This window comes from Anopheles merus, unplaced genomic scaffold, assembly GCF_017562075.2.
Source record: "Anopheles merus strain MAF unplaced genomic scaffold, AmerM5.1 LNR4000086, whole genome shotgun sequence".
Classification (NCBI taxonomy): Eukaryota; Metazoa; Arthropoda; class Insecta; order Diptera; family Culicidae; genus Anopheles; species Anopheles merus.
In genome coordinates this window covers 4,759-76,847 of record NW_024427666.1, presented here as the reverse complement: position 1 = coordinate 76,847, position 72,089 = coordinate 4,759, and the positions used below count along the sequence as shown (strand labels likewise).

The 72,089-nt window shown below is 40.5% G+C and overlaps 3 protein-coding genes and 2 long non-coding RNA genes across 7 annotated transcripts; 1 reads left to right on the top strand and 4 right to left on the bottom strand.

Annotated features, from left to right (window-relative positions):
* Positions 1 to 22,573: 22,573 nt before the first annotated feature.
* On the bottom strand, positions 22,574 to 23,193 carry LOC121601404. The gene is made up of 3 exons (XR_006006094.1): positions 23,003 to 23,193; positions 22,805 to 22,895; positions 22,574 to 22,740 (listed from the first exon to the last, which is right to left on the bottom strand). It is a non-coding gene; the product is annotated as an uncharacterized LOC121601404 (long non-coding RNA).
* A 4,145-nt stretch (positions 23,194 to 27,338) lies between these two features.
* LOC121601409 lies at positions 27,339 to 28,885 on the bottom strand. The gene is made up of 2 exons (XM_041930227.1): positions 27,720 to 28,885; positions 27,339 to 27,640 (listed from the first exon to the last, which is right to left on the bottom strand). The coding sequence occupies exons 1-2, from the start codon at positions 28,081 to 28,083 to the stop codon at positions 27,636 to 27,638; spliced, it is 369 nt and encodes a 122-aa protein (XP_041786161.1). The 5' UTR covers positions 28,084 to 28,885; the 3' UTR covers positions 27,339 to 27,635.
* A 9,277-nt stretch (positions 28,886 to 38,162) lies between these two features.
* On the bottom strand, positions 38,163 to 38,885 carry LOC121601408. Its single transcript, XR_006006095.1, has 3 exons — positions 38,787 to 38,885; positions 38,556 to 38,693; positions 38,163 to 38,488 (listed from the first exon to the last, which is right to left on the bottom strand). It is a non-coding gene; the product is annotated as an uncharacterized LOC121601408 (long non-coding RNA).
* A 7,207-nt stretch (positions 38,886 to 46,092) lies between these two features.
* LOC121601407 (aurora kinase A-A-like) lies at positions 46,093 to 47,442 on the top strand. Its single transcript, XM_041930226.1, has 2 exons — positions 46,093 to 46,240; positions 46,406 to 47,442. Exon 2 carries the CDS (start codon positions 46,857 to 46,859, stop codon positions 47,193 to 47,195), a length of 339 nt encoding a protein of 112 aa, XP_041786160.1. The 5' UTR covers positions 46,093 to 46,240; positions 46,406 to 46,856; the 3' UTR covers positions 47,196 to 47,442.
* Positions 47,443 to 56,344: 8,902 nt separating this feature from the next.
* On the bottom strand, positions 56,345 to 60,006 carry LOC121601405. 3 transcript variants are annotated; one of them, XM_041930222.1, is made up of 3 exons: positions 59,817 to 60,006; positions 57,387 to 58,271; positions 56,345 to 57,312 (listed from the first exon to the last, which is right to left on the bottom strand). In XM_041930222.1, exons 2-3 carry the CDS (start codon positions 58,269 to 58,271, stop codon positions 57,265 to 57,267), a joined length of 933 nt encoding a protein of 310 aa, XP_041786156.1. In that variant the 5' UTR covers positions 59,817 to 60,006; the 3' UTR covers positions 56,345 to 57,264. The 3 variants fall into 3 exon arrangements, with proteins under 3 accessions (XP_041786156.1, XP_041786157.1, XP_041786159.1); XM_041930223.1 differs by having other exon boundaries at positions 59,693 to 60,005; XM_041930225.1 differs by lacking the exon at positions 59,817 to 60,006 and adding an exon at positions 59,104 to 59,132.
* Between the last annotated feature and the right edge of the window lie 12,083 nt (positions 60,007 to 72,089).

Sequence of the window (72,089 nt, the reverse complement as noted above, 5' to 3'; positions counted from 1 at the left end):
CATTAAACTCACGCTTGAGTTGCAGATAATTTTGCGAGGCTGCCTTCGCTTTTACTGTTGCTGCCATCAAAGGAGATGGTCCGACATCCCTCCATAGCCCCTAGCTGATCACAGTGATATCGGACGCCGTATCGAGCTGCAGCTTAACAGGTGTTCCATTTATCAACACATTCACATATTTCCTCCTTGCTTCTACGTTGCACACATTTACGTTTACGACTCGCATTGCAACTTGTGTGCTCCCTCTCTTCTTGTCCTGTCCCTAAAATCGATTTGCTCTTTCACAATATCCTTCCCGATGTCCATATCTTCCGCAATCCGTGCATACATGTGACTTATATGGACATTCCCTCTTCCAAATGGGGACCACCGCACGACCAACACGCATTCGTTGGCTTTTGTAAATACATGGTGTTTCCTCTGGGATGTGTCTGTATTTGTTGACCGAAAGGTTGGTACTGCTGCTGATAAAACTGCTGTTGATGCTATCTTTGGCCACCGTTTTTCACCGCAAACACTCGTTCTCCGTGATCATTAGCGATCAACGCGTTATCCATCTTTATATTAGTAATACGCTGGTATTCCGCCAATAGTTGCTCCAATGTAACGTCATTCTTCTCCTCAATGCGGGCCAGCAGCCGATTGCACATGTCGGTATGGATTTCTTCCTTAAGCCCGCACACCAGGATAAGACACTTAAATCGCTCCTCATTCATCCCAGCGAACTCAAAATCTACACACGCCCTATTCACACGGTAAGCAAACGTGAGCAGATCTTCTTTGGACGATTTAGCTATCTGCATACACTTGTTGCGTTTGCTTAGCAGAGACTCTGTTCTGCCGAAAAGCGCCGTAAATTTTTCAACTGTCTCATCGAATGTCATGTCACGGGGTGCGCGGGGTAAAATAAAACTAGTATAACGTGCATGTTCTACGGTGCCCAGCTTACGTCCTAGGAGCCTTACTTTTGCACCGTCGTCGAGTCGGGAAGCGTCCCGTAGAAACAGATCTTCATACCGCTCAAACCATGCCTTAAATGTTGCTCCCGATTCTGCATCATACCGGAATACACTTCTGTTGCTTGCCAATGCTGTGGGTGCTGTGGATGCTGTAGCAACTGTGCTGCCGGTTGCTGTTGATATTGCATTATTTGCGTCATAAGCTGCTGTTGCTGACTCATTTGCTGTTACAATAGTTGAATCATCTGCGAAAGTATTCCAGCGTCCGGGCTCGAGATCAATGCACCTTGCTGCGACGGCGCTCCGGCCATGTTTTGCGACTGTGGCTGAGCTGGTAACGCTGCACTGTTTGGCAATGGCTGTTGCTGTTGCTGCTGCCGATTGCTAAAACCTGCGTTTCCCCAATTTTGCGATAAACGTCGATGCTCTTCATCTTCCATCATTTCGTCCGGGTTTAACATCCTTCTACGCTTACGCGAAATTGTCCCGTCTTATTAGCGCGATACACACAATATAAAACACTTAGAACACAATATAAACACTTAATATAAACGACACACTTTTAATAAATAGCACGCATATTAAAATTCGTTGGGTTCGATAAAATAAATAAATACTTGGATTGAAATAGTCTCTCTTTTCTTTTACTCTCGTCGCCACTGTTGTGAATGTTGCGCTACTTAACAACGGCCAACAACGCGGGAAGGATTTAAGCTTAAGATGTAGGTAAAAACCGTGTATTCGCTAATAATATCTTTGCCCGTCTTGATGCCCGTACCGAGTGCCCTATCGCCGCTTGGTTCCCGCTTGTTGCCCTCTCATTCTCCGAGAGACCCGACCTCCTACACTCACACATCACACGAAGACCCTTGCCTGTCGTCGGTGAGCGGCCTAATGTGCTAGACAGGTTGGGCCTCAACAATGAATGCTCAAATCCAACCGCTTTCAATGGGCACTGCCTAAATTAACAGGGTAGAATCTTCACCACAAAATTATAAAAAATCACTGGAATAATTTGATAATTGTTGATATACTTTCAACTCGTTGGTGTAGAAGTTTTGTATTGAAGAAAACAATGATGTCTTTTGATTTGAATGCGTCAATGATTCAATAACTCTACCATTGCTTGATGGCTCCGAGAATGGAAACACCGCAAAGAAATACAAATCATCCAAGCACCCATAGTTGGTTAGCAAAGCCGTTCTATAGTGAGTAACTTTTTCGTACAGGAAGATCCTATAGTGAGCAAGCGTCACCTATGAGCGTAACGTGAGCGTAACGTGAGCATAACGTGAGCTTCACCTCTTACTTCGTTTTGTATAAGGAGACTAGCTTAAGGTGGCCCGGTTACAGGATTTTGCAACAGAATCCCGAGTGTTTTTTTATCACTCGAGACTGTACTCAAACACCTTCACATGCAGTCCTGTTTCCCCTATCATTATATATTTTTCTCTTTTACGATCGAGCACATCGTCCTTATATGGCCTGAACAACAATTCTCCATGATGTTCGGTCCCTAGATGCAGCATCTCAACCATGTAGATACCCATTCTCCGACAAAACTTAATTTATCTGATCCAGATTACCAACCCCTTTTTGGCGAGACATGAGTTCGGTATCCTCATAACAAGCCCAGCGATCGTATCCTGTCAGTCTTCACCATCGTCAGGGTGCTCTATCCGCCGTACAGCTCAGCAAACTCGTTGTTCATCCTTCTCCTCCAAACTTCATGCTCGAACACACCACCAAAGGTGGTCGGAAAATGTGTCACTTAAACACGCTCAAAGCGTTTGCGTTTTCCGCTCGAATGATCCAAGACTCGTGTCCATAGAGGACCACCGGGCGAATCAATGTGCGTTATATCTCACATTTCATGCGGACAGAGTCTTCTGGATCTCAGCAGTCGGTGAAGCCCATAGTATACACGAATCCCCTGAACGGAATTTGCTGCTGATGTTGTTGTTCAAAGTAACAACCATACCAAGATAGAAGAACTCCTCTACGACCTCGAGACTATCGCCGTCAACTAATAAACTGCTCCTCAGTTGGTCTGAGTCTGATCAATGATTGTTAATTTGCATTTGAGTCACCTGCGTTTACACGCCTCACACAAATTCGCTGTTTCTTATAATGAAACATCAACCATTTGAAAGTCATGAAACAATTTCTTCGACTGCATAAAAAATGACACCTTCCAGGGCGATGTTGAAGAAAAGACAGAAAAGTCCGTCACCTTGACTCGATCCTGTGTTCGTCAACAGTACCCTGTGCGTTTCGAACGACTCCGACATCAAGTTTGATACTCTTTCCTTGGACTGCACCTCGTTCATAGTGGCTTCTACCATCCGGATCAACTTCTCAAGAAAGTGGTACCGCTGCATGATTTTCTATAGCTCATACCGGACTAACGTCTTGTAGGCTGCCTGAAGTCGATAAATAGGTCAGTGATGGATTTGCCTTTGTAGCCAGGGACGCATACGTGCAGAACAGGGGATCTGGGATCTGGGGCAGGATCTTGTAGGCGGCATTAAAGACTGTGATGGCACGAAAACTCGAGCATTCCAGCTTGTCGTCTGTTTTTTAATTTAAACGTCATGGGTGAATGAAACCCAGCGTCCACTCATTTCTAGCAGTTATTTCTGTTCCCAGATTCTTATAATCATGAATGCACCAACCGTTTCGAGGGTAAGCCTCACCGGCTCTGTATTGAAGAGCTTGTTCAAAGCTTGATAGATGGCGAAGTTACCTTGTCGTCTGTACAGTTACTGTTGCTGGTGTTATTGATGTTTCCCATTCAAACAGTCGGAATTTCGATTCGAGCCAAATTCGCAATTCGGTTTCATAAATGTGTTTCTATCATGTTTTATTTGGCGTACTGTCCTACGCGGACATGCCGGCCTATAAGACTTTCGAGACTAAATTCATTACTACACAGCTGGAAAGTAAATCCTAGCTTGAACTCATGACGGGCATGTTATTGAATCGTTCGAGTTGATGACTGTACCACGGGACCGCCCCATCGTGTTCTATCGTGTTACAGGTTCCTTTTCAAGACTGATACCATCCTAATCCTTTTTTTCATTTAACTGATTAACAATATTTAGAAATCAACTTATCTGGATACCTGAAGATGTTATCACATTTTAAATTTATTTTACATCACGTAAATAAAAAAAATCATTGTAATGTGGCAGCACATCCCATTGACAAAACTGATTGTCCTCCTTTGCACAAACTACCATCAATAGGTTCAACCCGGTATTGAATTTAACTAACTTTCCGTTCCATCTACATTAATTGAATTTAAGTTTAACTTAACCAAATATACACGAAGCAAATGGGGCGGTCTCGTGGTACATTTGTCAACTCGAACGACTCAATAACACGCCCGCAATGGGTTCAAGCTTGGAACGGACCGTCCCCCCGTAGTAAGGACTGACTATGCGGCTATGTGGTATTGAATAAAGTCTTGAAAGCCTGTATAGGCCGGCATGTCCTCGTAGGACGTTTACGCCAATTAGAAGAAGAACAAGAACACGATGCAAATTGATTTTATTTTGCTAAGTTTTCAACTCAACTGTTCATCAATACTGTTGTGTGTCCGATAATATTTTTGTCAACCGCAATAATTATTAGAACACGAAATTTTTCAACCTGTGCACTGCTTCCATTCATGTGGGCAGAGTACAGTTGATCGTAATGATTGTTCATCTCCCATCAAAAGACACACGGACCGCCACCGGCGTACGGGAAAGTTCGCTGGTGGGCCCGGTAGACCGCTATAGGACTGAACGTGTTAATCTGTGCTCTACCTTCTCGAGGATTTTATTGTATAAAATGTGATTTGATTGAATCAAACGCCATAGCTCTATGATTAACAACATGCATTCTGCTTAACATTCACGGTTTTGCTTTGAGTGTTTAAATGTAAGTTGATAATCACTGGTTTTTGAGTTTCATAAAGTATAGATGGTGAGTCCTGCAGTACTTGGACGCTAATGTTTATACTCAGGAAACGGCGCCAGAGTGGCAACAATTTGAAGCTATTGTTGATCTCATCAACGTAGGTGGATCGTAAAATTACAGGAATTATTTGTCTTAAATTGTGTGATAGGAGTACCAATGTGAGGTACGACCGCAGAATCCGATATCGGTCTATAGACTAGGTAAATAGGCCTTTCTAGAACGCGGTAAACTGCTTCCGCAAAGAGTACGATTTGCGAGAAGAATAGAAATGAGAGCGACAAACGAGAGAGTGTGAGAGATAGAAAGAGAGAGAGTGGAAGAAAGGGCAGTAGCAAAAAGAAAGTCGAACGATACGGAAGCAAATAAAACTAATTTTTTATGCGATCTTAATGAAAGTGCATGTAAAAAAGGTTTTGCCAAAAGATTTATTTTCCGAATCGTAGCGCTACCTAACAACCATAATATCAAAATCTACCGTTGTTTGTTTAAGTGTGTGTGGATTTCTGTTCAACACTTCAAAGAAATAAGTGTGTATGTGTTTGTCGCATAATGCATCCATCTCAGTTTGAAAAGTTGAATTGGACATGTGGGTTTATTTTGAATATTCCTCTTCCTGCATTACATGGTAGCTGAAAACATAAACAATATGTAGTGAACATCAACCAAACTAAGGACGCAGGTCTTTTTTGTAAAACATTTAATAAGTCCGATATTGAATGAGTGTAAAACCGTTTTTAAACGACAGCGTTGTAATTGTGTTTATTACAATGTTGCTAAAGTTAACACCGTATAACTAATCCGAAAAAATCACTTTTTTCTATGATATTTGCATGAATTTTGCTAGGGTGATGTCGAACATGCATTTGTATAAATCATCATCGTCGTAAATTTTTTGCCATAATCAACTTCATTTCCAGTCATAGGCCGATATATGATTATGCTCAAGCGTCTGAATATAGTCGTTAATCGACTTGCGATTCGGTTCCCCCCTTGCTAAGGAATCACACACGTCATTGGCTGATTTCGGAAAGTAAAGTAAATAATTCGATGGTTGTTAAGTTTGAATTTCTTGCCGGAGCACTTCCGTACGTTCTTTATTTAAACTCTCATTCACAGTTACGCTACTGCGATGCATGTTCTTCTTTTTTTCTTTTACATTTTTTTGTTTTTTTTTTGTTTTTTGTTTTTTTTTGTAGTGCCTGTCCATCTCTCCAACCCTGTTGCGTTCGGCTTCTAGAACTGGACGTTTAGTTACCTGTACTTGCCCCGCACAACAAAATCGAGCAGTTTTTGAGCTCGCTTTCTAGCTCGCTTTCCGCCGAAACCGATCGAGAAAGCGAGCAGAAATGTCCGAAGAACCGATCGAAGCTCTTGATCGGTTGAAGCGTTTACGGAATTTCGAGAGAGCGCGCTGTATGTGTATGTCTCTTTTTGACAAAAAAGCTCCGGTACGCGATCGTGTTGGCGCAAAAATGATAATGGCCGAAAAATGTTTCACATCCACGTTCTCTTTCTTTTCTCTTTCCCTTTCACCTCGCTTTATCGTTATTGATTTTTGCTCTCTAGCTACATTGAGCGAGTGGCTGACAAGTTTTCGATCGCTTTGCGCAGCGGGTTGTTATGTTGCGCTCCGTGTTATGCTGTGTGGAGTCCTGCGGTGAGAAAACGCTTAATTGCCGGTACCATCCCGCACAACAAAATCGAGCAGTTTTTGAGCTCGCTTTCTAGCTCGCTTTCCGCCGAAACCGATCGAGAAAGCGAGCAGAAATGTCCGAAGAACCGATCGAAGCTCTTGATCGGTTGAAGCGTTTACGGAATTTCGAGAGAGCGCGCTGTATGTGTATGTCTCTTTTGACAAAAAAGCTCCGGTACGCGATCGTGTTGGCGCAAAAATGATAATGGCCGAAAAATGTTTCACATCCACGTTCTCTTTCTTTTATCTTTTCCCTTTCACCTCGCTTTATCGTTATTGATTTTTGCTCTCTAGCTACATTGAGCGAGTGGCTGACAAGTTTTCGATCGCTTTGCGCAGCGGGATGTTTTGAATATCCTTAGTAGACCGCTCATTTCTCGTTGAAAAGCTACCAACCTACTGCGATGACCGACAGTAAATGAAACGCTTTTAAACCTTATGTTCAGCAATCGTTCATAAGTTTTAGATTCATTGATGATTCATGAGATTAAAAAAGTAATTATATAACTTGTACCTTACTACTTTTGATATCCATTAGTGTTATAGCAACTTTAAAAATATTTCTTAGCCACCTATTGGTAAAATTATGATATTGAAATCATAATCAATGTGTAAATGTATTTATTAACCAAAAAAATGTAAATGTATTTATTAACCTGTATCATTGTCCTAATAAGAGTGTTTTTCAACTAAATGAAATTATGATTTAAAATGGCCACAAACATAGATTTCATAAAAAATAAATATTTTTCAAATATTTAACTTAATTAAATATATTTTACATATTTTTTATGTTCTACTTATTGGAAATGTTACTTCAATTGAAAGCTTCAAGGGTTTTTAGATTTTTTCTTGAATATTTATCATAAACTATATTTATAACTTGTGTTTCAGAATGTAATGTCCTAGATATTGGTTAATCTTAAAATTATTTTTTTATTTGCATCGCAGTTGAAAATATTCTTTATTAAAATAATGTACTCTGGTCGGACAAAACTATAATAAAAATAAAAACTATGATACATATTTCAAGGCATGTAAAGCTTCTCCTGTGTAACGTAGAGGGCTGAGCCTTACTTTTACCCATATAAGTTGCGTTGCTGAAGAGTTGCCAAATATTCTGCGCTCCATCTTGTCCAAATCTGCAGCATTCAATTTGACAAAGCAACGTTTCCATGACATCTTGAGGCAGATTTGTTTTGCCAAGAACCCTGAAAAAATGCTTCTGAGCAGAATGAATTGCTGACTCCCATAGCCCACCAAAGTGTGACGCTTTCGGTGGACTGAAATGTCAGCGCATTCGTTGTTACGTACGCAACAAGGAACGCATTCATGGCAAATGCGTTTAGCTAAGGATCTGGCTCGATGGGTCTGTGGCCCCTATGACCCAATACCTATGACGAAGGATGGTGATCAATAGTTGCGGTGCGGCATGATGATGTTTTTTATGCAAGTATCTAATCAGCATTTTTGCCAGAGAATGACCTGCTGACAGCAACATTTGATGTTTGCTTTCAAATGGTTGATTAGATTTTGATAAACGTCCACCAATGCGGATAAGATTATCATCGCAAAGAAACAGATAGAACCATTTTAATCAGGATTTGTTGACTGATGTTTGTTTTTGATTCTGGAGGACTGTTTTGACGGAGCTGAGTCCATTTTTTTTTTTCAAAGTTTCTGATTTCAGTTTTCCATAATTCATCTGTGCTAATAACGACAGTTTCTTGCGAAGAATCACGTTTAGTTCTCATTCGAAAGCAATATGCAATTAATTGTATCAATTTGTGGTAGTCAGAAAACTTGGATAGCAACTCGTTTAATAACAGTATTGCATCGCATGCCGGACTTTTGGTGGCAGCAGCTGTAGTAGTAATCGATCGACTTTCTATTGGAACTTCTGATGGTAGTTAAGATGACAGTTGGGGTTTGGGCCATTGCTCTTAATCTAGTTGGAGCCATGGCAGGCCGTTCCACCAAAGGTCACAGTTGACGAGTTCGCTTGCAGTTAATCCCCGTGAAACATGATCTGAAGGATTTTCTTGGCCGTTTATGTGTCTCCATGTACAACTGCTAGTGGCTTGTTGTATTTTGGACACACGATTGCCGACAAAGGTGTTCCATTTTGACGGTGATGCTTGAATTCAGTAAAGAGCGACTGTACTGTCAAGCCAAAAACAGATATCGACGTCTAGCTGCATAGCTTGCTGGATAGATTTGTATATTTCGCGCTTCATCTCCGCACCTGCACCAGTCTACAATCGATCGCTTTTTTCTCAACTAGACGAAGTTACGCTCATTGCACGCAACAAACACGCCAAGCCTCATGCTCTGACAACGCAGCTCAATTGACTTACCGTATACTCGCTTTATCCAACCACCACAATGACAACGCTACCGCTGAGTATTTAAGCTGCTATTATCAAAACGTTAGAGGTTTGCGCACTAAAACAAAAGAATTTCACCTAGCTGTATCGGAGGCTGACTTCGACCTCATCGCCCTCACGGAAACTTGGCTTGTTGACAACATTTCATCTGCTCTTCTCTTCAACAACAACTTCTCTGTTTACCGCTGTGATCGCTCTCTCAGCGGCTCTAGCGCTCGCGGTGGTGGTGTTTTGCTAGCCGTTTCTAACGCATACGAGTCGATAGAATTACCTTCCCGTGATCGTTCTCTCGAGTATATTTTTGTGCGCGTCACCTGCAATAACGCACATCTGTACGTCATGGTAGTATACATTCCACCGCAGCTTAGCTCCGATATATCGACTCTTCGCTCTCTACATGATTGTATCAGCGGCTTCACTCTCACACTGAAGCCTTCGGATCTGATGTTTGTTATTGGCGATTTCAATCAGCCTAGCATAAGCTGGTCCACAGCTGATCCTTCGTCCTCGCCAGCATACTCATCAATCACGCACTATGAACCAACTGCGCGCTCACTGGCCAACATCACCTTTGTGGATGGATTTAAATTTAACGGATTAGTGCAACTTAATCACATCAATAATTCGCACGGACGCATGCTTGACCTGCTCTACGCTAACAATGCTGCAGCTAAATTGTGTTCGTCTGTCTTTCCAAGTGTTGTTCCGCTTGTACCTTTTGACTCCTACCATCCGGCGTTTGACTTCAATATACGTATTAACTTGTCGACCCGACGCAATTTGACGACTCGACAAAACTCGACGACCACCGCATTTTATCGTTATAACTTTGCTAAAGCTGACTATGTGAAACTGAACGACATGATATCAATGTTTAACAATAGCTTTCATTGTTCCAATTTTGTTTCACTTGACGAAGCAGTATGTTCATTCTCGTCCTTCATGCTGCAAGCCTTTGTTGTATGCGTCCCAGTTCAGCGTCCTAAACCTAACCCCCTCTGGGCGGACTGCACACTCAAACGACTCAAACGTGTAAAAAGAGCTGCTTATCGTCACTACCAAACGCGCCGCTGCCAAAGATCTCGCTCTATCTACTTTGACACGCACTCTTTATACTGCAGCTATAACAGGTTTCGATATGGCAGATATTTGAGTAAAATTCAACGTAACCTCTGCAGGTGGCCTGACTCGTTTTGGCGCTTCTATAACAGCAAAACAAAATCCACGCATACACCGAAATCCATTACGTACAAAGGAGCAACAAATGCCAACACTAATGAAATGTGCAATCTCTTCGCGGATCGCTTCGCAGATTGCTTTTCATCGGCCATGAATGATACCGATACCATTGATGCTGCTCTCGTCAACACTCCGGCTGGCGCAATTAACATGAGCACTCCTTTCATCGACAGTGAGATCGTTTTATCTGCCCTAGCGCAACTAAAGCCTTCCTTCGCTCCTGGACCCGACGGAATTCCTTCTACCGTGCTGAAACGCTGTCAAACGACAGTAGCACCTATCCTTGCAAAATTGTTCAATGCATCGCTAGCCAATGGCTACTTTCCCAAAACATGGAGGAAATCTTGGATGGTTCCTATTTACAAAAAGGGCGACAGGACAGATGCCATCAACTACCGGGGTATTACATCTTTGTGTGCCATTGCCAAGGTGTTCAAACTAGTGATATACAAACATCTGCTACATGCATGCCGCAGCTACCTAAGCCCGTATCAACATGGATTCGTGCCAAAAAGTCGACTATCACGAACCTGATTGAATTTGTAACCTATTGCACTAGTCAAATTGATGCCGGAGCTCAAGTCGATGCAATTTATACAGATCTGAAAGCAGCATTCGACTCTCTTCCGCACGCAATTCTTCTCGCTAAACTCGACAAACTAGGAGTTCCCAGCTCGCTCGTACAGTGGCTTAAGTCTTACCTAATTAATCGCACATACATCGTGAAAATCGATAAGCACATGTCCAAAGAAATAGTCAGCAGCTCGGGTGTGCCACAAGGAAGCAATATTGGCCCGCTTCTCTTCATATTGTTTATCAACGATGTTACCCTGGCTTTACCTCCCGACAGTATCAGTCTGTTTGCCGACGACGCAAAAATTTTTGCGCCTATTCACAACACAGGTGATTGTACATTCCTGCAAGACTGCATCGAAATTTTCTGTTCGTGGTGCAAGCGTAATGGACTGACTATCTGCATCGAGAAATGCTACTGTGTGTCTTTTAGTCGATGCAGGAGCCCAGTCACTGGGACCTACTTCATGGACGGCACTGCAGTTAATCGACAAAATCATGCCAAAGACCTGGGCGTTCTGCTTGACTCTAGTTTGAACTTTAAAGAGCATATCGATGACGTTGTAGCCAGAGGAAATCAATTACTTGGCGTGGTTATCCGGACAACTAATGAATTCCGCAACCCCATGTGCATCAAAGCTGTGTACAACTGCATCGTTCGTTCAGTTCTGGAATATTCGTGCGTAGTCTGGAGCCCAACTACCGCTTCTTCAATTGCTCGACTTGAGGCGATTCAACGTAAGCTCACGAGATATGCCCTACGCCTACTTCCCTGGCAGGATCGTAATACTCTTCCTCCGTATGCTGCGCGGTGCCGTCTTCTAGGCCTTGAACCTCTTTCGGTTAGAAGACGCAATGCACAGTGCTCTTTCATCGCTGGATTGCTAAATGGCTCTATCGACTCATCGCCTTTGTTGCATCGAGTCGATATCTATGCACCATCCCAAACACTTAGGTCTAGAGAAACTCTACGGCTCGCTCAACCCCGTTCCAGTGCTGGTCGGTCTGACCCTATGTTCCGCATGTCGGCTGTCTTCAACACTGTCTCGGATTGCTTCGACTTCGACATCTCAACTCAGTGCTTCAAGGAACGTCTCCGGCTTTTGCCGTGGCCGCAGTGAATTGCGATGCAAATCTTATTTTTGCTATGTATTTTTTTTTTCAATTGAACTGTTACATCTTAATTAGGCCATACGGCCCGTTGAAGATTAAATAAATAATAATATTTGTACTTGCTACGAGGGCGACACAGTTTGTATGTTTGCAGTGATTCGGACGGTGTTGGCTTCCATACGATGAGTTGTAACAATGTATCACGATCATCTACTAGCATTTCACGGTACATCATTTTAATATCAGCGACTATCATGATCAAATGTTTACGTGCTCTCATGATGATTGATCGGATATCGTCCTGAATAGTAGGCCCTACTATCAAAATAACGTTCAACGATATGCCGCTAGATGTCTTGATGGAGGCGTCAAAGACAACACGCAACTTGGTTGTGATTCTTGACGCGTCATCGCATGATGTGGAAGGTAATAATGATGTTGTTTTGTGTTGTTATAATCTTCCGAAATGCGCTTCATGTGCCCCTGTTCAGCATCAATAAATGAGCTGTAGTTGTTTCGAAATTCGTTGTTAGAACTGAGCCGTGATTCTAAAAAATGAAATCAAACGAACTGCTGCCTTTCGATTGTCAACTAGTTTTGTGAGAAAATGTTCCTTCAGTGGAAGACGCACGACGTAGCGTCCGGAAGAACTTCGTGAAACGGTGCGACCTGCGCGACCTGCGAACTGTTTTTCGCACGCTGTATACTCATTAGATTGTGCGTTGACTATTTCACCTTCCTCTATTGCCCAGAACCGTTACATAAGTTTATTAAAATCTTGAACCGTTGTAGATGCATGGTTGACTGTAATAGAAGAAGCTTGTGAAGTAGGTGTGAGTGTACTTACGGCTGGCCCGATACGATCCATCCGAGCTGCGAGTTGACAAGGACTGGTTGCTCCTTCCCGAGAAGTATTCGTCCAGTTGGTCTCATGATGTCGAAAAAGACTTCCACGCCGATCAAGACATCAATTCGGCCGATGTAATCGAATTGAGGGTCCGCAAGAAAGATGTTGTCAGGCAGGTTCCATCCCGTGGAGTCGATCGATGAAAATGGAAGATTCCCCGTGACTCTTGGTAGTATGAAGAACTGTAGGTTGGCAAAGTATTGCCCAACCCGCGAGCGAAGTGTCGCTCGGATGCTCTGCTTTGCTGTGGTATTGGTGGAACTGATTCCTGAGATGCATAGATTGCTTCTCTCCCTTGTTGATTTCATTTGCTGGGCTTCCTGAATCTAGCACCACTCGTGCGTTGTGTTTGTGGCCTACATCGTCAACGATTATGACGAGTGGCAAAGGCCAGGAGGACTGTCTTATGTTGACCTGATGAAGCACATGTGATCGACTCGATGACCGATGTTGATGCTAACGTCTTCGGAGGATCTCGTTGTTCTTCTTCTAATGACGGTACAGTAGACGAGGGTTGAGGTAAAGAACACAATTGTGTATGATGGCGCTTGTGACAACTCTTACAGGTGCTGGCAGATTTGCCTTGCAAGACAATTATAACACAATTTGTGCTCCGTGATGACCTTTTGCTTGGCATTCAAGGATAGTTTTTTAAACTCATCGCACGCGTACACAGGATGGTCTGTGTTGCGACAAGCACAACCCTTGGTGTTGTTGTTCGGCATTGTGGTTGTTGCAAATGCACGTTGCTAAGGCGAGTTACCTGATGCTGTTGATGGCAACACTCGACTTTACAGAAACGCAACCAAATCACTATACGAATCCATTTTCTTTTCTGCCGAATGCTCTTTCTAGCTTCGTAGTGTTGGCGGATCGAGTTGACGGCTAAGCATTTGTATTAGAAGCATTTCCCATTGAGCAGTTGGTTCACCTAATTGGGTTATTGTATTTACATTGGCTTCGAAATTTTCTATCAGTTTGCGTAGTTAATTTGCACCTTCCTTTTTCAGCGCAGCATCTTCAAATAATGCTTCCACATGCAACTGCTTTAATCTCTTCGGGTGGTTGTAGTGATTGAGCAACCGATTCCATGCCACGAAATAATTTTCTTCGCTGATTGGAACGCTTTGTATTAGCTGGAGTGCTGGGCCGGATAGCGATGTACGCAAGTAATACAACTTTTGCACGCCTGAATACAGCTCCGCACTATTGATCATTGCGACAGTTATTGAATGAAAGCTAGACCAAATTTGTGGCTTGCCATCGAAGACGGAAAGCTTCACGTCCGGTAGATTGATGTTAGATGCTGGCACATATGGCTTTTTGTCATTTGCTTCAACAGCACTAGCTAAATTAGCTTCAGCATCATATTACGCTGTTTCCAAGGTTTGTCGAAGCGCAAGATTCTTCTCTTCATGGCCTTCACCTTGGGGCAACAGTTCATCTTGCAGGTCAATGAAATTTTGCATATTGTTTTTGTAAATTTTGTTTGCGAATAATTGCCTCTGCTTTTTGCGTTTCTTTGTTGTATGACTTTGAAAATGTATGAATTGCCTGTATAGAGAGTTGCGTGGTCGTTTGCTGGATACGCAGCGACTTTACCTTACGTGCCTCTGCCATTTCATTTGTTTACACTCTCCGAATGACCACAATTCGTTGCTCGAAGAACCAAATGATGATCAATCGTCAATCCGCGATTCGAACGACCAAAATATTGGGATAACTCAATTGATGATACTGGGTTTATTTGCTGTTGAAACCAACTGTCCCATCGAGTTTGTCTGAGCCAACCTGATGCAAAAACTCTACTCTAACAATTTTGTCACAAAAACTTAGAAGGAATTGATAAAAATCGAAAGTAGAACTTAAATCATGCCTACACGCATGTATTCGTCCACCATGACCAAAATTGCAGATAACTGACAAAAGGTAACTCGCAAAGTCTTAGATTTATTTGTGCAAGTAAGCTTAAATAATTACTTTTCAAATGATATGCATGTAAAGATGTTATCTCTCCTAGTTTTTTTTTTCTACAGTTAGCCGAAAAAAGGCAATTTTTTCATCCAAACGTTACCAGGTTATTAACCTCGAGTGCAAACATACTGAACGGTCCGTCATTCCATAGTACTTTATTTAATGTTGAAAGAGCAAGATGGTATAAAATGGTGTACTAAAAGATCTTCAGTAATTTGTACACGAATAGTTGCTTCTTATCTTTCAAATTCATTCAAATCCTGTCAAGACCGGATTGCATGATGCGGCGGGCCGCATTTGGCCCGCGGACCTGACTTTGCCGACTGCTGCCTTATGGGAATATCTTTTTGTTTTTCAGCTGCCTCCACTGCCACTAAGAGGGTAGGCCTTACTTTGTTGTAATCGTCACAAGACCAGATTATGTGGTCTGAATCATGAAAACCTACTCCACATCTGCAGATCTTTGTTGTTGCCAGGTTTATGCGCTCAAGATGTAGATCTAGAGCAAAATGGTTACACATCAGCCTTGATACCATGCGGATAAACGCTCTACCTACGGTGAGTCATCCAACCCATGGCCTAAGTGATACTTTCGGAGATATCGCATACAGATGCCTTCCGAAATCATCGGCGTCCCACGCACTTTGCCAGTGTACCATGCAGAACTCCTTGGCCGTGCCAGTGTACTCATGCGCAAGAATTGGTCCCTCATACAGCTCACCTTCAGCAGCACCTCTTTTAGCATGCATGTCACCCCTCACATTTCCGATGATACCGATATGAGCAGGTATGTATACTAGCGAGATCCTGAACGCCTTGTTAAATAAAGATCCCAAAAGTTCCAATATTTTCAGAATAAAAAATTCTTTGGCCTGTATCGCTTTTACGTTTTTGAGAGCTTGGACTGCACTAAAGCTGTCGGTATCCGTTAAAGCGTTGGGAATGGTCATCCAGTGGAGACTGCTCAGAGTAGTCTAAGTTTCCTCTATATCGAGGTATCTATACTTAAAAATGAACTGTAGGACTCTGGGAGCTCAATACGGTCTGTTGAATTGATGCGCCTAGGGACTAGGGTGCGCCGGTATTGAAACAAAATCTTGATAAAAATTCAGGATTTTGTTTTTGGATTATAACTCTAGCAAGGAGCAAAAAGTATTTAAAACAGGGTTTGAGGGGCATCACTCCGGACATCACTCTCAAGTATCTATACTGGATTCTTTCTAATTTTATTAGAAGCGTTTTGGGTGCCCAATGGAAACATATACTTCCATATTTCAAAACGGATCGTATTGTGGTTATACATCGTTTAAGCATATCCGTTAGTTGTAATTCTTCTGGTGCATTTTTGCACTATGCTATGTAGAACCTGGCAACACGCTCATGACACTGAAGTGTACCCTACCAGCATTAAACGGCTTTGAAGGCATTCAGAAGGCATTTAAGGCCTTAGTCGCCTTAGAAAGCGAATAAAGATTTCAACCTTTCAAACTTTCACGGCTGTGACCGGTTCTCTTCGAAATCTTTCAACTTTTTGATTCAACGAGAACAGATAGCTTGCCGCCATCTTAGATTGTTTAAATACTAGTTTTGCTCCCTTATTAATATAACTGCCAAATAGAGCAGTGACAACGCTTTTGGTTCCGAACCGAGAAAGCGTGTGTTTTCAAACCCTGGCTTTTTTATGATCTTTTTTCTGTCTTTTTTTATTTTTAAATGAATATTTTCTTGCTATAATTAATATAAAAAATATGTGAAGCAAAATTAAAATAATACCTTTTTAAAAAACATAATAATTACACGCTATGTTCACCCTTCATTATCAGGATGGGAGAAATATGTATCTTTTTTGTCCTTATATTAGAGCTATCGAAGTGTGTTTGATATATTGACATTTTTCAACGGGTTGGTCTTTAACAACGGAATAATACAGACCATCTTTAATAGAATGAAATAGCTCAGAGCTTAACGCAAAATAACATTACACGTAAATCGTGCTATCGAGTCTCACGTTCATATCGGGGAACACTACAACAGTGCAGTGCTGAAGACGCTTGTAAAAATTTTATTTTGACAGTTGCAATTTCAAATTTCAAATTAAAAGCGAAATTTTTCATTGACATATTTCAAATGCATTTAATTACTGCTAAATACACCGCTGATCGCCTTCAATTCGCCGGCGATTATAAAGCGATTAGAAGGCATTTAACGGAAATTAGCGGGTAGGGTTGCATGATTCAGTTGTTAAAATTTGACACAGCTCCCAACTTAAAATACACCCTACCCGCAAATTTCCGTTAAATGCCTCCAAAAAAACATCGGAACGATTTTTCGTTAAACAGCCTCAAATCAGCTATAGAGTTCGAGCTGGCTATTTGGGTCGAGACGAGAAGGTACGAGACAAAGGACTGGAAAATGTGATGAGTCTGGATGAGGTCATGGTATACGCCATGAATCGAGAGATTCTTCAGCAGCAACGAGAGAAGCATAAACCATTTCTGGATGATTCAAGCGTTAACAACGTTAATTCAAACCGTCGAGATACAAGCCACCCAAATGAACGAAATCATCCGTATGAAAGGCGTCAATCACCTTGTCGGGAATATTCATCAGGTCAAATGTCCTATGGCGACTGTAAGGCTGCGCTCTGGCACCAATCGAACACGACATCCGACTCGAACAAACCCATATAATCATATGGAGGTGCACTGTCAGACACAAACAAACAAACAAGACAAACATGTCAAATCCCATACATTTTTCATGTTCGATGTCGTGTTCGATTGGTGCTAGAGCGCCGGGTAAGCGTTGTGGTTCATCTCGTCATTCGGAGCACTCACAAGAATGTTTTGCTAGAAATGCTCGATGTAATAATTGTGGTGAACGCGGTCATTACGCTAGGAAGAGCGCAAGTAAAAAAGCTCAGCAGACAAATCGATTTTCGGGACGCGAACTCAGACGTGAATTTAACCGAGATTTTAGTCGTAGGTTTGGGCGTGAAGCAAACTCAGTAAGGGCACCCCAAGCATGGGAGGAAAAGGATCTGCATCGCTCAGCTAAGAATGAAAACTCTAAGGTGGTGTAAATCGTACATGTTATTTTGTTTATCTCTTGAATTCCAATTATATTTTATTAACTGTATATTAATAAAACATAAAATATAATTCTGTTTTTACATTAGGTTGCAGCAGTTGGTTCAGACAGTAATTCAGTAATTTGTCGTATCGATGAGATACCAGTGGATTTCGTTATAGATTCAGGATCTTCTATTAACACTGTTACAGAAGCTGTTTGGCACAAATTGATTACTGGGAAAGCACACATATATAACAAAAAACTCCAGTGCGATCGTAAATTCTACGCATATGCAAACCGAATTCCGTGGACTGTGAAAGCAATTTTTGAAGCATTGATATCAGTAAATTCATCCAAACCCACGAGTTATGAGGATTTTTTTGTGATTATCGATGCTCATAGGTGCCTTTTCAGTAAATGTACTTCTGAGAAACTAAAACTGTTAAAAATCGGACTTGATGTTCTTCGTGTAAATGGGTTGGAACAATATGCTTCTCCATTTCCCAAATTTCCTGGAGTACAAGTGAAACTGTCGATCGATCGGACAATTCCACCAAAGAAATTGGTGTATTTAAGAATCCCAGCCCCAATGGAACAAAAGATAGACCAAAAGATACAGGAAATGCTCCAGAGTGATGTGATAGAAAAAGTTGAAGGGCCGGCTGATTGGATATCGCCTATGGTGGTAGTCCCAAAGGGCAAGGATGGAATTAGAATATGTATTAACATGAGACACCCAAAAGAGGCAATTCAACGAGAACATTTTTCTTTGCCTGTCATTGATACATTTTTTGAATAAGCTCAGGGGATGTAAATTATTTTCACGGATAGATATAACTTCAGCATATCATCATGTCGAACTTCATCCGGATTCTAGAAGTGTCACAACATTTATGACAAGCGTGGGGTTAATGCGCTTTAAGCGGCTTATGTTTGGCACTAATTGAGCCCCCGAAATTTTTCAGCGATTAATAGCAAACATGCTTGATGCCATTGAAGGGGTCATAGTTTATATCGACGATATCGTTGTTTCGGGTCGCACTTAACAAGAACATGACGAGAGCTTGCAGCAAGTTCTCATAGTACTGGAAAACAATAATGCCATGTCGAACAAGAGTAAATGCGTGTTTGGAGTGGAAAAACTGGAAATACTTGGATTCGAAGTAAGCGCCCAAGGCATCAGTCCGTCTGAAAAAAAAGTGGAGGCGATTAAAAAATTTCGTACCACCTCATCAAAAGGAGAAGTACGTAGTTTTATAGGACTTCTTAACTTTGTGGGTCACTTCGTTTCAAACCTATCATCTAGAACAGAACCACTAAGAAAGTTTATTCGTGATGAAGTAACAGTATTCGGTGAAGAACAGATGAGAGCTTTTAATGATTTACGACTCGAGCTGTGTAATAATGTAAGAGAACTGGGGTTTTATGACCCTAAACACCCTACAGCCTTATACGTGGATTCATCGCCTATTGGCCTTGGGCGGTTTTTAACCCAAAATGATCGGCATACGAATAAGGCAAGAATTATAAGCTTCGCTTCCAAAGGCCTATCTCCAATTGAACGTGTATACCCGCAAACACAGCTGTAGGGCTGTGTGGGCTGTAGAAAAATGGTACTTATATCTCTTCGGAATTAAATTCAAAATCTTCACGGATCACAAAACCCTAGAGTTTATATACGGGGGCAAGCATCGTGATGGACGACGAGCCTGTTCAAGGGCAAAGGGCTGGGCTCTCCGCTTGCAACCATATGATTTTGAAATAAAATATATTCCTGGATCAACAAATATATCAGACACAATGTCTCGTCTGGTATCTGAGCCAGGTAAACCATTTGAGGAAAATGCGGAACATTTTCTCTTTGCGATAAATCCAGGAGGCTTGGTTATCACAATGGACGAAATAAAAAAGGAGACTGTCAATGACGAAACACTTACGGCTGTAATTGAAGCATTAAAGTCAAAACTATGGTCCCCGGAGTTATTTAGATGCCAGGCATTTGAAAAGGAGCTTTCGGTAATTGATGGCGTTGTAGTGAGAGAAGATCGCATAGTATTACCATTGAAGTTGCGAAAGAGAGCATTAACCATTGCGCATCGGGGACATCCTGGAATTGTTGCGATGCGAAGGAACTTAAGAGAAAAGATTTGGTGGCCATGTATGGACCAAGATGTGACAGACGCAGTCCAAGAGTGTGTTGGCTGCACGGCCGTTAGAAAGGAACACCCTCCGGAGCCGATGATACGTAAAGAGATGCCTGAACGTGCATGGCAAGAAATTGGCATTGACCTTTTCTCTGCCAAAGAATGCGCCACATTTCTTGTCATAGTTGACTATTACAGTCGGTTTATAAAAGTAATAGAAATGAAAAATACGAACGCAACCAAAACAATCCAAGCTCTGGAAATTGTTTTTCGCGAACAGACTTAGGGTAAATGTACCCATAGTGGCGGTAGTACCAATAGTGGTGGTATTGCACTAAAATGCGGTTCATACGGCAAATTACAAGTAATTAAGTTATTTACGTTAGTGTGAAATGTTCTTTAGCCTTTTACAAAGGGTTTAAAATTTAAATGGGGCCATTCCGTTACTTAGTGACCGAAAAATCCATTATTTTGTGAAATTTGTCAACATTTTTCCAAAATCCTTAGGATTTCATAACGAAACTCATTTTTCTGTTAACGTTCTAAACGACCACATAACCACGCAATTACTAGTTTTTCAACATAACTGTTATGTAATGTTATTGTTTTACTAAAATTATTTGCCTTTTGACCATATTTATGCATTTTTAAGTGTTTTTTACCATAGTGCCATTATAGGTACACAAAACAGGCATGTTCCTATAGTGGTTATAGTTATAACATCAATAAAAACAGGTCGTTTTAGATTTTTTCGAGAAAATTTTTGACATGTCGTACTGTTTTCACTAAAATAAGCAACAGAAATGAGTTTTCTGTAGGTAATTTACCAAAAACAGGCCAAAATTCGCTTATATGGCTAAATGAAAATTGACTTCAAATCAAGCATACTCTTCCGGATGTAGGTTGACGACAGGTGTGATACAGTACTTTAGTCAATAGTTTCATCGATCAAATTTATACATTTTTTTACGATCAAATTACGCAAGAAACTAACATTATGGCAGTAATCGTTGCTATTCATACGAAAACAGCTTCGAAACTAAGTTTCATTGATATTATACACCGTTTTTGATGCATCTTTGTTTACCACCACTATAGAAACACAATACGACGACTATAGGAACCATACCACCATTATAGGTACAACGAAGCAGTCACAAAAATATGTATTTTTTCGTAAATTTGATGTATTTCATGATAAAAATGGTTGTGATTGCGTAGATAAAACATATTCTAATTGGTATGTGTTAAAATAGCCTCCAGAGAAATTGTCCTTCCTGATACTTTAAATCCATTAAAACACATCGGCACCACTACAAATTGCACCACTAATGGTACATTTACCCTATCCCGAATCCATTCGCTCTGACAATGGCCCACCATTTGCAAGCAAAGAGTTTTCCGACTACTGTAAGAGCAAAAACATCAAACACATACGCACCATCCCCTTTTGGTCCCAAATAAATGGCTTGGTTGTTTTTTCGGAATTTTTTTTCGGAGAGTTTTTCGGATTGCAAATGCCACTGATTGCGAATGCAAACTGATTGGCGAAGAGCTGTGGAGGATTATGTGTATATGTACAATACTACACCGCATTCCGTCACTGAGAAAGCACCGTTGGAACTATTAACCGGGCGTCCGGTCAAAGATCTCCTACCATCTCTGAGAACAGATCCACATTGGCACCGCGATGAAGAAGTAAGAGATAAAGATGCAATCAAAAAGATGCAAGGGAAACACTACGCAGACGCTCGCAGACACGCTAAACCATCAAATATTAACGTTGGGGATTCCGTTATGTTACGTAATTTTGAAACTGGGAAACTTGAACCTAAGTTCAAACTCAAAAAATTTACTGTGCTAGAAAAGAAGGGAAACGATACCATCGTTGCTAATGAAGAAGGGGTACGGTATCGACGTTCAATAACATTTCTACGGAAATTCCCATCCCAATTTGAAAACGATATTCCGTCATCAAAAATGCCCAGACCCCAACAAGATAACCCAGAAAAGCCATTGACATCCGACAAACCAAACCCCTAGCACCAAAGCAAGAACAATAATTTAATCATGTTTTGAAGCATCCAGTAAAGCGACTAGTAAGAAATAAGAAGTTACCTCTCAGATATCGGCAGGAATAATTGTATGTGTGTTTCAATTTCAAACACGGCCTTAGCAGTAATGATGTGAATACAACGGAAGAGAAAAATCGTTTTTTTTTTTGTTGCAAAGAACTTAAATAAAATTTAAATGAATCAATGGCATATCCTTTGCCATGTTTAGTTTTTTTTTTCTTTCTTTCTCTCTCTATTTTTTTTTTTTTTTTTTTTTTGAGAAGAAGCCCGCTTGGCAAAATGTCGCGCGACATGCATGCTTGAAATCGATGCTTGTTAACATTTTATTTCAAGCATCGTGAGTGTCCCAACGTGAGCACTGAGCACACCTCCCCTCATTCTCAATGCCGCGTTTTTGGTTAATCTTCACTCCCACCCTTTCTTTCCTTCTCCTCAACGGACACACCATTCCCGCGAGCGTAGACCGACCAAAAAATTCCAGGAAATTTTGACAGCAAGTGTGCAGTTTTTTATTCACAGTACTGTTTGGCAAAATATCAATTCTTGATGGCGCGTACTGGCGATCAAATCGTTAGCTGCTTGATCCACCGATGGTGCGTGCTGTTGGAAGAGAAACACTTGCTGTTTGATGCGTTTGCCTGAGGAATGAAAGACAATTGAGCATTAGAATGGTGAACAAAACTAGTACTATTTAAAACTTACCGATCACGAAGATATTTTAAATTAAACGGCGACTCTGTATACCCTATCCATCTGCTTTGATCTGTTATCAGGAGCTTTGGTGATGAAATAGCTACATGTGATGGAAAATAATAGAAGATTAAACAAACATTAAAAGCAATACGATTGATAGAACACAAACATCATTAGGAAGATTCTTCTTCTTATGCATGCACTTACCCGTAGATCATGTAACAAAACAAACTGCATTTACGCCTGCGATGACATCTTTCACGATTTACTTAATCACTTTTCTATTAACATTTCATAATTTTCACTGCATCTTCCGGCACCGATCCTTCCCAAATGAAATTTGCATTCGTTCTGGCAATGAGTTTCGAACGATCACAACACAGCGCGAGAGTGAAGAACACAAAGTAAATGGCACTATGTACAAATATTGATCATATGGTCAAAATAAAGTATAATGGAATTTATTTTACTTCAAATAAATTGATTTTATTCTGATTTACATTTCAAATATTGTTATCAGCCTAGTTGTGAACGTTTAAAATTATGATGAAGTGAAAACATCATTACCAGATAAATCAAACGACAATCGACGCATTTTGACCATTTCGAATTATGATCGTCTTTACACATAGTGTCATCTCTTGCGCTTTAGGGTCTCACGCTCAGAGCAAAAATTCTCCCATCTTCGCAAAGGTGGGAGCGATCGGCTATGGAGGGCTGGAGGAGTGCGAGTGTGTTTCTCATGCACACAGCGAAATTTTGGTCAACACCTCGATGGTGGGAGCATTTTTTCATGGGATGGGGTAGTGGAGTGCGAGTGTGTCGCATGATTCCTTTAAAACTAAGGCCAGGGGTAGCGAGAGGCATCAAAATTAGTTACTCTTTGCCAAGCGGGAGAAGGATGTAGAGTTCGCTATGGTTTCACATCGGTAGAGTTTGGTTGGTGTGTCGCGTCTTTGAGCGTATTGGACGCCCACCGTTACACTGAGATAAACCTTGGTCGGTGGTTGTCAAAAGTAACAAGATTGACAACGCCAACGACGGGGGAAATTAAGGGGACGCCACTCGAATGCCGGCAAGTAACTGAGGTGGAGTGATTTCGAAACCTAGAGAACCCAACATTTCTTCTCCATCTCCTCAAATTGAAATACAGTCAGTCCAAAAAGTATTCGTCTAGCTGAATATTTTGCAGAAAAAGGCGAATTATGGCCGCAATAGGAATGGGGTGGTAAAAGTAGTCATGGGGTTGATAAAGGGACCATCAATACACACGTTTTGCTAAAAAATAAGCATTTAAATAGTGCAATAGCAACCAAAATACATAAAAAACTAAAAAAGTCGTTTGATGGGCGTGCAAAAAGTATTCGTCCATCAGACTGTAATAAGTTTTATTATGTACGCTTTATTACGTATACGTCTGTTGCTCTCTAGTCCCCAAGCACGTCTGCTGGATCATTTCCAAGCAGCCAGAACTGTCATATATCAGTGTTGCCAGCAACCTTGCTTATTACACGCTTTCTTTTTTTTTTACAAATATTTAAAAAACTTATTATTAAAGCTAATTATCCTAATGCACTTAGTCTAATCCTATCAATATGAATCTATACTAACTAAATATCAAATATTCTTGGAGCACGAACGACGCGTCCACTTCGAGTTTTGTATGGGTTATCTGTATCTGGCTCATCTGATTGAGATTCGCTATTTTCAAGGTCTTCATTTAATGTTGATTCTGAATCACTCGCTGTACAACATGTGTCATAATCAGATTCTGTCCCTGTAACTGTTTCATTTGATTGATTTTCCAATGCCTCGGTATCTTGTGTTTCTATGCTTTTAGTTGGCTGATATCTATTTTCAACGTGAGATGCGGCCATACTTAAGGGTAAACCTACATGAATCTCATCTTTTTGATAGAATATGTCATTGCTATTTGGGATCAAATTTGCAGTTTTCACCAGAAATCTTCTATTCCGTCGAAAATGATTCCCAAAATTGTCTTGAACTATGTACGATCTACTGTTTACCTGACGAACGATTTTACCATTATTCCATTGTTTTCCTGTCTTTTTGAAATTCACTCTATCTCCTATGTTCAGGACTGGCAATGGTTTTGAAGCTCGATCATAGAATTTCTTTTGATGTTGTCGCATGGAAAATATTTTCCTTTCGATGAGTTTTTCATCAATGCAATTGCGATGTAACAACGCACTATTTGTGGGTAAGCGAGACTTAAGCTGGCGTCCAAAGAATAATTGTGCTGGAGAAAGACCCATTGTCGCTACTGTTGTGGTGTTATACTCTAGAAGCCGATATTGAAAATATTTGATATCGTCAGCTTCATAGCATCGTTTGATTATATTTTAGCAATAGCTACACCTTTTTCTGCTAGTCCGTTACTTTGAGGGTTTCTTGGGCTAGAAAATGATATGTTAATATTTGTATCATTGCTATACGTTACAAATGCAGTAGAATTGAATGGAACATTGTCACACCTGATTTGCGTGGGATACCCATATTCACAAAACACGCAATCTAAGACTTCCAGGACACATCTTATTGATTTTTCATTTAACTGCCTAGAAATAAGATACCCTGAATATGCATCTATAATTACGATATGATCATTCCCTGCGTATTCATATAAATCTATACCCACTCTCTCAAATGGATAACTAGGAGGTGTGTCTTATAAAAGGGGTTCTTTTTGTTGGTTACGTGTAAACTTTTCGCAAACCTGGCATGCTTTAACAAGTTCAGTGATATCATTCGACATACCGGGCCAAAAAAACTGGGACCTAGCTCTTGCGAGAGTTTTTTCTATGCCTAGATGAGGAGCGTGCAACCATTTGGAAATAGTTGGTTGCATGAGAGTAGGAACAACCAATCGATGCTCTTTGAACAACAATCCATTTTCAAAATGAAGCAAGTGTCGATGCTTATAAAACAATTGTCCTAATGAATCTAGTTGATGATATGACGGCCAGCCCTGTTTGACATAATTAACAATTTGTTTGTATCTTTCATCATCATTGAGTTTACCGACATAGTAATTATAATTATCAGTCGATAAGCATGCTTTATTGGAAATTGCATGAATTTCGTTGCTAAAGTCTTTATTGTCTGGCAGTGCTGCTCGTGAGAGACAGTCAGCTATAAGTAATTCCTTACCAGGTGTGTATTTTATGATCATTCCTGGATACTTCAATAGATGGAGGAACATTCGTTGCAAACGAGGAGTAACATCATCAATATCACGTTTAACCAGAGCTTCTAGTGGCTTGTGGTCCGATTGAACAGTGAATTCGTGACCATATAAAAAGTGATGAAATCGTTCACAAGCAAAAACAATAGCCAAGAGTTCTTTTTCTATTTGTGCCCACTTTTGTTCACTTTTGGATAGTGTGCGAGATGCATATGCTATGGCCTTTCCATTCTGCATTAAAACACTCCCTAAACCATCTTTAGAACTGTCTGTTTGAACTATTATAGGCTTGTCAATATCAAACATTGCTAGCACAGGTTGATTGGTAATCGTCTCTAATATATCGTCAACCTCACGTTCGTGTTGCTCGGTCCAAGACCATTCAACATCATTGCGAGACAGTTGTCGCAGTAAGGCGGTTCGTTTGGATAGATTTGGGATAAATTTACCTAGATATTTTAGCAATCCCAGAAGACGAAGCACCTCTGACTTATTTTTTGGTCGGGGCATATTAACAATTGCATTTATGTAAGATTGATCTGGTCTTATTTTACTATCAGATAATATATGACCCATGAACTTGATCTCATCAGTTCTGTATTGGGTTTTGCTAGAGTTAAATTTTATGTTATTTTGTCTAGCTCTTTCAAGAACAATTGATAGTGTTTTGTCATGTTCCTCAAAATCCTTTCCAGTAATGGCCACATCATCAAAATATACTTCAACTCCAGGAATATCCCCAAATATTTTTACCATTCTTTGTTGGAACATTTCTGGTGCACTACTTATTCCAAACGGGACATGATTCCAACGGAATCTACCATACGGTGTCATAAACGTGGTTAGATCCGAACTTTTTCTATCTAGTTTCAACTGCCAAAACCCATTTTTAAGATCTAATACGGTAAATTTTTTTTTCCTGTAATACGACTTAGAAGATCTTCTGACTTTGGGATAAGAAAATGTTCCCTTTTGATACATTCATTCAATGGTTTCGGATCTAGACAAATACGTAAAGCACCATTAGGTTTTTCGACAATTTGCATATTGTTCACCCAATCTGTAGGGTATTCAACCGAACTAATAATCCCTAAAGATTCCATATTTTTAAGCTCATCTTTTAAACGAGAGTGCAGGCTAATTGGTATGCGCTTTTTGTAATGCAAGGAGGGAGTGGAGTTTTCTTTAAGCGCTATAGTGCATTCCCCTGGAAGGTTTCCCAGGCCTTCAAAAAGATCTGCATTTGAATCAATGAACGTTTTCCTGTCTGATGGAAAAGACTGAGATGATTCTATACTATTCAAGCGTTTCAGCAATCCAAATGCTATACATGTTTGTAATCCCAATATTGGTTGAAGATTGTCATCTACAACAAGGAAATTAGCTGATAATGCGTTTTTGGTTTGTCAACACAAGTAAGACGAATCTGACCGTGTATTTGTATACGATTATTGTTATAATCCACAACATTAAATGTACGCTCTTTCGACAACGGTAAGTTCATACGGGTAACCACGCTAACAGGAATGCAATTGACATCTGCACCGGTATCAAGCTTAAATTCCACTGGCCAGTCCTGAATTAGGTATCGTTTAGTCCATTTGTAATTGGAACCCACTGTTGCTACGTTACAGTTTACTCTACAATAATAATTATTATGAAATTCATAAGAATCCCTATTTTCCATACCCTCACAATAAACATCTCTAACAATGTTACCTGAATCAGCCCACGCGATCATGTGTACATCTTTGTCGTTCCTTTGCTTCACTTCATGCGTTGTTCGTACCGGTTCCCGTGAGATGTCACTGTTGCTGTTGATTTTCGGAGCTTTGCAGAATTTCATGAAATGTCCCCGCTTTCCGCAATCGTTACAGGTCACATTCTTCGCAGGACAATAACGACGATGACTCCCGTTAAAAGGTTGTCCACAATTATAGCAGCTTGCCTTATGAAGTTCACTACGCTGAATTGTGTCCATTTTCCAATTTCCAGCATCTTTTTCTACACTATTGAGGTGATGTACATCGTTGGTCTGAATTAGCTGCTTGTGTTTTGATGCAGCCTCATACGTTTTACACATTTCTACGACGTTTTTAAGCGGCTAGTCTTTTGCATCCAACAATTTTAGCTGCAACGTTTTATTCTGGATGCCGACTATAATACGATCACGAAGCATTCGGTCAGCATAGGATGCGTGACAATTTGCACACTCAAATTCGCAAAATGCCATTTGTTTTCGTAGTGCCGTTTCAAACTCTGCAAAGGGTTGATTTTCTTTCTGCTCTATGAGGTTGAATTTGAACGCTTCAATGGCCAAATTTTTTCTTGGAAGACAGTAAGAATCAAAAGCAGTAATGACGTCATCCAATGTTCTGCCTATTTCTTCTTTTTTAGCAGCATCTCCCTTATCATCTTTTTTTGCATTGTTTTCGACAATTTCACCGAACATTGCCTTCATGTCTCCGTTGCTGGGAAATAATGTGTTGTATATTTCAACTCCGTGATCACCAACTAGCCATAAAAAGATCGCGATCTTGTTCCGCTCGTCCTCGTTGATTTTGTTATTCGCAATCATATAGATGTGAAACTGCTGCTTCCATTTTGGCCATTCTTTTGCCAAATCTGAGCAATCCAGCGCTCTTGGTAAGCGGTCTGCTGAATTTGCCGCCATCTTGCTGCTTCTTTTCTTCTCTTGATACACGCAATATGCGACTTTAATATGCATTTGTTCTGCTGCCAAACGACAATAAATCCACTATTTACCGGATATTGGACGATACTTTCCCGTTTGCTTTTAGGTTCCGAGAGTTCTTACACTTCTGACACCATGTAATAAGTTTTATTATGTACGCTTTATTACGTATACGTCTGTTGCTCTCTAGTCCCCAAGCACGTCTGCTGGATCATTCCCCAAGCAGCCAGAACTGTCATATATCAGTGTTGCCAGCAACCTTGCTTATTACACAGACTTTTGGCATAATATGCGTAAGAAAACAAAGGTTATGGAATCAAAAAATGTCCTGATCGTGTTTCTTATTGCATTTATGACTATTGGTGACTACTTGCACAACGCAAGAACTCATTTGAACCTTTAAAAAGGCGTATTTTTGATCCACTTATCCTACAAGACTTGTTCCAATTATTCTCTGGTAGAAATATTGCATTTCCGGACTACGTGCCCAAGTTCCATTGAAAAAATGGCAACTGATATCATATTGAGAGTCTACTAAATCATTTTCATCAGTTTGGTTTCAGCACGTTTGACGTTTCGGGCAAATGACAATGCCCTGTATGTTCTCCAGTTCGACTGTTCTTGAAACATGTGATGCATTTTAAGTAAAATTTCTGAGAACTGGGACTCAAAGTACTTAAAAACTGCATTAATATGTTTCCCCATCTCGTCTCCAATCATTTTGAATCATTTTCTAGCTCACCTTTCCTCACTGAGTCCTAGTATCATGACACCATAGTGCTACCGTTACACGAGAGTTTGTTGCTGCATCTTAGTAGACTGTTTTTGCTATGGTAGACGTCGGCCGTATGACCTTGGCGATTTAAACATGTTTTAAAATGTTAGTAGAGCCTAATTTGAAATAAATTCCTGCATTATTTGATGCACCTTAACAGATTTGGCCACTTTCTGTGTATAGTATTATTCAAACAAAACATGTTTGTAACTACTCACTCATTCAAGCTATTACATGACCAGCTACGATGAAATGCAGCATGACCCATCAACCAAATGTGACCCATCTCTTTTCCTGATCTTATGGGCCATCACAAAATGCATTGATTCCTTGGTAATATTTTATTTTTTGGACATTAAACCGCTTCTTTCGTTAGATTAACCGTCAAGAATGGCTGCTTACATGGCAGTTTGTAACACAATTAGTGTCAGAAAAATGGCCAAACTCTGATCAAATGAAGGAACGAGGTCTCCCACACCTTTTGTAACCTTCAAAAATGAGAAGGATAGGTTATGCATAAGTTAAATATACGATGTTCGCCATCATGCTCCAATCATTTAACTCCCCCGCTTTTAGTGCCTCTCTGACCGCTTGAAGTCCAATTGAAACAACAGAAATGCTTTAATTTAGAAGGAAGTCACCAGCAGATTGATAATAATAAATTTAATTCACGTCTACGTAGTGTGTGTCCAGCGTAAATAATTTAAAAGCTAGATGGACGAATACTTTTTGCGCGCCCATCAAACGACTTTTTTAGTTTTTTATGTATTTTGGTTGCTATTGCACTATTTAAATGCTTATTTTTGAGCAAAACATGTGTATCGATGGTCCCTTTATCAAACCTCATCATTACTTTTATCGCTCCATACGTATTGCGGCCATAATTCGCCTTTTTCTGTAAAATATTCAGCTAGACGAATACTTTTGGACTGACCGTATGCCTATTGTACCTGCGAAATACTTACACACAAAGTATGCTTATAAAAATATATGGATAGGCAGAACGCAGTGCTGGGAGAGAGAGTGGCCACTCGGCGTGGAACAGCCAAAAAAGATCGTCAATGAAGACATCTTCTTTGAAAACGACTACGCGCTGGATCGTTTAGTATCGTGGCCAGCCAACTTCGGCCTGGCGAGTTTGGTGCGCTACAAAATAACGGAGCCAGCTATTCGACGTATGGACCCGATAAGGTTCATACAAAATAATTGATTAAATACCTACAGGTGGTCCCCGAGATACACGGTACCTCTTACACGCGGATTCGGAGATACGCGGTTTTCCAAATTTGACTGTTCTTTGAGCAAATTGTACTGATTTGACACATCCATTGTAAAATACCAAATAATTTCCGTATTGATCAAATGTGAAATACCATTTCAAAAGGTTTAAAACTGTTCAATTCAGTAGAAATATATCAAACAATTAATTTGGTGGTTACACAACCCCCTACTTGCAAAATTGCACGAAAATTAGGGATATTTTGGCGGGAAATCACGAGATTCGACTTACGCGGAAATTCGAGATACGCGGTATTTTGCGGCCGTTTTCGGTCCCCATTAACCGTGTATCTCGGGGACCGCCTGTATTGTCTTCCAGCATCCTTGCGCTCAGTTTATATTTTTTTCTGTTGGCTGTTGCGAAAATTCACACGATACGAAACAAAGCTGTACGAGCAATGGTAAGACAACTGGCATATTTACCCGCTGAATATGTCTCAAACCCCTCTTCATGTAAACTTCGTCGCATACTTGTGGACAAGCTACCAGATGCCAAAGTAGCACATGAAAATCAGCAACTTTGTTGGACCAGAATCTGGGCTAATATGCAAAGTTTTGATTTATCAGCACAACAATGAGCTACTCTATACATGCTAGCAAATGGTAAAGTGTCACATGGAGAGCTCTTGTTTCGAATGGGAAGAAGGGCTTCCAATCAATGTTCGTTTTGTCCCCAAATGGAAAGTCTGGAACACAAATTTGCTTGCTGTAGTAGAGTAGCGGCGGCTTGGGCACTGCTGCAGCAAGAAATAATTTCAATAGCTCCAGGAGGCCCCTATCTGTTCAATAGTCTGCGATTTCCAGAACTAGCAGGAGTTGGTCTGGGAATACGTATATGTATTCTTAGGTTGTTTGCTAACTACATTTTCCAAATCGTTGATAACAACGATGATGTGATAGATTTAGTCGTCCTTAAGTGTGTACTACTTTTGTAAATGTAAAGTTTTTTTGTAAATATCCACTCTAGTAAATAGAAATTAATCTGCACACGCAAATAAATATATTTATATAAAAAAAAGCAATCGGAAACAATTCAGCCAACATCAACTGGCAATCCTGAATAGGAACCCAAATAACCAAGATACCGAAAACGCCACCAATTCCCTGTACTAACAATCCAGTTCCATGAAACAAAGCCAAAGCACTGTCAGTTTGGTGGGTTAAACCATAAATAACCAAGATACCGAAAACGCCACCAATTTCCTGTACTAACAATCCAGTTGCATGAAACAAAGCCACAGCACTGTCAGTTTGGTGGGTTAAACCATACGGCCGCAGAAGAGGCTACTTCAGTGTTGTTAAAATAAGTTTTTATACACGGGTAATTCATTTGCTAAACATGTTCCACCCCAAAATATGTTTAATTATGCAAAGGAAGCAATGAAACGTGGTTTATGTTTGTTTATTGTAAAACATATTTGTGTGTGTTTGTTTACATGCAAATGGACTCATCCATTTCGCTGGTCAGTGGACAGTTTTTAGATTTAAAATATTGACGAAGTTATGCTGTGATATAAGTGAATGAGGTAAAGTAATCGATGTGTTAAAATCCTGTTAAGCATATTTACCCTAGCCCGCCCTTGATCCATCTTTTCCTCGTCAACATGTTTGGAAAAGGTGGGCCAAGCGCGTGCAAGGTCAATACATATGATCGGAACTGATAGCTCCGATTGTTCTAAAATTTGGTGGGTTAACGACTGAATCGACCACCACTAATCCACGTGGGTTTGAAGTGGCTTTACAGTGGGTTAAGACCGATTTGGTTATTTGGGAATGAACCATTTTTTATAATTCATGATCTTTTCTAACTATCAGAAATTATGCTACTACCCAACTACCCACAAATCCACTTAACGACCACTAAACGGGTTCTAAACGATTCAAGCTCCCTACCTAAACGGAATATAGAAAGACTTCGTTTAGCAGACGGACTTTAAAATAGCCAAAAGCTGGTGGCGCCATCTGTTGGTAGGATACCCAACCAGTGGAGCTTCCTCGCTTGGAAAGCTTTCTCATTTCCTCTGTATTATTGTATCCGTATTCATAAACGATGCGCAATCTCAGATTGAACCAAACATCAAATAGAATAAATGTCATCATAGTCATTCCACACTGTTGAAATTCAAAGAGATTTATGAAAATAGTACCAAATTTTCTTTTATTTTATACTTTATGTGACATCCCAAATATCCAAATCGTCCTTAACCCACTGTAAAACCACTTCAAACCCACGTGGGTTTGTGGTGTTCGATTCAGTCGTTAACCCACCAAATTTTAGAACAATCGGAGCTGCCAGTTCCGATCCGATGTATTTATCTTGCCCACCCTTAACCCACCTTTTCCAAAAATGCTTTGAGGAAAAGTTTGGTCAAGGGTTGGTTTAGGTCAATATGCTGGACAGGATTCCCAAATAACCAAAAGCCTGAAATCGCCACCAATTTTAAAATTTTAGAACACAGTTCATTTGATTCAAGCTAACTTGAAATGCTGAATTGTCGTTTCATTGTATGAATCTGTTTGGGTTTTCAACCCCGAGAATTGAACTATACGATTGTATAAACGCTTGGACGAGGTGATGAATTGGTTACTTGACAGAAGAAGCTGAAGAAAAAAATAAAATTCATTGTAGAACACACATGTTTTGGTAACCTAGCAGGAGGTCCCCAAAAGAAAAATAAGATGCTATCGAAAAATATCCGAACTGGAACTTGTACAAAAAAAGGGATAAGACGCACGCAGCATTCTTCAATGCACATGATGAAACATCAGATACTGCGCCTATCGCTTGTACAGGTGTATATGTTGTTTACGTTTTCATATTTTACCCTCCATTCAATAGCGTATCACGAGAAGATTCTATCTATTAAACTATCTTCTTTTATGAATATAGATATAGAAAATAGTACGGCAGATTTAGATGTTGCAATGGAGCGTGAAGAAGACATGAATGACGAAGAGGAATCAGATCAGGAAACATCATCAATACATGAGAGTGATAAAATGGATTTCTCCAATATGTCCTTGGAAGATTGCATAAAATGTTATGCTTTGTCAACAAATCAGTCAAACATCGCAATCAATCTGCTGTCTAATATAGTATCAGCTAACCTGCGACGAAGCCTACCAAAATCTGCTCGAACTCTTCTGAAGACCAGGAGGAATAATGACGATATTCCCAACTAGTGATGGGTAAAGTTGGCAAAAATCCGGAGTCGACTCCGATCCGACTCCGTTAAATTCGGAATCGACTCCGGAAGGTAGGTCCGCGCTGCAATATCCGGAGTCGGTCGGAATCGTCCGGAGTCGTACGTAGTCGCCCGGAGTCGGAGTCATCCGGAGTCGTCCGGAGTCGCCCAGAGTCGGAGTCGTCCGGAGTCGTTCGGAGTCGTTCGGAGTCGTCGGAGTCGTTCGGAGTCGTCCGGAGTCGCCCGGAGTCGCCCGGAGTCGGAGTCGTTCGGAGTCGCTCGGAGTCGTTGGAATCGTTCGGATTCGTCCGGAGCCGCCCAGAGTCGCCCGGAGTCGGAGTCGTTCGGAGTCGTTTGGAGTCGTCCGGAGTCGTTGGGAGTCAGATTCGTCCGGAGTCGTTCAGAGTCGTTCGGAGTCGTTCGGAGTCGTTCGGAGTCGTCGGAGTCGTTCGGAGTCGTCCGGAGTCGCCCGGAGTCGCCCGGAGTCGGAGTCGTTCGGAGTCGTTTGGAGTCGTTCGGAGTCGTTCGGAGTCGTTTGGAGTCGTCCGGAGTCGTTCGAAGTCGTTCGGAGTCGTCCGGAGTCGTTCGGAGTCGTTTGGAGTCGGAGTCGTCCGGAGTCATTCGTAGGACTCCGACGACTCCGAACGACTCCGAACGACTCCGAACGACTCCAAACGACTCCGATCGACTCCGAACGACTCCGGACGACTCCGAACGACTCCAAACGACTCCGAACGACTCCAAACGACTCCGAACGACTCCGAACGACTCCGGACGACTCCGGACGACTCCGAACGACTCCGACTCCGGACGACTCTGACGACTCCGAACGACTCCGAACGACTCCGAACGACTCCGAACGACTCCGAACGACTCTGAACAACTCCGGACGACTCCGACTCCGAACGACTCCGAACGACTCCGGACGACTCCGAACGACTCCGGACGACTCCGAAAGACTCCGAACGACTCCGAACGACTCCAACTCCGGGTGGCTCCGGACGACTCCGGACGACTCCGAACGACTCCGACAACTCCGAGCGACTCCGAACTACTCCGAACGACTCCGAATGACTCCGGACGACTCCGGACGACTCCGGACGACTCCGAACCACTCCGACGACTCCGAACGACTCCGGGCGACTCCGAACGACTACGAATGACTCCGGACGACTCCGACTCCAAACGACTCCGAACGACTCCGGACGACTCCGAACGACTTCGAACGACTCCGGACGACTCCAAACGACTCCGAACGACTCCGAACGACTCCAAACGACTCCGAACGACTCCGACTCCGGGCGGATCTAGTGGTTCCATTTTGCCGGAGTCGGAATCGAACTAACAATAGTCGGAGTCGGATCGGAGTCGTGGGTGCGCTCCATACAGCACATCACTATTCCCAACATTCCCGGAGGCCAATTATGGTATTACGGTGTTGCTCAAAACATTAGAAACTTCTACAGTTAATAGCATATAGCATATAATTGCATACGAACACTCATATTTGGCTTCAATTTCTAGGTCTAGTGTACCAAATATTACAACGTTATCAATCAACATTTCGATTGATGGATTACCATTGTACAAAAGTAGTAGAACACAGTTTTGGCCCATATTGATGGATATTGTGGAACTAGAAAATGTTCCAGTTATGACTGTGGGTATATTTTGTGGTCAAAGCAAACCAACAAACGTGCAGGACTATTTGAAAAAGTTGGTGGATGAGCTGAAAGATAAATGGCATTTTGATCAATTCTGCTTAAATCAAAATCAATTTGCGTGCCATTATTGCGGATGAACCTGCTCGAGCATTTATTAAGGGTATGTTAATTGGATTTGGTACATGACTTATAATTAATATTTAATTTTCTATCATTTCTCAGGATGTGCATATTTTAATGCTACTCATGGATGTATGAAGTGTACCTGCGAAGGAGAGTTTAGTCCCCTTTCAAATACAACAACTTTTAAAAGCATCAATGCCCCTCTTCGTACTGATAAAAAATTTCGCACTGAGCAAACCCAGATCATGTAAAAGTAATCTCTCCTCTTTTAGAAATACCCGATGTCATAGTTTCAGAATCCCTACATTTATTTTACTTAGGTATATTGAAAAGACTTTTATTTGGATGGAGAGTTAGGGCAAGTTAGGGAAATGTTACAAATGGTCTGGTATGCAATGCGATTGTGTATCAGAGTACCTAATAGGTATAGAATTGCCATCGGAAATACATAGAAGGTTTAGACGATTAGATGAGTTGAAAAATTGGAAAGGTACTGAGCTAGCATCATTTTTACACTACGCTGGATTGGTGGTTTTGAAGGTACTTCCATCTGAAGCTTACGAACATTTTCTGCTACTTTTTTGTGCAGTTACGATGCTCTCATCTAATGAATTTAAAAAAATTGGCACGTAGCTGGTAAAATGTTGGAAACATTTGTCATCCAGTATGGACAAATATATGGCCAACAATATCTTACTAGTAACGTACATAATTTGCTGCACGTTTTGGATGAAGTTCGACATTTTGGACCACTTCCTTCACTCACCGCCACCGATATGAAAACAAATTACAGTTTATGAAAAAATCTCTTCGTGGAACCAATAGACCTTTAGCTTAGGTCGCCAATAGAATTATTGAACTTCAAATTTTTTTTATGATAGCAAATAATACAGTACTATCTTACACATTCACTAAGAATAACAAAACAAACGATTTATTTGTAACTTCTGGATTCCTCTTGCAAAACAACAATCGAAATGGTTGGTTCTTAACTTTAGACAAGCAAATAATTCGTTACCATTCTTTTGTTTTCGAATCTGAAACAGAGATTAGAATTGAAGGTTTTGTTTTGCCAGGCAATACAGACTATTTTCAGTATCCCATAAAATCTAATCATCTATATGTTTTTCGGGGAAACCGGCGCGACTTAAGAAAAAAATCTTCTATGTTTAAGTTAAGTGATATTAAATGCAAGCTAGCTGCTGTAACAACAAATGATGGCGATGAACATGTTTTTGTACCTTTATTGCATACGTTACGATGAGTACGAAATGTCAATAAAAAAACAATAACATGTGAATAATTACATTGAAATATTGTTTTTATAAATTTATACAATTTTATTTTATTTTTATTTTTAGTTCACAGTCACAGAGTATGTTAAGTAAATAAATTCGTCACAATTATGTTGTGAGTTACTAGAACTATGTTAAAGATTCAATATATCACATTTCATGGTGTTTGAAAGTATGTTTAGTTGATTTTCTTAATCCTTTATTATTAAGTCACTTCTGTGCCTACTTTAACGTATCCTTGAAAAAGTTTGCAACTGCATTCAAAGAAAGCTGTTCATCATTAGTAGACCCTATTTCTTAAAAATGTTATCATCATTTGATATGATTGAAACTGTATCTTGCTCCCAGTTCTTCCTACACCTGCCCAACTACATTTCGTTAAAAAGGTTTTGTCAAATAGAATGTCCAATGCTTGTATCAATCTATTATGGCCTTTTTTGTTTGATATCAAAAAATCTAGCCAATCAAATATTGTTCGCATGTTGGTAAATGACTCTAGATCTTTGTTAAGTTTTTCGAGATCTTCCAACGTCTTTATAGTTTTAATATTAGCATGCTTTTCTTTTAGATGTGGAGGCACAAGAGGACATGTCTTATCAAGCAAAATATTCATTTGGGTGATGAGAGTTGCTTGCATCTTTTCTATTCTTGAAAGCCTGTTATCTATTTCGTTTAATTGCTGGGTATGGTCATAGTCTCCTTTTTGGTTTTGTGTATGTCTAGGAACATTGTTGTTTTCATCTATGAGTAGATGATTGCTTTTTACTAAATTATTTGGATCACAGGGGATATAAGAGTGAGGGTATTGTGCATTAGCATCGTCCATATTTTCAAGCATTTGATAGCCATGGTTTGAGCATACAGTTGTTACCGAGTCGTTTGTCGTATCACATTTATCATTTGCGTCATTTTCATGAAGCCATTCTTCTGTAGAGTATTTCGCGGATTGATTTTCTTCTACAGCCACTTTAGTTTCGTTGCCATGGGTTGAATGTAGTGATGCTATCGAGCCATTTATCGATTCAACTGGATCATGTGCATCATTGTCATGAAGCCATTCTATAGAATATTCAGACCATCGACTTTCTTCAACAGCTTCTGTACTTTCATTTTTAACATCATCTATCACCATTAAGTTTTCAAGTTAGCTCTTTCTATACCATCTAATGTAGGTGCAGATGTGATGCTAAAATCAGAGTTATTTTCGTCACTCATAGCAGTTACCAGTTGCTCCGCATCTTCTAGCGTACCGATGTTCTTTTTTTCACGATGCATTTAATCTTCTCCCAGTTGGGATTGCCCGTGCAATTCCCATCGCTAACCATTTGTTGAAGATGGCGTTTGTTTTTATATTTTGGCCAAAGATGATATGATTTGCCTCGGCTTGTTTCCTGTATCCAGCCCTCTGGAACTATATATAGCTCGGCATTTCCTCTTGCATCAGTTGTCTGAACTATGGCGTGCGGCATTTTACTGAAAAAATATATCAACGACGATGATTATACGCAATCCATTATATACGTGTACTTGTGGCTCATACACCGAAGCTCTACATGTTCTATATGTCCTCTAATAACTTGGATGGCTTTTTACATCGATATCTCAACCTTTTCAGATAGCCGAAATGACAAAGGCGCTAGAAGATGGATGCACACAAAGGCCTCGGATCAGGACTTCACTACAATAGGTAAATAGAATAAAATCTTAGATACAATCACATCACACTAATACCATATCACAATATAATACACGCAATAAAGGCAATATTAACCAATGTGTATCCCTATAAACAGCATCGGTGAAAATGACACACACACGCAGATACACACCGGCCGAACAAGATCGGACAAGCTTTTTTTTGGCGCATCCGTTACGTTTGACATATATTGCACATTTTAACCTCAGAGTTTAAAACTGACAAGAGGGGCTGTCAGTCATGTTCTAAAAACAGTACATGTTCCAAAATTTGGTGGGTTAACGACTGAATTGACCACTTTTAACCCATGTGCGTTTAAAGTGGGTTAAAAGTGGGTTCCCAAGCTCCCGACCACGCTGGTTTTCGCTGGTCTTTTCGGGGATAATTCGTTAACGAATTATCCCCGAAAAGACCAACGAAATACAGATCATTTTCGGGGATAGTGAACACACGTGAAAGATGAACCCATGCAAAAAAGAGCTAAAAATAGAAATGAACATTCGGATTCACTCCCTCCACTCATGATCATGCTTCATCCTTGATGCTACCAACCACATCGCTAGTTCTACTTCGAATCACTTTGCCAGTTGCGCCACCATATTATTATTCATTATCGTGCTATTTACTGGTTTGTTTGTATGAAGGGGTACTGATACTAAAAGAATTAAAAGAAATAAATAAAACAATAAAAATAACAGATTAACTATTAAACACGCATTTCTAGCAATGAGTAAATGAGTTTGAAGTTATTGGAGCTGGATGTTTTAAAAATTAAATAAAACTTTAAATCATAAAAAAACAATAAAAATGGAATTGAACTCAGGTCGACCATGGTACTAAGATTACACCATTAACATTTGACCATAACTAGTTCATGAACATGAATTGTTATCTATCACTTTTAAACCCTTCAAATATAGTACAATGAACAAAGAGATGTGTAAAAGTTCATCGATGCGTGTGAGAGAGTAGGGCTGATGAATAGAAAGAGATGGCATGAGTTTGTGTTCATTATCCCCGAAAAATTTCGCTTGGGTTAAGGCCGATTTGATTATTTGGGTTTTAACTCCTCGGTTGATTAAATTCATTCACTTACATCACTGCACTTCAACTTCAGCAATATTATTAGTCTAGAAACTGCACTGACCAGCGAAATGGAAGAGTTCATTCGCAAGTAAACAAACACACATATATACATATTACACATGACTGTTTTACAACAAACCAACTTAAACACACACGGAAGCAAGGAAGCAATTATCCTTTGCACAATTAAATCTGATAACCAACATACCGAAAACGCCACCAATTTCCTGTACTAACAATCCAGTTGCATCGAAAAAAGCAAAAAAACTGTCAGTTTGGTCGGTTAAACCACACATCTACAGAAGCGGCCACTTCAATGTTTGTTAAAGTCAGTTTTTTTATGCACGGGTAATTCATTTACTCAACATGTATCACCCAAAAATGTGTTTAATTGTGCAAAGGAAGCATAAAACTTGTGTGTTTAAGTTCATTTGTCGTTAAAAATATTTGTGTAAGATCCCATATAACCAAGATACCGAAAACGCCCATCAATTTCTTGTACTAAAAATCCAGTTCCATCAAACAAAGCTAAAAAACTATCAGTTTGGTGGGTTAAGCCACACGGCCACAGAAGCAGCCACTTCAATGTTGTTGAAATCAGATTTTTATGCACGGGCAATTTGTTTGCTCAACATGTTTCACCTGTGTTAAATGATATTTAATTGTGCAAAGGAAGCAATTAAACGGGTTTGTTGTAACACATTCATGTGTAATATGTGTACATGTGTGTTTGTTTACTTGCGAATGAACTCTTCCACTTCGCTGGTCAGTGCATAGTTTATAGACTAATAATATTGCTGAAGATGAAGTGCAGTGATGTAAATGAATGAATTTATTCAACCGAGGAGTTAAAATCTTGTCCAGCATATTGACCATAGCCAACCCTTGACCAAACTTTTCCTCAAAGCATTTTTGGAAAAGGTGGGTTAAGGGTGGGCAAGATAAATACATCGGATCGGAACTGGCAGCTCCGATTGTTCTAAAATTTGGCGGGTTAACGACTGAATCAACCACCACAAACCCACGTGGGTTTGAGGTGGTTTTACAGTGGGTTAAGGACGATTTGGTTATTTGGGATGTGGATGTGTGTGTTTGTTTACTAGCGAATGGACTCTTGCATTTCGCTGGTCAGTGCACCGTTTATTTATTAATAATATTACCGAAGTTATACTGTGATGTAAGTGAATGAGGTAAAGTAATCGATGTGTTAAAATCATGTTCAGCATATTGACCTTAGCCCGCACTTGATCCATCTTTTTCTCGTCAACATGTTTGGAAAAGGTGGGCTAAGCGTGGGCAAGGTCAATACACCTTATTAGAACTGACAGCTTCAGTTGTTCTAAAATTTGGTGAGTTAACGACTGCCCAAGCGAAATTTTTCGGGGATAATGAACACAAACTCATGCCATCTCTTTCTATTCATCAGCCCTACTCTCTCACACGCATCGATGAACTTTTACACATCTCTTTGTTCATTGTACTATATTTGAAGGGTTTAAAAGTGATAGATAACAATTCATGATCATGAACTAGTTATGGTCAAATGTTAATGGTGTAATGTTTGTACCATGGTCGACCTGAGTTCAATTCCATTTTTTTTGTTTTTTTTATGATTTAAAGTTTTATTTAATTTTTAAAACATCCAGCTCCAATAACTTCAAACCCATTTACTCATTGTTAGAAATGCGTGTTTAATAGTTAATCTGTTATTTTTATTGTTTTATTTATTTCTTTTAATTCTTTTAGTATCAGTACCCCTTCATACAAACAAACCAGTAAATAGCACGATAATGAATAATAATATGGTGGCGCAACTGGCAAAGTGATTCGAAGTAGAACTAGCGATGTGGTTGGTAGCATCAAGGATGAAGCATGATCATGAGTGGAGGGAGTGAATCCGAATGTTCATTTCTATTTTTAGCTCTTTTTTGCATGGGTTCATCTTTCACGTGTGTTCACTATCCTCGAAAATGATCTGTATTTCGTTGGTCTTTTCGGGGATAATTCGTTAACGAATTATCCCCGAAAAGACCAGCAAAAACCAGCCCAAGCGAAATTTTTCGGGGATAATGAACACAAACTCATGCCATCTCTTTCTATTCATCAGCCCTACTCTCTCACACGCATCGATGAACTTTTACACATCTCTTTGTTCATTGTACTATATTTGAAGGGTTTAAAAGTGATAGATAACAATTCATGTTCATGAAGTAGTTATGGTCAAATGTCAATGGTGTAATGTTTGTACCAGGGTCGACCTGAGTTCAATTCTATTTTTATTATTTTTTTGATGATTTAAAGTTTTATTTAATTTTTAAAACATCCAGCTCCAATAACTTCAAACCCCTTTACTCATTGTTAGAAATGCGTGTTTAATACTTAATCTGTTATTTTTATTGTTTCATTTATTTCTTTTAATTCATTTAGTATCAGTACCCCTTCATACATCCAAACCAGTAAATAGCACGATAATGAATAATAATATGATGGCGCAACTGGCAAAGTGATTCGAAGTAGAACTAGCGATGTGATTGGTAGCATCAAGGATGAAGCATGAGCATGAATTGGAACATGAGTGGAGGGAGTGAATCCGAATGTTCATTTCTATTTTTAGCTCTTTTTTGCATGTGTTCATCTTTCACGTGTGTTCACTATCCCCGAAAATGATCTGTATTTCGTTGGTCTTTTCGGGGATAATTCGTTAACGAATTATCCCCGAAAAGACCAGCGAAAACCAGCGTGGTCGGGAGCTTGGGTGAATCGACCACCGCTAACCCACGTGGGTTTGAAGTGGCTTTACAGTGGGTTAAGGCCGATTTGGTTATTTGGAATGTGATGATCGCGCCTATACCCAAGCTCCCGACCACGCTGGTTTTCGCTGGTCTTTTCGGGGATAATTCGTTAACGAATTATCCCCGAAAAGACCAACGAAATACAGATCATTTTCGGGGATAGTGAACACACGTGAAAGATGAACCCATGCAAAAAAGAGCTAAAAATAGAAATGAACATTCGGATTCACTCCCTCCACTCATGATCATGCTTCACCCTTGATGCTACCAACCACATCGCTAGTTCTACTTCGAATCACTTTGCCAGTTGCGCCACCATATTATTATTCATTATCGTGCTATTTACTGGTTTGTTTGTATGAAGGGGTACTGATACTAAAAGAATTAAAAGAAATAAATAAAACAATAAAAATAACAGATTAACTATTAAACACGCATTTCTAGCAATGAGTAAATGAGTTTGAAGTTATTGGAGCTGGATGTTTTAAAAATTAAATAAAACTTTAAATCATAAAAAAAAACAATAAAAATGGAATTGAACTCAGGTCGACCATGGTACAAACATTACACCATTAACATTTGACCATAACTAGTTCATGAACATGAATTGTTATCTATCACTTTTAAACCCTTCAAATATAGTACAATGAACAAAGAGATGTGTAAAAGTTCATCGATGCGTGTGAGAGAGTAGGGCTGATGAATAGAAAGAGATGGCATGAGTTTGTGTTCATTATCCCCGAAAAATTTCGCTTGGGTATACGACGATGATTACAACGTACCGGAACGTACCGTGGTAAACATCAGTGGCTTAGTTTCTGCAAGTTAGAAGAGACCATGATTTATAAAAGAGTACGCTTAACTTTCACGATTATCGTTGGATACCCGCGGTCTGGTGTTGTATTGTTCAACGTACCACTCTTCTACACCATGGTACATGCGTAAACCACTTCGAATCGAGTAAGAATACGTTGTGCAGCACATCTACCAAGCATTCTACCATTTCTTTAACTTTATTAGATTCACTTCACTACATAAGGTTTTCATCAAAATTTAAAGAAAAATTGGACTTCAACTGCATCCAGATTGGTGTACGTTTAAGGCTGCGCTCTGGCACCAATCGAACACGACATCCGACTCGAACAAACCCATATAATCATATCGAGGTGCACTGTCAGACACAAACAAGCAAACAAGACAAACATGTCAAATCCCATACATTTTTCATGTTCGATGTCGTGTTCGATTGGTGCTAGAGCGCAGGGTAAGGCTGCGCTCTGGCACCAATCGTACAAACCCATGTAATCATATGGAGGTGCACTGACAGACCCAAACAAACAAACAAGACATACATGTCAAATCCTATACATTTTTCATGTTCGATGTCGTGTTCGATTGGTGCTAGAGCGCCGGGTAACAGTACTGCAGACGAGAAAGAGACAGACTGACTGTTGCCAGCTGTGAGCAGAGTGACCAGAAATACCGATTTATCTGTATTCTTACCGATTTTTGATATGCCTACCGACTCACAGATGAGCCTCCTAAAACTATCGATTTTTCGGAAAAAGATTTTTGGTGAAAGATTTTTTAAGGCCCCCCCTATGGCAATCGAAGCAGCCCTGACAAGAAAAACGAGATAGTGTGCGGTTGATCGGTCATGTAATCTGTCAAATATTCAAAAAATAAAGTTTGTTTACATTTTGAACCGAACGATAGCTCTCACGATGTACTACGGCGAATGATTAAAAAAAGGCTACATCGGTGATGAAAATGTTGTGTGTAATGTGTAAAATAAACAGCCGAAAAATTATAATTGGCGGTAGAATCGACTTCGCACGCCTGAAAGCAGTTTAGGGTAAGTAAAGCATAGCCAATAATTGTAATATTAAATCAATTAAAGCGGTGTTTTCTATGCAGCTGTTGTGCAACCGTGTTGAGCCGGTGATCGTTAGAAAGAGGAAAGAAAGAATGCCCGCAATTAAACTACACGATGATCGATCATGGCAAACAAGGTAAGTTGATAATGAACGTAATTCGCACGGTATCAAAAACTCCTCGAGTCTATTTTTTATTAACCATTGTTTGTTTTTTTATAGTTACAAAGCATGCAAAGCTCGCTCGCCGTTGGACGCTTGGACAATTCCTTTCTCTGGTGGAAATCTCGATCGTGGTAATGCCGAACGACTAGAAGCCGTATCCGTGGTCCCGCTCCATCTCCTCCGGCGTCATCCAGCACGACGTGCCGATAAAAGTGTGGTACACCTTCTGCCGCGACATGTCTCCATCGGTGGCGAGCCACGCGCTCATCCGCTATATTTAAGGAGCCGTCGTCGCCGGGCAGTATGATGGCCACCTTGATGTCCACGTAATGGGCAATGCGAAATGTGCACTCAATTGACAAGCGCACAGCAAGATCCAGCAAACGTTACCGACAGTCTTTGTCGCCGTGAAAATGCTTCTAATGCACGGGTGAGTTGGATTATAACTACAAGCATACGTTTTTTTTTCTTTCTTTAGTTTCAGCTAATGCCAGACGAACGATCGAATGACTGTTGCCTCGGAAGGGAGGTCTCATTGCGGATACTGACTTGGATGTGATGCCACCGAGTCGATTGGTCGCAGTTGGCCCTGGTGCTTTGAATGAAGCGACATCGGAGAAGCTGAATGCTTTGTGGACGTGTTGTGTTGTGTGCAGATCTCGATCGGCGAAGTGCTGTATTGATTTTGTGTAGTGATTGTGTCTATATGTATGTTTTAAGTGTGATTGCATTAGTTTTATGCAACTAAATCATGAGCATCGGTTTCTGTATTGAATACTTCGAAAGTATTTATACAAGTGTACAAAATACAGTGTAAATGTGATGAACTAGTTTCGTTTAAAGGTGTCGAACTTTGTACGTTATAGTAGGTCCTTTGTTTTTGTGTGGTGTGTAAACATTAAGTAAAATTGATACCAGTGCTGGAGTGAATTCTTTGCTGAATAAAATAGTGTACAAATATTGTTTTAAAAAACTGTGTGTTTTGTGTATTTTTCGGAAAAAAATATCACTAAAGTGCAAATAGGTAAGAAATCAGTGATTGCGTTGAAAGGAAATTTCTCAGCTACGATGTTCTCCTTTTTTGTTTTTGGCCCGATGTATTCGCTTCCGCATTCTTCATAATGGGCATATAAATGATTGTTCCTAGGTTCCGCTAACAATGTGTTTTAGACGATGCAGTTGCATAATGTGAACAAAACGATAATGTGTAAATATGATGATGTAATTTCCCTGCCTGGTTGTCTGGCTGGCTGATTGGATGGTAGAATGGCTCACTGGCTGGTTAGTGCTGACTAAAATCGGATGCGCTTGGCCCCTCGCCGGAGTGCCGGGTGCATCATACATTGGTGTTCTGTTGCTAGTGCTCGGCTGAGCAGATATTTTGTAATATTTTATCATCGAAAACCCTCACCACTCATTTCTTTCCTTTTTATGCATTTTATATTTTTCATCAGTAGGAGTATCTCGTTTAATTTATTTATTTATTTATTTATTTATTTTTTAGAAATTGAAGTACATAAATCGGTCTATCCGTTTATATCGGTTTCATAAGCCTCTTCAATCGTTTAATGGTCAATCAATCATGGTCAACACTCTTACACTTCTGACGAACGTAACGAACGTATGAACTGAATGAAAAAATATGCTCAGTAATGAATTGTGATATGTTCAAACCCAATTCATAGACAGACCAATTGCATTTGAGTGCAAAAAAAAAAAATACTGCTTATACATTGTTTCATTTTGGTTGTCTCCCTCTCCATCTCTCTCTTGATAGGAATGCCTGGTCGCTAGCTGCAGCTTCCCATCGATGTAGGCACTCGATCTTCGAGGTTTTACTTCACCTGATCTAGCCATCGAACTCGCTGTGCTTCCTTGCTTCTAGTACCGAACTGAGTGCCGCTTTCGAACACCTTGCTGTTGGGGCACGAGTCTGGCATCTTTACAACATGTCCCAGCCATCGCAAACAGATATGTCCGACGCGCCATACGGCTTCAGTAAGCTCGTGGTTGATCATTCGCATCCACACCCCATGCTCGAATGCACCGCTTAAGATGATCCGGAGGATGCGTCGGCCGTCGTGTTTCGCCGCTGTCCTTTGCATGCTATAAAGTAACACACTTATTCATCGCAGCACGAGCGCAACGTGATACATCGTGACATCATCCGGAAAACTTGCAGCTGGGGCACGGTGGTGATCTGAAGATAGATTTCGGTTGGTCCGTGTATGCGCCGACCTTGTTCCGGTACGACGCTGTGCATTTCGCTCGACTATTTATCGCCCGAGATGGTGCATGGTCAGCCGCACATAAAAACTGTCGATCTATCGAATTTGGGCGTGCTGGCGTACAAGCTGCTGTGCGGTAAGGTCCCGGTTTTGGCGACCACGTATGAGGAAACGTACTATAAAATCATGAAGCTGCAGTTTAAGATGCCGCCAGATATGACGAAGCCGGCGGCCCATCTGATCTCGCGACTGTTCGTTAAGGATCTGGCCAGCCGTATGCCGCTGAAACATGTTGCGTCCATCCCTGGATTCTGCTGCTCGTGCACAAAAAGTAAATAGGAATTGCTGCTACCATGTACCATTTATCGTTATGTTCTCACTAAGTATGTTTATAAGATACCTGTAACTTTTAGTTTTTTAAACCCTATCTCTTATAAGAAGTAGTGGTATTTGAATTGAATATGTACAAGGCAAGTGTAATGACAAGTAATGATAATTGTTATTTGTGTGTTCACTCAAATGTTATTATACTTTCTTCATGTTCAACATCTGTTATTATTTCAATTATTAACAATAAAATATGGCAAAATATTTTTAAGCTATAGATCGTCTTTGTATTGAATGAATGCAATTGATGGGTTTTGCATTATGATGATCAAGACCGTGACCAGCCTCTCGGGGTGCCTTTGGTGCCTCAGTTCTGTATAAAGGAGAGCGTAGAAGGGTATGGCTATATTCTTTTCGGCGCTGCCATGCACCTTTCGGTGCAACGATAAGATAGAGTTAATGTTTTTTTGCACCACTGAAGCACACACCAACCAGCACACACCAACCAGTGATTGACTATCCGGTTAGGTGATACGAATAAGTCTTGTAAGCATTTCCACGTTTGTCGGCTGTAGCGGAAATAAAGCACAACAATTATTTATTTGTTACGATATACATAGGAAGAAAGTGCAACGCTGTGCGGTCCCGTGATACAGTCATCAATTCGTACGACCTAATAACATGCCTGTCATGGGTTCAAACCTCGTACGGTCCGTCCCCCCGTACGAGTCCTAAAAAATCAAAATAGTTAGGTGTTTTTACTTCTCTTTTTCCATTTTGGACATAACTGTTGCCACTAATGGTATGCCTGTACCACTAAATGATTTATCAATGTAATTAAGCTATTGATTACCCACATCAGGATAGTCAGTCCTATGTATGAGGGGGGCGGTCCATACGGGACTTGAGCCCATGACGAGCATGTTGTTTGGAAAAATAGTTTAGTGCATAACAATCAACTTATTTTCCTTCATTGAAGAACAGAGAAGCTGTTGTGGTCCGATCGAACTTAGCCATTCTGTCCATCTGGGTGTGCCACTCAGCGATAGCAGTCGACGGCTTCCGTATGATGTGTGCGTGGAAGGATGTGCGTGAGTTACAGGTCGCTGACCAGACGATTGAGAGAGAAATAGTGCAAAAAAGAGGGAGATCTAACCTGCAGCGCACATGTAGTGAGTATTCTCATTTGTGCGGCTGAGCTAAGGCAAATAGGACAAACGGGCCCGTGCTATTCATTTATAATTAGGGAATAAAGGATTTTATATGTTTGTGTCAATGCAAAGTAATCGTCTTCATCATTGTAGTTAACGTCCATGCATCCGACATCAAAGAAGCCAAAGCAATCAGAAACCGATTGAAGATTTTAAAGCTCGCAGGCCACAGCGGGCATTAAGCACTGTTGTGGAAGGTCAGTGTTTTACGAACAAGAGCCCAACTGAATAGGAAAGGACTGTTCGAAGGGCAGTGGTTAGTACCAAAATGTGATCGTCCTGATGATAGTTTTAAGAGTGTGTTCCTTTAGTCAAATAATTATTGTTTAAAATACGGTCGAGTAAAATACGTATGTTTGTCAATGATAATAAAAGGTCAAGGCTAAGTATGTAGAGAGAAAAAATAAATAAATAAATAAAAATAAAACACAGTCCCCCGATCCTGTTAGTATACGATCGTCAGCAATTGACGTCGCATTCCAGCTAGCACCACGAGGAGGTAGGATTCGGAGTTCCAAGATAGCGGTTGCATAATAATACATCCGCTTCCTGGCATTAGCTAGCCAGCTGGAAAGAGCTCGATGAATTTAAAGTGTTTAAAAATACGAATAACAATATGTTAATACTTACTCAAACTCCTGAACTGATTGGATGGCACGCAAGATGGTAATGAAATTGTTGGGCTGGGCTCGCTTAAGCTGGTACTCGCGTATATATTCTATTAATGCTCCCCGGTTTGTGCCTTTAGATCTTAAAAAGGGCTTGACCCAGCGCCATAAATTCTCGATGGTCTGTGTGTGTACTAATGGATCGCTTGGGTCGACAAAATTTTCGGAATGGTTTATCATCTCGTGCTCATACCCTTTTCCGTCTAATCCGATGTAGGCACGCCAACCATCCGTCACAATTGTCGTTCCGGGGGCCACATTGTTCATTATAATGCCCTGCAAGTTGCCAGCGTCGCGTTTCTGAACCAGCTCCAGAAAAATCTCTTTTGTCTCCCGACAAATACCACCGACCAGCCAAACCTGGTTGTTGTCCGCGATCCGTCCTCTGTGGTACTTCCGTTTGGTAATGACGGACTCGTCGATCTCCACAGTGAGCCCTTCGCCTCCGATCTGTTGTCGGTGGGTTTCCACATATTCAACGCTTATTTCACGGAGTATTTTGAACCATTTTAGAATGGCTGTCTTACCTACAATGAGATAAAAATAAAACAAAACAAAAAATTTATCAAAACCGACTGATTGAAAAAAAATACTAAAAATAAATTACCGGCTGCACATTCAGCTTCCGCAACCATCCGCGTCGTATTTCGAGACCACTCAGAGGTTATCTCCATCAACTGGGATAGAGACAGTCTCGAATTTTTGAAAATACTATCCGTGCGGACAGTACATTCCCAGCCGGTGCAGCTCGATGTAGGCTTGCAAATCCATTTGCAAGCATTGGAGCGCTTGGTTACCTTCAGCTTCATTTGTCTCTTGCACTTGCTGCATTGTTGCGTTGGCGGCAAGAGTTCCGCTTCCTGCAAAAGACGAACCAACCCTTCCTCATCCGCGGTTAGCTTCTTCAGGTCACTGGAATTTTTGACTGCTGCAAATATATCCATGGTAAATGGTTTGTCCTGAAAATAAAACTTTCAAAAAGAGAGAATCTTTAATCTGTACACCACTTTGTTGATCAAAACATTCAACTACATACGGAGCAATATTTTCCCGCGCGATCTACACTTCCACACATAACCGATTTTACTCATTCGTTAGTACAATACATTTAAACACACTCAACCGATATCGACGATTGATTGTGTGGTTTGTGAAGTAGTGATGTCCTGCTCGACCCGCACCAACCGGATTGGAGACATCCGGAAGCAACTCGGAGTCGTTCGAAACGACCCGTAAGATTCAAGGAGGTTCAGTAGGTGCAACGATTCCGGAAATCCGGTAGGTGCAAGAAAGCAGTCTCGATTCCGACACGTTGGTGCATTTCGGGTCGGGTCAAGGTAGGTTCAATACTCGACCAGAAATCGCTGCACCAACGGGTCGAAGTTGCTTGTCACCTACTCATCATTCGGGTCGACCCGAACTCGTTACACCCGCGGGTCGGAATCGATTACAGCGCATAATAATGCAGCGCTGCGCATAAGGTGCAGCGATTGCTGGTCGAGTATTGAACCTACCTTGACCCGACCCGAAATGCACCAACGTGTCGGAATCGAGACTGCTTTCTTGCACCTACCGGATTTCCGGAATCGTTGCACCTACTGAACCTCCTTGAATCTTACGGGTCGTTTCGAACGACTCCGAGTTGCTTCCGGATGTCTCCAATCCGGTTGGTGCGGGTCGAGCAGGACATCACTACTTCACAAACCACACAATCAATCGTCGATATCGGTTGAGTGTGTTTAAATGTATTGTACTAACGAATGAGTAAAATCGGTTATGTGTGGAAGTGTAGATCGCGCGGGAAAATATTGCTCCGTATGTAGTTGAATGTTTTGATCAACAAAGTGGTGTACAGATTAAAGATTCTCTCTTTTTGAAAGTTTTATTTTCAGGACAAACCATTTACCATGGATATATTTGCAGCAGTCAAAAATTCCAGTGACCTGAAGAAGCTAACCGCGGATGAGGAAGGGTTGGTTCGTCTTTTGCAGGAAGCGGAACTCTTGCCGCCAACGCAACAATGCAGCAAGTGCAAGAGACAAATGAAGCTGAAGGTAACCAAGCGCTCCAATGCTTGCAAATGGATTTGCAAGCCTACATCGAGCTGCACCGGCTGGGAATGTACTGTCCGCACGGATAGTATTTTCAAAAATTCGAGGCTGTCTCTATCCCAGTTGATGGAGATAACCTCTGAGTGGTCTCGAAATACGACGCGGATGGTTGCGGAAGCTGAATGTGCAGCCGGTAATTTATTTTTAGTATTTTTTTTCAATCAGTCGGTTTTGATAAATTTTTTGTTTTGTTTTATTTTTATCTCATTGTAGGTAAGACAGCCATTCTAAAATGGTTCAAAATACTCCGTGAAATAAGCGTTGAATATGTGGAAACCCACCGACAACAGATCGGAGGCGAAGGGCTCACTGTCGAGATCGACGAGTCCGTCATTACCAAACGGAAGTACCACAGAGGACGGATCGCGGACAACAACCAGGTTTGGCTGGTCGGTGGTATTTGTCGGGAGACAAAAGAGATTTTTCTGGAGCTGGTTCAGAAACGCGACGCTGGCAACTTGCAGGGCATTATAATGAACAATGTGGCCCCCGGAACGACAATTGTGACGGATGGTTGGCGTGCCTACATCGGATTAGACGGAAAAGGGTATGAGCACGAGATGATAAACCATTCCGAAAATTTTGTCGACCCAAGCGATCCATTAGTACACACACAGACCATCGAGAATTTATGGCGCTGGGTCAAGCCCTTTTTAAGATCTAAAGGCACAAACCGGGGAGCATTAATAGAATATATACGCGAGTACCAGCTTAAGCGAGCCCAGCCCAACAATTTCATTACCATCTTGCGTGCCATCCAATCAGTTCAGGAGTTTGAGTAAGTATTAACATATTGTTATTCGTATTTTTAAACACTTTAAATTCATCGAGCTCTTTCCAGCTGGCTAGCTAATGCCAGGAAGCGGATGTATTATTATGCAACCGCTATCTTGGAACTCCGAATCCTACCTCCTCGTGGTGCTAGCTGGAATGCGACGTCAATTGCTGACGATCGTATACTAACAGGATCGGGGGACTATGTTTTATTTTTATTTATTTATTTATTTTTTCTCTCTACATACTTAGCCTTGACCTTTTATTATCATTGACAAACATACGTATTTTACTCGACCGTATTTTAAACAATAATTATTTGACTAAAGGAACACACTCTTAAAACTATCATCAGGACGATCACATGTTGGTACTAACCACTGCCCTTCGAACAGTCCTTTCCTATTCAGTTGGGCTCTTGTTCGTAAAACACTGACCTTCCACAACAGTGCTTAATGCCCGCTGTGGCCTGCGAGCTTTAAAATCTTCAATCGGTTTCTGATTGCTTTGGCTTCTTTGATGTCGGATGCATGGACGTTAACTACAATGATGAAGACGATTACTTTGCATTGACACAAACATATAAAATCCTTTATTCCCTAATTATAAATGAATAGCACGGGCCCGTTTGTCCTATTTGCCTTAGCTCAGCCGCACGAATGAGAATACTCACTACATGTGCGCTGCAGGTTAGATCTCCCTCTTTTTTGCACTATTTCTCTCTCAATCGTCTGGTCAGCGACCTGTAACTCACGCACATCCTTCCACGCACACATCATACGGAAGCCGTCGACTGCTATCGCTGAGTGGCACACCCAGATGGACAGAATGGCTAAGTTCGATCGGACCACAACAGCTTCTCTGTTCTTCAATGAAGGAAAATAAGTTGATTGTTATGCACTAAACTATTTTTCCAAACAACATGCTCGTCATGGGCTCAAGTCCCGTATGGACCGCCCCCCTCATACATAGGACTGACTATCCTGATGTGGGTAATCAATAGCTTAATTACATTGATAAATCATTTAGTGGTACAGGCATACCATTAGTGGCAACAGTTATGTCCAAAATGGAAAAAGAGAAGTAAAAACACCTAACTATTTTGATTTTTTTTTTCATGAATCAGACTGACCAAACCTTTTTGCAAGCTAGTTCCATTTCTCACACAACAATTTTGGTAGATGATAGAACACCTTCTGTTAAGACGGAAGCACTTTTACCGTATCCATCACGACAACGCAGCACTTTCTTTCTTTTTGGCTTAACGACGCGAACATGTCGACCTGTACAGGCTTTCGAAACTGATTTGGTACCACGCAGCCGGATAGTTGATCCTTGCTACGGGGGGACGGACCGTACGAGGTTTGAACCCATGACAGGCATGTTATTAGGTCGTACGAATTGATGACTGTATCACGGGACCGCACAGCGTTGCACTTTCTTCCTATGTATATCGTAACAAATAAATAATTGTTGTGCTTTATTTCCGCTACAGCCGACAAACGTGGAAATGCTTACAAGACTTATTCGTATCACCTAACCGGATAGTCAATCACTGGTTGGTGTGTGCTGGTTGGTGTGTGCTTCAGTGGTGCAAAAAAACATTAACTCTATCTTATCGTTGCACCGAAAGGTGCATGGCAGCGCCGAAAAGAATATAGCCATACCCTTCTACGCTCTCCTTTATACAGAACTGAGGCACCAAAGGCACCCCGAGAGGCTGGTCACGGTCTTGATCATCATAATGCAAAACCCATCAATTGCACTCATTCAATACAAAGACGATCTATAGCTTAAAAAATATTTTGCCATATTTTATTGTTAATAATTGAAATAATAACAGATGTTGAACATGAAGAAAGTATAATAACATTTGAGTGAACACACAAATAACAATTATCATTACTTGTCATTACACTTGCCTTGTACATATTCAATTCAAATACCACTACTTCTTATAAGAGATAGGGTTTAAAAAACTAAAAGTTACAGGTATCTTATAAACATACTTAGTGAGAACATAACGATAAATGTTACTGTAGAATCCTGCCCGTTAGTTCGGTGCTGTTAATAGTTCTCTGTCCAACTGTTTATTCCAAAAAGCCCCCCTTCTTTGCTTTGAGCACTTGCTTATATACGCTCTCATCAATTCCTCTCCCTCACAATTCTCTCTTTGAGCCAGTGCGCTCAGCGCTCATCCACTCATGCGATCCTCTCTCTTTTGTTGAACTTGTACGCAACTCTACATCCCTTTTCTACTCGGAAGTGAAATATGTACATTACAAATATATTTTAATTATTATTACTTAAAGCAAGAAAAGAAAAAAAAACTAATCATTATACCTATTTGGGATTTTTCGAATGCGCGTGGGACGTTTAAATTCCTTCTTATCCTTTTGTTGCTGTTTATGTTGTGTACTTATTGTATTGTTTTGTTGCGTTTCTTCGTCACAAACCTTACTTAAATGAGCCACGGGCCGGCGATATTTTACACCTGCACTACTTACAACTACCGTATCATTTCCTACTTTTCTTAACACCTTAAATATCTCAATTCCATAATTTGGCTCCGATTTTCCTTGCTGGTAATGCCATACCCGCACTCTATCTCCTACTTTAATTCCAGACTGTTTGGATTTCCTTGATCTATCTGCGTAAAGTTTTCCTTTCATTTTCTTTATAGCATCTCTTTCCTTAACTTCACTATCACGATTCCAAACCTCTGTAGTTCTTAACGATGGCAATAGGCCTTTGATTGGTCTTCCAGTGAGTAGTTCAAGCGGAGCTTTTCCCGTTATGGAGTGTGGAGTGGTGTTGTACATATTTTCATATTTTATAATTGCTTCGCGCCAATCTGTTTTTTCTGCTTTCGCAATTCGCAAAGCACGAAGTATACCTCTATTATTCCTTTCCACAAGTCCATTCATCTGTGGCCAATACGGTATTGTGTGAATTATTTTTATATCTTTACGTTTAAAATAGTTTTTAAATTCTTCACTACTAAAAGGTGGCCCATTGTCACATCTAATTGATTCTGGATATGATTGATCCTTGCATATTGTCTCTAAAGCCTCGATAGTCTTACTTGCTGATGTAATTTTCATCTCAATGATTTTTATGAATCTGCTGTAGTAATCGACAACTACCAGAAACGTTCCATATTCCTTAACCGAAAAAAAATCTATTGCAATATCCTGCCAAGGACGATCTGGCATTTCTTTTCTAATCATTGGTTCTGCGTGACCCAAAGGTCTCACTGCTGCACAACCAGCACAAGCTTTTACAAAACATGTGATTTCTCGGTCCATATATGGCCACCACATTCTTTCCCTAAGTTTTCTTTTCATAGTTTCTTCGCCAGGGTGACCTATGTGAGCTATCTTTAGGGCCTTTTGACGCAATTTTTCAGGTAGAACTAATCTATCGTCCCTAACTACAATACCCTGCACTATTCCTAGTTCTTTACTAAATGCCTGATAGTGTGCTAGTTTTGGTTTCCAAGATTGATTTTCAATTGCTTTAATGACCTCTCTCATTGTTTCATCTTTATCTGTTTCCGCTTTAATTTCGTTTAACGTAATTGCTTCAGACTCGCTCTCAATGGTATATACATAATGTTCAGAAGCTTCATCAAACGATTTATCTTTATCTGAATTAGGGCATAATCTTGATAAACTATCTGAAATATTAGATGAGCCTGGAATGTATTTTACTACAAAATTATATGGCTGTAGTCTTAAAGCCCAGCCTTCCGCTCTAGAACAAGCTCGTTTGCCGCTTTGATGCTTTCCTTCAAATATATACTCTAATGTTTTATGGTCTGTAAAGATGGTAAATGTAGTACCAAACAAGTATGGATAAAATTTTTCAACAGCCCATACTACTGCTAACGCTTCTCTTTGCGTTTGTGGATAGACCTTTTCAGGTTTCGTCAAGCCTTTTGATGCAAAGCTTATAATCCTAGACATGCCTTTCTTATTCCTCTGGGTCAACACGGCACCTAATCCTGTTGGAGAAGCATCAACATACAGTTCCGTGTCCTCTTCCGGTTTGAAAAAACCCAGTTTACGTACATTATTCGACAATTCCAGTCTTAAATCATCAAACGCTGCTTCTTGCTCTTTTCCAAATACTTCTATTTCTCCTCTGACGAATTTTCGTAATGGTTCTGATCTACTTGAAAGGTGATGAATAAACTGCCCAACAAAATTAACTAAACCTAAGAAGCTTCTAGTCTCTTCTTTTGTTATTGGTTTCCTAAAGTTCTTTATAGCCTCTATTTTAGCTTCTGTGGGACCAATACCTGACGCACTTATATTGTAGCCGAGGATTTCCAATTCTTTTACTTCTATAGAACATTTATCCTTATTCAATGTAGCATTATTCTTTCATAGTATTTCTAACACCTGCTTTAATCGACTATCATGTTCCACTTTATCTTTTCCTGCAATGACTATATCGTCTATGTAGATTACTACACCAGCTATTCCTAGAAGCATTTGCGTCATAATCCGCTGAAAGATCTCTGGCGCACAATTTATTCCAAACATCAATCGTTTAAAACGCATTAATCCTTTGTTTGTCATAAAAGTGGTGATTCCTCTCGAGTCTGGATGGAGTTCTACGTGGTGATAAGCCGAAGTTATATCAAGTTTTGAGAAAATCTTACATCCTTGTAATTTGTTCAATAAAGTTTCGATAACTGGAAGTGGAAAATGCTCTCGTTGTATGGCTTGATTTGGATACTTCATATTTATGCAAATTCTAATATCGTCTTTGCCCTTTGGTACCACCACCATTGGTGATATCCATTCGGGGGGACCATCAACTGGTTCTATTATATCAGTTTCTAACATCTGTTGAATTTTACTTTCTACCTTTTTCTCCAGTGCAATGGGAATGCGAACATAGGATATTTTCTTCGGCGGAACTTCTTTGTTAATAGATAATCGAATCTGAATACCGGGGAATTTCGGAAATGGTTGACATCTTTCCTCAATATTTTGTACTTCCAAGCCTACTTTCAAAACTTTTAATTCCTCAGCCGTCACTTTACCTAACAACGACTTATTACTGCCTTGCACTACAATGAATTCAGCGAAAGTTGTAGGTTTACTCTGATTAATTGATATTACTGCTTTAAACTTTAAAATTAATTTCAGAGGCTGATTACTAGCGTACGTTGTGATTTGCTTATCGCAATTGTAAGATATATCTTGAATGTTTGCCTTTGATTTTTGTAATTCTAACCATACTTGTTCTGTCACTGTGTTTACTGATGCACCGGAATCTATTAGGAAAACTACATGAACCGTATCTAACATGCATTTAACCATTTGTCCAATAGTCGCGTCGTGGTAAAAATCTAATAAGAAAATAAGATATCATTACAAACACCCATACAGGATTCTACTAGCCCTCTCAATTGTGATATAATACCTCATTAAGGCTGTCCTTTTCATTCGCTTCATTTCGTTGATTTTGTTCTCGTCGATCCGTTGGTTCATTCTTTGCTCTCTTCCATTGATAATTGTTTTTGACCGAGTTCCGTCCGTCTTTCTTACAAACTCTACCAAAATGACCTACTCGTCCGCAAGAGTTACATCGTGCTTTACGCGCATAACACTCACTTGAATCCCCACTGTGTCGCCACGAACCGCATCGATAGCAGCTAGACTCACGCCATTTCCTTTTTTCTGTTACTGGCATTGATTTTACATACGCTATTGATGATTCCTGTTCCTTATCCTTGATCTTCATCTTTTGGCCTATCAGAATTTCTCTATTGATTGCGTAATTAATGAGTTCATCCAATTCCATCGTATTTTCTAACCCTTTATCTCTTACTCGCTCATCCTTTGCTCCTACAGTTATTTGGTGTGCTATTTCTTTTACTATTCGTTCGTGGAAATCGCATCGTGCAGCTTGTGTCCTTAGTCGCAACACAAACTGGTTGAACGATTCTTCATTTTCTTGTTTTAGAGAACGAAAAAGCTCCAACTCGATGCGTTCGTTTCTCTTTCCCAAAAAGAAATGATTTAAACGTTTAATAGCATTGTCGTACTCCGGAACTTGTGGTTGCTGAAAGGGTATTACTGCTGGACTTGGCTGTTCTTCTCCTGATACCGGAGCCAAATTGAAGTAAATTCTCTGCAATCCTCGACCTCCACGTGCCAGCATGTACGCCAACTTCTCATCTTGCGTATTGATCTTTTTAAGCATTATTATTAGCTCAAATGCTCGGTGCCACTCCTCCCACTCACGGCGTAAATCCGAAGCATCCACCGACTCATTGAACGGTTGCAATGGCCAATTTTCTTCCATCTACAATGCAACGAGAAAAAAATAAAAAAATAAAAGGATACCTTAAATAAAAATAACTTTAACAAAAACCAAAAGAAAGAAAAAAATAAATAAATAAAAGGAAAATCCATTTTTACTGTCTTTATGCCACAATAACTAATCCCATGAAAAAAAAAATTATTATTTTTTTTTTTTTAACCGCTATAAGCATGGGGAGCAGAAAAAAACACACACACACACACACACACACAAGATAAAATAAATTATTCACGAAATCCATACACTCACACATCCGCACATGCACACGCATACACACATATCCTCAAAACACACATAATGTGTCCAAGAACACACATCGTAAAACTGTTCCCAGATTTATCTGATTATTCCCAAATGACAAGCCAGTACAAAAGACTGTGTCCAAAATTGATACATTATTAATGTTCTTTTGTTATCTGTCTCCAACGTTCTTATCCAACACACTTCACAGTTCCTTTGTACCGCACGTGCCGCTTTTCTTCTTTTCTTCCTATTCCCTGTCATCCAGATTTTGGCACCAAGGTGTTTACCGCAGTTTGTTTTGCACTAGTTATTTTGTCGCCGGCTTCTCCTCCTCTTTTTTATTCTTTGTCTTCTTTACCACCATATTCGACCACACACGACTCGGCAGCAGCAGCTGGTTTTGACCCATTGTCTTATCTTTCTTCGAATTTCAACTCAGTTCTACCACTTCTTTGTTTCCGTTGAAATGTATTCTCCTCTTTTGTATTGTAGGTTATTCCACTGGTATAATGTGGATGCATACGTGAATATATATATATATTTTTTTTTAACTCTTTTTCAACTCACTTACACACGCACGATTGCCACCAATTCCAACTTATTTGTTTTTCATATTATTTCAATCACGGTTAATTCCACCTTTTTGTCGTCTCATTAGAACGCAATACTAATTTTCATTCGCTTCATCACTTTCTAACATAACTTCACGGCCCTTTTCCTCCCTTTTTTCTGGTGCTGCGGATAAGACCGGCCTCACGAATTTTGCTACGGAAACCCCGGACTCTTTTAGTTACTTCGGTATTTCACCGGCCTTAACTTCAATTTAGCTACGGTTTTCCCGGACTCGTTTTATGCTACGGATTCAACCGGTCCCATATTTTGCTACAGAAATTATTTCTGGATTCATTTGGGCGCTACGTTTAACGGACTCAACCCATTATAGTACTAGTTTTCCGGTCTCAATTTGTGCTACGGATTTTCAACTTTTTGTACATGCTGCGGCTTTGCCGGTCTCATGATCCAATCTCTCTCACTATTACGTTTTAACGGACTCAATTTAACATCGTATTGACTTTCCGGTCTCAATTTATGCTACGGATTTCCAACTTCTTTTTTTTTTTTTTTTGCGTGCTGCGGCTTTTGCCGGTCTCATAACTCACTTTCACTTCGTGTATCGCTATTATGGTATTACACTATGTTAATTGAAGCTCACTTTTAACCAACTATTACGCTTTTGAAAACTTCACAGTACTTCGGATAAATCCGATCTTCCATTGTATATACCTTTCCTTTATTTTAACAAAATTTTCACTACCGACTGCGCCAATTGTAGAATCCTGCCCGTTAGTTCGGTGCTGTTAATAGTTCTCTGTCCAACTGTTTATTCCAAAAAGCCCCCCTTCTTTGCTTTGAGCACTTGCTTATATACGCTCTCATCAATTCCTCTCCCTCACAATTCTCTCTTTGAGCCAGTGCGCTCAGCGCTCAACCACTCATGCGATCCTCTCTCTTTTGTTGAACTTGTACGCAACTCTACAGGTACATGGTAGCAGCAATTCCTATTTACTTTTTGTGCACGAGCAGCAGAATCCAGGGATGGACGCAACATGTTTCAGCGGCATACGGCTGGCCAGATCCTTAACGAACAGTCGCGAGATCAGATGGGCCGCCGGCTTCGTCATATCTGGCGGCATCTTAAACTGCAGCTTCATGATTTTATAGTACGTTTTCTCATACGTGGTCGCCAAAACCGGGACCTTACCGCACAGCAGCTTGTACGCCAGCACGCCCAAATTCGATAGATCGACAGTTTTTATGTGCGGCTGACCATGCACCATCTCGGGCGATAAATAGTCGAGCGAAATGCACAGCGTCGTACCGGAACAAGGTCGGCGCATACACGGACCAACCGAAATCGACTATCTTCAGATCACCACCGTGCCCCAGCTGCAAGTTTTCCGGATGATGTCACGATGTATCACGTTGCGCTCGTGCTGCGATGAATAAGTGTGTTACTTTATAGCATGCAAAGGACAGCGGCGAAACACGACGGCCGACGCATCCTCCGGATCATCTTAAGCGGTGCATTCGAGCATGGGGTGTGGATGCGAATGATCAACCACGAGCTTACTGAAGCCGTATGGCGCGTCGGACATATCTGTTTGCGATGGCTGGGACATGTTGTAAAGATGCCAGACTCGTGCCCCAACAGCAAGGTGTTCGAAAGCGGCACTCAGTTCGGTACTAGAAGCAAGGAAGCACAGCGAGTTCGATGGCTAGATCAGGTGAAGTAAAACCTCGAAGATCGAGTGCCTACATCGATGGGAAGCTGCAGCTAGCGACCAGGCATTCCTATCAAGAGAGAGATGGAGAGGGAGACAACCAAAATGAAACAATGTATAAGCAGTATTTTTTTTTTTTGCACTCAAATGCAATTGGTCTGTCTATGAATTGGGTTTGAACATATCACAATTCATTACTGAGCATATTTTTTCATTCAGTTCATACGTTCGTTACGTTCGTCAGAAGTGTAAGAGTGTTGACCATGATTGATTGACCATTAAACGATTGAAGAGGCTTATGAAACCGATATAAACGGATAGACCGATTTATGTACTTCAATTTCTAAAAAATAAATAAATAAATAAATAAATAAATTAAACGAGATACTCCTACTGATGAAAAATATAAAATGCATAAAAAGGAAAGAAATGAGTGGTGAGGGTTTTCGATGATAAAATATTACAAATATCTGCTCAGCCGAGCACTAGCAACAGAACACCAATGTATGATGCACCCGGCACTCCGGCGAGGGGCCAAGCGCATCCGATTTTAGTCAGCACTAACCAGCCAGTGAGCCATTCTACCATCCAATCAGCCAGCCAGACAACCAGGCAGGGAAATTACATCATCATATTTACACATTATCGTTTTGTTCACATTATGCAACTGCATCGTCTAAAACACATTGTTAGCGGAACCTAGGAACAATCATTTATATGCCCATTATGAAGAATGCGGAAGCGAATACATCGGGCCAAAAACAAAAAAGGAGAACATCGTAGCTGAGAAATTTCCTTTCAACGCAATCACTGATTTCTTACCTATTTGCACTTTAGTGATATTTTTTTCCGAAAAATACACAAAACACACAGTTTTTTAAAACAATATTTGTACACTATTTTATTCAGCAAAGAATTCACTCCAGCACTGGTATCAATTTTACTTAATGTTTACACACCACACAAAAACAAAGGACCTACTATAACGTACAAAGTTCGACACCTTTAAACGAAACTAGTTCATCACATTTACACTGTATTTTGTACACTTGTATAAATACTTTCGAAGTATTCAATACAGAAACCGATGCTCATGATTTAGTTGCATAAAACTAATGCAATCACACTTAAAACATACATATAGACACAATCACTACACAAAATCAATACAGCACTTCGCCGATCGAGATCTGCACACAACACAACACGTCCACAAAGCATTCAGCTTCTCCGATGTCGCTTCATTCAAAGCACCAGGGCCAACTGCGACCAATCGACTCGGTGGCATCACATCCAAGTCAGTATCCGCAATGAGACCTCCCTTCCGAGGCAACAGTCATTCGATCGTTCGTCTGGCATTAGCTGAAACTAAAGAAAGAAAAAAAAACGTATGCTTGTAGTTATAATCCAACTCACCCGTGCATTAGAAGCATTTTCACGGCGACAAAGACTGTCGGTAACGTTTGCTGGATCTTGCTGTGCGCTTGTCAATTGAGTGCACATTTCGCATTGCCCATTACGTGGACATCAAGGTGGCCATCATACTGCCCGGCGACGACGGCTCCTTAAATATAGCGGATGAGCGCGTGGCTCGCCACCGATGGAGACATGTCGCGGCAGAAGGTGTACCACACTTTTATCGGCACGTCGTGCTGGATGACGCCGGAGGAGATGGAGCGGGACCACGGATACGGCTTCTAGTCGTTCGGCATTACCACGATCGAGATTTCCACCAGAGAAAGGAATTGTCCAAGCGTCCAACGGCGAGCGAGCTTTGCATGCTTTGTAACTATAAAAAAACAAACAATGGTTAATAAAAAAATAGACTCGAGGAGTTTTTGATACCGTGCGAATTACGTTCATTATCAACTTACCTTGTTTGCCATGATCGATCATCGTGTAGTTTAATTGCGGGCATTCTTTCTTTCCTCTTTCTAACGATCACCGGCTCAACACGGTTGCACAACAGCTGCATAGAAAACACCGCTTTAATTGATTTAATATTACAATTATTGGCTATGCTTTACTTACCCTAAACTGCTTTCAGGCGTGCGAAGTCGATTCTACCGCCAATTATAATTTTTCGGCTGTTTATTTTACACATTACACACAACATTTTCATCACCGATGTAGCCTTTTTTAATCATTCGCCGTAGTACATCGTGAGAGCTATCGTTCGGTTCAAAATGTAAACAAACTTTATTTTTTGAATATTTGACAGATTACATGACCGATCAACCGCACACTATCTCGTTTTTCTTGTCAGGGCTGCTTCGATTGCCATAGGGGGGGCCTTAAAAAATCTTTCACCATTTATAACAAATAATAGGACACGTTAACCGAGAGTTGGCAACCAAATTTACACACGTAAGTTGGCAACCGGCATACCCGGGTATTCCACACGTTTTGATGCAAAAAATTAACGATTTTCATAGGTAAAACAATGCTTTCTATATTTTATGCTGTAAGCAAGTAATGCCGAACTGATATTCTCTTCTATTTCATTTATTCATTAAGTGTGTAGCAGCCCACTGTGCAGTTCGCGTGGCTCGTACGCAGAGTACGAGCTGTCATCAAGAGCTGTCAGAATTCCGTGGCGTGAACGACCATTCTGTTTGGCGCCCATTTTGAGAGCAGACCGATTTGGAAAAGTAAAAATAAAGAAAATTGAACTAAATGCTAAAGTGGTGACCCCGACGTGATCCGTCAATATTTTTCACAATTACGAACGAATTCAAACAATGGAGAACGAGAACGCAACTGTACCGTGTGCTCAGCATGTTTATGCTGGTGAAAGTGTAGCATCATCATCATCATCATCCGCGGCTGTTGCAGCAATTGCTACCCCGCGTCTTAACCCACCAGTTATGGCCGACACCAACATTGACGCATATTTTAAGTCCCTCGATTTTGGTTTGCTGCATCTGGAATCACCGCCCAACATGACTCTCAACGGTACAATATCGTCATGGCCCAGGTTCCCCCGCAGAAACTTGGTGAACTTCGCACAATTGTCGAGAATACTCCAACTAGTGGAAAATACCCATATATCAAATCAAAGCTGACGGAACATTTCGCTGACAGCCAGCAGCGGCGTTTGCATCGTGTGTTGTCTGAAATGCCCCTTGGAGATTTAAAGCCTAGCCATCTTTTTAACGAGATGAAGCGAGTTGCCGGCGATTCTCTAGGGGACACCTTGCTGCTAGACTTATGGCAGCTCGACTTCCGCTCATGCCCAAGCAGCAGTAATTGCTTCGCGTGGTGATGCCGCTGACAAGACGACTATAGCTGATGCTATTGTCGAATCTATGAGCTTACGAAATATTAGCTCTATCGGTCAGGAAACACTACAACTGCTCTCAATGTAACATCGAGTGATCAACAGATTCAGGATCTTAATTGGCAATCGACGCATTATCGAAACGATTTGACAGATCCATCCTAATAACCCCCAAGGTCGATCCCGTTCTCGCGCACGTAGTACGGATTCTGATCGCGCTAGAGACACATCAAATGGGCCATGCTGGTATCATCGTACTTACGGAAGTAATGCTAGAGTATGTCGCGCACCTTGCTCTGTAGGTAATTGGCCTTCTTCCAGCCAGCAATGACGCCACTCTGCTGATGCTGTGGAGGAAAATGGCGAACTTTCCTCGGCAGCCACAATCTGTCGACTGAAAATTGCAGATTGTTCTACTATATGCAATTTCTTATCGATACTGGAGCGGATGTTTCCGTCGTTCCAAAAGGATTAAAATCAGCCAGAGTAAAGCCTTCGTCTATCCAATTGTTCGCCGCTAATGGAACTGCTATTGAAGTATACGGTGAAGTGTTACTGAAAGTAAACCTCGGCCTCCGTCGTGAATTTGTGTGGTCGTTTCTCATTGCTGATGTCTCAACGGGTATCATCGGAGCAGATTTTTTACGGAAGTTTGATCTTCTTATTGACTTAAAACGTGGCCGCCTCATAGACAACACTACCAATTTAGAGTCACGTGGTTTTCTTACCAGAGATATTGACATTTCGGTGAAAACTTTTTTCCGCGGCGTCGCCATTTGTAGATTTACTAACTGAATTTCCACAAATAACACACCTCACCCCTATGGGTACAACAACTAAGTCTTCTGTTATGCATAGAATTGAAACGACTGGCCAGCCTGTATATGCTAGACCTCGAAGACTTTCACCAGAAAAATTCGAAGCAGCCCGTAACGAATTCGAACTTTTGATGAAATTGGAATATGTCGTCCATCAAGCAGCAATTGGGCTAGCCCTCTCCACATGGTCAAGAAAGCAGATGGAACATGGCGACCATGTGGAGACTATCGTGCTCTTAATGCTCAAACTGTTCCGGACCGATATCCGTTGCCGTATCTCCAGGATTTTACATCAATGTTACAAGGTAAATGCATATTTTCTAAAATTGATCTACAAAAAGCATTTCATCAAGTTCCTATACATCCGGATGATATTCCGAAAACAGCTATTACGACGCCGTTCGGAATGTACGAATTTTTATTCATGACGTTCGGTTTGCGCAACGCGGCTCAAACCTTTCAGCGATTGATACATGAAGTGTGCGTGGCTTAGAGTTTGTGTTCCCTTATGTCGACGACCTTTTTGTAGCGTCCAATTCTCTCGATGAACATAAACAACATCTGAGACAGTTGTTTGAGAGACTAAATGATCACAATCTGACCATTAATGTAGCTAAATGTGAATTTGGTCGCGATAAGCTCAATTTTTTGGGTCACGCTGTATCTGCTGAAGGAATTCGCCCATTACCTGATCGTGTACTAGCCATCCAAAACTTTAACCTTCCGTCGACAGTAAAGGAACTTAAACGATTCCTGGCAATAATCAATTTTTATCGAAGTTCATTCCTCATGCCATTGAAGCTCAAATTCCATTATTGAACATGATCCCGGGAAATAAACGAAACGACTGCTCTCCTTTGTCCTGGACTGACAACACTCTTGCAGCTTTCGATCAATGTAAACAACAACTCGCACAAGCCACCTTATTATCTCATCCTGCTAAATCTGCTGAGCTTTCTCTTTGGGTTGATGCCTCAGACATTGCCGCTGGTGCTGTATTACATCAAATTGTGGAGGGAAACGTTCAACCCCTGGATTCTTTTCCAAAAATTTGATAAAGCGCAGCTGCGGTATAGTACTTACGATCGAGAATTATCAGCAATATATTTGGCAGTGCGTCACTTTAAGTATATGCTGGAAGGGCGCAGCTGTCATATTTACCTGATCATAAACCCATTATATATGCATTTCGCCAAAAACTCGACAAAGCTTCTGATCGGCAAGCCCGTCAACTAGATTTCATAGGCCAAATAACTACTGACATACGCCACATAAATGGTACAGAAAATATCGTCGCCGATCTGCTGTCTCGCATATCGCTATACACACATTGCCTTCGATGGATTTTGTTGCGCTGGCAAATGATCAAAAAAATGACGAGGAACTCCGCAAGATATTGCAAGGTACAACTGAATCGTCGCTGCAATTAAAATTAATTGAGATTCCAGGCAGTAACACACAATTATATTGTGATTGCTCTACTAATCGTATTCGGCCGTATGTCACACCATCATTTCGAAATATTGCGCTGCGAGCGGTACATAATTTATCGCATCCTGGGACACGAAGCACAGCCAATTGATGACCGAAAGATTCGTTTGGCCAAATATTCGAAAAGATAGCATTGCCTTTGCGAGAAGTTGTATACAATGCCAACGTTCAAAAATATCAAGGCATACTCAATCACCATTATCCCAATACCCTTCTCCAGACGATCGATTTTCCCATATTAACATCGACATAGTTGGTCCTTTTCCAATCAGCAGAGGAAATAGGTACTGCTTGACTATAATCGATAGATTTACTCGATGGCCAGAGGCTTTACCTATTCCGGACATGACTGCTTCTACAATAGCTGATGCTCTAGTTTCGGGATGGATTGCGCGTTTTGGTGTACCGAAATATATTACTTCTGATCAAGGTAGACAATTTGAGTCATCACTCTTCTTGGAATTAAACCGCCTGTTAGGTTCAACTCACCTGCGTACAACTGCATACCATCCTCAAAGCAATGGAATCATCGAAAGATTCCATAGAACATTTAAAGCAGCTCTTCTCTGCCACGATAATGAACACTGGTGTGAAAATCTCGCAGTGATACTACTTGGCTTAAGAACAACATACAAAGAAGATATTAAAGCATCACCAGCTGAGATGGTTTATGGTACCACACTTCGTATTCCCTCCGAATTTTTCAACGATATTGGCGAAACAACAAATGAAGCTGAGTTTGTAGCTAATTTACGAAATGCCATGCGATCATTACGCCCCAGACAAACCTCATGGCATGGTTCTCGGAATATTTTTATTCCCACCGAACTAAAATCATGTAAATTCGTCTTTATTCGCAATGATTCCATACGACCAACACTTTCACCACCGTACGAAGGGCCTTATGAGGTTATGGATCGAACAGAAAAATCTTCAAGGTCAACGTGAAAGGTCGTACAGTATCTATATCAATAGACCGCCTCAAACCAGCCCACATCCTACAAGAATCTTCTGCAAGTGTTCCTGCTCCACCTACCAGTTCTTCTGAGTTACCACCGACTAGAACCACTCGTTCAGGCCGAAGAGTGGTGTTTCCTACCCATCTTCAACAGTACGTATCCTAGTCTGGAAGGGGAGTACTGTAGCAGCCCCTGTGCAGTTCGCGTGGCTCGTACGCAGAGTACGAGCTGTCATCAAGAGCTGTCAGAATTCCGTGGCGTGAACGACCATTCTGTTTGGCGCCCATTTTGAGAGCAGACCGATTTGGAAAAGTAAAAATAAAGAAAATTGAACTAAACGCTAAAAGTGTTTTCATTTTATTATAAAAATAACGGTCAAATTGAAATTTGGAATTGCTTGAATTTGACTCGATAATAAGCACAATACGAAAAGAGGATGAAGAGAAACGTCATTCTCCATACAAAATGTATGGAATACCCGGGTATGCTGGTTGCCAACTTACGTGGTAAAGTTAAAAAAATCAAATTAAAATACTTACAGGCTGTTGAAAATTACAACTTATGCACCAAAAAATCATAAATTAAATGTTGGGAGGCTACGGAAAATTTCAGGTCAATAAAAGCAATGAATCAAAAGTTATTGCAGTTCGAAGTTGAAAAAAATACCCGGGTATCCGGTTGCCAACTTAAAGGTTAAAAAGGTGGTCTGTTCTGCCCGGACGGTCAACGATCTCTCCTCGTAGAACGATCTGTCGATCGTGTCCTGCACCGCACACACACCTCTACAAGCACAATACAACTGCCATTGCGAGCTGTCTTGGTACAGCGTACAGGCACAGGGTGGTTGCCAACAGTAGTAAAAATATTTCAGAATTTTTGAAAGTTTTAATGTACTTTAAAAATAAAATCAACTCATACCCCTTACTTCTATGACTACCTACCCGGGGTAGGTTATACATACAATAAACGAATTTGGTTTCGGTTAGTCGTTAATTTTGTAATGATAACTTAAGACGGTACTTAAACTAAAGGTATGATATCTGCGAAGGAATGGCATATTATACAGATGTGATTTTGTATACAGTCATTATCCGACATACGCTATCTTACGGGACCGAGCACAATAGCGTTGAAAAATATCACCACATAGCGCGTGGCCACGGAGGTGAAAAATGTTGAAAATTTTTCGACTTTGTCAAAATTGCTTGTCACCTGCAAAAAAAACATACACAAGAATGACAATAAGCTTCAGCATCTGAATATCATCGATATTTTGTTTAAGAAGCACGCAATAGGTACATAAATCAATTATAATCATACATAGTAGCATTATTATCATAGCAATGGATCACAACTGCGCCAAATAGCTGTTTGTTTACGCTTTTTCGCGAACGTCAAATTTGTCACTTTTTCTCAACTTTTGTCAACCTTATTTCCTGGCTGCTCCAGGTTACAAAATGTTGACAAAAGCTCAAAAAAGTGACAAAAGCTCACGTTTTTGAAAAATTTGTCAGCATTTTGTCATTCTCATGGCCTTTCGCCTACAGAGTTATGCATAAATGTTGTTTGTTGTAAACCAGGTTACTTTTGCACAAATTGAATGCAAAATGCTTTAAGAACATAAGGAAGTCCAAAAAGAGCATACAATATTTCAAAGAATTAAAATAATTGCAAAAACACATGGAGCTGTCAAATTTAGAGGAATCGCGTACTGCGAATTCGCGTATATCAAGTATCGCGTACTGCGGATAATTGCTGTATTCTACAATTCCAAAAGTTTTCTAGCTCCTAATATTCTTCTAAAGTCACATAGATTGAAATGATTGTCCCGACAGTCGGGAAGACATGGCGGTGTATTAGTGTCATTTTAACTAATTGCTGTGCATTCAATTTACGAAACTAAAAGCCATACTTCATAATTATATGACATAAAAAATATTGTTATTATAGCTGCAAACAATAAGTTAAAGAGGCGAAAGAACTCCACAGGAGCCAAGGCTCTATAAACTGTTCAAATACAAATTCCATTATAAAATGTATTACCTACCCGGGTAGGTGGTCATAAAGATGAGGGTGTATTTTTGGTCATAGAAACGAAGGTTAATCCAACGTTATTTTGGAATAAAGATGCAACACTTACCCGGATAGGCGGTCGTACACATGACTGTTAAACATCCACCTACTACAAATATAGGCGGTCCCCGAGATACACCCCAAAAAGCCAAAATTGCTTAAGCAGCAGGCATCCCAGGTGGGTCTTTCAAACAGTGCTTAAGCAGCTTCCTTATGCCAGGATACCGGGGATTATTTTTCTTTGTGTTTTATTTCCAAGCAAGGCGTCATCAATGAAATAAACTACACGATGCATGTTTTTTTATTTCAAATTTTAATAACTCTTGAATTCCATATAATTTTAGATAGTCTACTAAAAAATCACAATCACTTCACTCAATAATACTTCTTCATTTAACTTATCTAACTAGCGCAGCAGCAATGCGATGTTAGAAGGCACCAGCCTTTGACACTTTGACAAGAGCCACCTCGTGCGATCTCATGCATTAAAAAGCTATTAAGTTCCGCAAAGTTCGATACACATTCTTAACAAGCCTTAAAGTTCTATCATGAACCCTACACATAGTGATAATCAGCCGCAAGGTTCCAAAGAGTACCGTGTGCTTGCTAAAAAGCGCCTTAGTTCCGCAAAGTAATTCTTATCTCTTAACCGTAGAGTTGGCAACCAGATTTACACACGTAAGTTGCCGGTTGCCATACCCGGGTATTTACACGTTTTGATGCAAAAATTTACGATTTTCATAGGTAAACAATGCTCTCTATATTTTAATGCTGTAAGCAAGTAATGCCGACCATATATTCTCTTCTATTTCATTTATTCATTAAGTTTTTTCAATTTATTATAAAAATAACGGTCAAATTTAAATTTGGAATCGCTTGAATTTGACTCGATAATAAGCACAATACGAAAGAGAGGATGAAGAGAAACGTCATTCTCCATACAAAATGTATGGAATACCCGGGTATGCTGGTTGCCAACTTACGTGATAAAGTTAAAAAATCAAATAAAATACTTACAGGCTGTTTAAAATTACAACTTATGTACCAAAAAATCATAATTAAAAGTTGGGAGGCTACGGAAAATTTCAGGTCAATAAAAGCAATGAATCAAAAGTTATTGCAGTTCGAAGTTGAAAAAAATACCCGGGTATCCGGTTGCCAACTTAAAGGTTAATCTGCCACAAAGTACGATATCGGAACGATTTTTCGTTAAACAGCCTCAAATCAGTTATAGAGTTCGAGCTGGCTATTTGGGACGGTACCTCTTATACGCAGATTCGGAGATACGTGGGTTTCAAAATTTGAGAATTCTTTGAGCAAATGGTACTGATTTGACACATTAATTGTAAATTGCCAAATAATTTCTGTTTTGATTGAATGTTAAAAACTATTTCAAGAGGACTAAAACTCTTATATTCAGTCAGAATCATATAAAATAATTCATAAACTGACTAAAACCTCTACTGGCAAAGTTACACGAAAATTAGTGATATTTTAGCTGGAAATCACGAGATTCGACTTACGCGGAAATTCGAGATACGCGGTATTTTGCGGCCATTTTTGGTACCCATTAAGGGTGGTGGCAACGCTGATCGGATGCGATTTATCGGACCAGATTTATATGGGATTTGACAGATAACGTCGGACGTGCGATCAAGGTGTTTATAAATGACAAGGTGAAATTGTTCAGAGCAAAATGACATTTCTCGACTTGACATAGCTCTTCCGGGGGCTCCGGTATAAAAATCGGGGAGGGCTGGTGCGGAGTAATGAAATTTATATGCAGAGAGTGACAGATGTCCCCCACAATGTCGCCCAGCAAAAGCAATAAAAATCAACCTTCTAATACATTATCCTTGCGTGCGATTCCGTTGTCCGACGTTATCTGTCAAATCCCATATAAAAATTTGACAGGCCGTCCGATAAAATCGCTTGCGAAAAAGCGTTGCCACCGCCCTAACCGATTATAGACTACCCAAGCTCCCGACCACGCTGGTTTTCGCTGGTCTTTTCGGGGATAATTCGTTAACGAATTATCCCCGAAAAGACCAACGAAATACAGATCATTTTCGGGGATAGTGAACACACGTGAAAGATGAACCCATGCAAAAAAGAGCTAAAAATAGAAATGAACATTCGGATTCACTCCCTCCACTCATGATCATGCTTCATCCTTGATGCTACCAACCACATCGCTAGTTCTACTTCGAATCACTTTGCCAGTTGCGCCACCATATTATTATTCATTATCGTGCTATTTACTGGTTTGTTTGTATGAAGGGGTACTGATACTAAAAGAATTAAAAGAAATAAATAAAACAATAAAAATAACAGATTACTATTAAACACGCATTTCTAGCAATGAGTAATGAGTTTGAAGTTATTGGAGCTGGATGTTTTAAAAATTAAATAAAACTTTAAATCATAAAAAAAACAATAAAAATGGAATTGAACTCAGGTCGACCATGGTACAAACATTACACCATTAACATTTGACCATAACTAGTTCATGAACATGAATTGTTATCTATCACTTTTAAACCCTTCAAATATAGTACAATGAACAAAGAGATGTGTAAAAGTTCATCGATGCGTGTGAGAGAGTAGGGCTGATGAATAGAAAGAGATGGCATGAGTTTGTGTTCATTATCCCC

Coding starts and splice junctions, on each gene's coding strand:
- LOC121601409 (XM_041930227.1), bottom strand. CDS start 28,083: ATGTGTAAAACGTATGAGGCTGCATCAAAACACAAGCAGCTAATTCAG.
- LOC121601407 (XM_041930226.1), top strand. CDS start 46,857: ATGCGCCGACCTTGTTCCGGTACGACGCTGTGCATTTCGCTCGACTAT.
- LOC121601405 (XM_041930222.1), bottom strand. CDS start 58,271: ATGGAAGAAAATTGGCCATTGCAACCGTTCAATGAGTCGGTGGATGCT. Junction 57,313..57,386: donor AAAAGGACAGCCTTAATGAG/GTATTATATCAC, acceptor TTTTCTTATTAG/ATTTTTACCACGACGCGACT.